Source organism: Vigna umbellata, chromosome 6 (genome assembly GCF_029865625.1).
Source record: "Vigna umbellata cultivar VRB3 chromosome 6, Vumbellata_1.0, whole genome shotgun sequence".
Classification (NCBI taxonomy): domain Eukaryota; kingdom Viridiplantae; phylum Streptophyta; class Magnoliopsida; order Fabales; family Fabaceae; genus Vigna; species Vigna umbellata.
In genome coordinates this window covers 35,687,652-35,759,740 of record NC_142170.1, presented here as the reverse complement: position 1 = coordinate 35,759,740, position 72,089 = coordinate 35,687,652, and the positions used below count along the sequence as shown (strand labels likewise).

At 30.3% G+C, this 72,089-nt stretch overlaps 5 protein-coding genes and 1 pseudogene across 5 annotated transcripts in view; 3 read left to right on the top strand and 3 right to left on the bottom strand.

Annotated features, from left to right (window-relative positions):
- LOC124833216 (uncharacterized) overlaps nt 1-1,389 on the bottom strand; it is a 1,479-nt gene extending 90 nt beyond the window's left edge. Inside the window, exon 1 of the mRNA XM_047307669.2 lies at nt 1-1,389. This exon is cut by the window's left edge and continues 90 nt beyond it. Within this exon, the coding sequence (XP_047163625.2) occupies nt 248-1,360 (1,113 nt within the window). The 5' untranslated portion in view covers nt 1,361-1,389 and the 3' untranslated portion in view covers nt 1-247.
- Nucleotides 1,390-7,971: 6,582 nt separating this feature from the next.
- LOC124833300 (transcription activator GLK1-like) lies at nt 7,972-11,781 on the bottom strand. The gene is made up of 6 exons (XM_047307781.2): nt 10,986-11,781; nt 10,561-10,701; nt 9,627-9,968; nt 9,362-9,418; nt 9,104-9,226; nt 7,972-8,341 (listed from the first exon to the last, which is right to left on the bottom strand). The coding sequence occupies exons 1-6, from the start codon at nt 11,484-11,486 to the stop codon at nt 8,192-8,194; spliced, it is 1,314 nt and encodes a 437-aa protein (XP_047163737.2). The 5' UTR covers nt 11,487-11,781; the 3' UTR covers nt 7,972-8,191.
- A 16,633-nt stretch (nt 11,782-28,414) lies between these two features.
- LOC148197358 (signaling peptide TAXIMIN 2-like) lies at nt 28,415-29,200 on the top strand. Its single transcript, XM_088093179.1, has 2 exons — nt 28,415-28,753; nt 28,924-29,200. The coding sequence occupies exons 1-2, from the start codon at nt 28,644-28,646 to the stop codon at nt 29,045-29,047; spliced, it is 234 nt and encodes a 77-aa protein (XP_087949305.1). The 5' UTR covers nt 28,415-28,643; the 3' UTR covers nt 29,048-29,200.
- Nucleotides 29,201-42,029: 12,829 nt separating this feature from the next.
- On the bottom strand, nt 42,030-43,624 carry LOC148197357 (histone H2AX pseudogene; annotated as a pseudogene).
- Nucleotides 43,625-45,202: 1,578 nt separating this feature from the next.
- Nucleotides 45,203-47,391, top strand: LOC148197356 (uncharacterized). The gene is made up of 3 exons (XM_088093051.1): nt 45,203-45,501; nt 45,616-45,842; nt 46,578-47,391. Exons 1-3 carry the CDS (start codon nt 45,337-45,339, stop codon nt 47,014-47,016), a joined length of 831 nt encoding a protein of 276 aa, XP_087949177.1. The 5' UTR covers nt 45,203-45,336; the 3' UTR covers nt 47,017-47,391.
- Nucleotides 47,392-55,107: 7,716 nt separating this feature from the next.
- LOC148197355 (uncharacterized) lies at nt 55,108-55,671 on the top strand. Its single transcript, XM_088093669.1, has one exon. The coding sequence runs from the start codon at nt 55,108-55,110 to the stop codon at nt 55,669-55,671; it is 564 nt and encodes a 187-aa protein (XP_087949795.1).
- Nucleotides 55,672-72,089: the final 16,418 nt, after the last annotated feature.

Below are 72,089 nucleotides of genomic sequence, written 5' to 3'. Positions count from 1 at the left end.
CTGTATAGTTTCCAATTGGTAAAGTACTTAAAAAAGTAAAACCTCACACTGCACAAATGATAACACTGCATACTTTCCATCACTTTGATCTGCAAAACATGAAACTGTGCAAGATCAAGGATGAAAGGAGAAACTGAAGCATAACAATTATCTCATAAATTAGAAGTATTTTCCTTTCAATATGTAAGCCTCGTGTTTCTCCAACTCTCACTCTTTCACCACACAAAAATACAAAAGCTAAGAAGACTCAAGGCCTGTAACCTTGTTCTTGCTGCTGCTTCTCGTACTCTTCCATGGTGTCAAACTCATTTGGATACTGACTTTTCTCATGGTAACCTTCGTTTGCAGCAGAATTCCCTCTCCCCGATTCATACCCATTAAGGTTATAATTCTCATTAACACTGTTCGCATTATAAAAGTACCTACCATTATCCAGGAACCTCGTGTCACTCATTCCTTCTCTCTTCCCCTCATTGCCATTACCGTTATAGTTGTTGTTCTGGTAATTTCCCTCGTCATTGTTGTTAGAGAACCGGTCGTTGAAGTTGCTGGCGTAGCCACCAGTGTTAGTGTTCCTGTACTCTTCGTTGTTGTTGTCATCGACGCTAAACTCTTCGTGGTCGTTAACATTGTTTTTGAAGTTTTCATACTTGCTGTCATTGTTTCCGAACTCTTCATTGTTGTTGACATTGTTTCCGAACTCTTCGTTGTTGTTGACATTGTTTCCGAACTCTTCGTTGTAGTTGACATTGTTTTTGAACTCTTCGTTGTTGTTTACATTGTTTCTGAACTCTTCGTTGTTGTTGACATTGTTTCTGAACTCTTCTTCATTGTCGTTGTTGCTGCTGCTGCTGTAGAAGTTGGTTTTGGGGTAGCCCTTTTTGTAGCTCTCATCATTGAAGTCTTCATTGAGAAGCTCAAAGTTTGTGGTGGTGGTGGTGGTGGTGGTAGGAGTCTCCTTGGTGGGAGAGTATTGGTCATAAGAGCCCCTACCATACAGACCATAACCCTCTCCACTTTCTGAAAATTCAGGCTCTGGTGCTGGCCCGGATGGTATTGTTGAACCAATTGCTTGTTCAGCCGAAGGTGCTGGTGCTGATGCTGGTTCGAGTGCTGGTGCTGGTGCTGATACTGGTTCAAATGTTACCGGTCCTGGTGCTGATGCTGGTTCAAATGTTACTGGTCCTGGTGCTAACGCTGGAGATTCAACTTTAGTTTTCTGGAGAGGGTCTTTGACATTGTAGATGGTTCTGAAATGGGAGAACAAGCTGAAAAGCTTGCCTTCTCTGGCTTGGATTTGGGGTGAGATAAGAAGCAGCAAGAGCAAAAAGAAAGATAATTGGTTCCCAAAAGAAGCCATGGTGTGGAATGAGAGTGAGAGATGAGTGTCTGTTGGGGTGATTTTATAGAGAGATTAAGCTGATATCCATCAATGGCCGGGTAATTATGCGGGGATTGTGGAAGGGAGAAAAAAGAATGTGGGGTATTATGATGATGACTTCTAGGCCATGCTGCATGTGCAAGGTACCATGGGAAACACAAAGATGTGCAGTACTCAGAAAATTAAGGTCCAAGTCAAAAGGTGGCATCTTATTTTCTTCCTTTTTCAGTTGCTGAGATGAGTCCTTTTTCCCTGTGAATTCCAAATTAGTTGGTGCTAGCCACCTTTTTAAGGCAATTATGATGAAAACTGAAGTTGAAAACAAAGAAGTTTGTAAGTGGGAGTTTGAAACTTTGAAACAAGGAAGCCACATCACTTCTTTTCCTCCTCAAACATTCAAATGTTAAAAATTCCTTAAAAATCAAGTAAAACAATTAATAGAACCACACAACAGAGCAGTTTAGTTGGTCTTAAAAGTAAAACTTACTAGTAATCAATGTTTAAAGTGAAGTAATTATGATGCAAAGGGGTTAATGTTTTAATATTATTTGATTATTTCATATTTAACCCTAGTTCAACAACAATAAACCTTAAACTATGTCATTTTTACTTATCAATGCCGGCTGCAGTTTTAAAAACCAAGTTATTTGTTCTTGTGTGTTAATTTGGAGATGGTCCACACGTCATGCAAAGCACTACAGCAGCTGAGAAAAAAAAGAATGATAATAGAGAAACAAGAAGAAAACGTGGTAGCATTTCTGGGTTTGTTGTTTATTTAAATGAGGAATATAACGTGGGTAGCAATGCAGGCTCTCGATAAAGAAGCACATTTAGTTACACCAACCCAGTGGACTTTTGTAATTAAGCAGTGATTGAAAAAGGTATTAGAAAAAATGATGCAAGATAGGGTATTACGTTTGCTTAAAGAATAATCAAATTGATTGATTTTGGAACAATCAATTAAAGTAACAGTGCATAAAGTGTAGTCTAGGGATTTTGGGAGCAAAATTGGTAAAGTTAGGTCAATGATTAGGGAAAAGCAAGTGTGTTGTTTTGATGTTGGATTCGACTTGGAGTGATGTTGAAGGGACAGTTTCTTTAAGCGTGGCGCGATGAACGGGAGAATTTGCAAAAGCAAAGGTGAAACCCAACATCAACATGTTTTTTTGGATGCACAGGTGAAAACACTTTGACTTTCTATTTCATGTTTGACCCACAAATTAGGATAATTTATGGAAACATGACAAATTTTAGGGTGCTTCTTCCTTCACCTTTATGTATTAATTTTTTTTCTTTTTATTTTGAATTCTGAAATTCACAGTTGATACAATTTGGATTGTGAAATTTAAAATATAAATTTGTATTCTTGGTTTTATAATTTAAAATGCAAAATAAAAATTATTTTAAATTATACAATTTAAAATATAAATTATATTCTAAATTATATAATTAAAAAAAATAAAATGTGTTTTGAAGAACGGAGGAGATTAGTGTCGGTGCACAGATCAATTCGAGAGGAAGGTAGACTATGATGAGAAGGAAGGAGAAAATAGGGACAAAATGGTATTTTCCTTAATTTATGGAGGTGCAAGGAAAACCTATCAACGTGCATAAAGAAGCGCCCCAAATTTTATGGTGGAAACAGATACATGGGCATTATGTCACTCAGGCATTCAGAGCCCAAGCATTCCTTTTATTGAGCCTGAACACTTTTCTTTCTGGACCTCTGCTGCCTTCACTACAATGACTCTCCATAGTGCTACTGTTTTTCTTCCTACTAAGTTTCACCTTCATCGGGTTTGATGATAAAAAAATGTGTAATGGTTGATGTAAATAATGAATATATGTAGATAATAAATATACGTATTTTAGTTATATGTTTATTGATACAATGACTACGAGATTGCCATGATATTTAATCAGTAGATATTAACTATTTAATTATTTTTAGTAAATTTTATTTGAATATTTTAAAATAATAAGTGATAAAATAAAATTGTTGATAAAAATATTAATTATTAGATAATGTTTTAGAATTTTAATATATATATATATATATTATTATTATTTTGATTTATCAAGTTGAACATGATTTTAAGAAAGTTATTGTTTTAAAACTCATATTTTATGGGCGAATTTATTTAAATTTTATAATGGTCAATTTTTTTTATAAAAATATTTAATTATCTAATTTTTTTAATTATACTTTAAAATTAAAAATATTTAGATATATTTTTTTTCATAAATACTCAATAAAAGACAAAATTTTTTTGGTAGGATAAATAATAAGTAGGTACTCGTATTTATCCCACTTTTCATTGCTGGATAAATTTTGTTTGTAATAATTTTACATTATTTAGTTCCTGATTTTGGATTAGTCATGAAATATTTTTGAGTGATTACTATAATTTTCAATTTTCATGGTTGTTAGTTCAAATATAGATTCCAAACAAAAAAAAGTAGGTTTCTTATTTTGAATAAAACAATTTAGAAAGCTTTTACAAATTATGTTATAAAGACACTCTCTTTATAACATATGTTATAAAGACACTCTCTTTACTCTCAATTGAAAAATATGTTTTACCAACACTCTCTTTGTCAATATGCGACACAAAAGACAAAATCTCATTATTGTTATAGAAGAGAAAGAGACAAAATGATAATTTTGATGAATCAGGGATACGAGAAGAAACATGGGATGCGGAAAAGAAAAACATGTTTTCTATTTTTTTTTATATTCTCCTAATTATTGATTAATATTTCAAGGTATTTAGATTTACTTAAGTATAACATTCATAACTACTATGTTTTATTCACGTAAGCTTAAGGAATAAATTTCTAACCACATAATGAAGAGACAATATTATCGACTATATCCGATCCGGTGTGTTATTTGTCTTTTGCTTCATACATTTTTTTAAAAAAAAAACAAGGTATCATTGATTTGAGAAAATACTTTTTCATATTATTATTTTTACTTTTCACAAATAATTATAAAGATATTAATTTTCACTTTATTTTTAAAAGTATTTAAATAGAAAATGATAAAAATGATTTTGCTTTTTTGTAATTGTCTCTATTTTCAAAGAGGATAAACAAAACCAAATCAGTATTTTTACAATCAATTACAAAATTTAAAAAATTCTTAAATCAACCCAGTCCTTTTGGAATTATTTTAAATAAAATAAAATAAAATCATTTTTAACATATTACCTATCTTATATATATTTATAATATTATTATTTAACATGTCCTAAAATGGTCTGTACTGTATGGTCAGACAATTAGAGAAATATGATTGAGCATAAAAGATCACTAGGAAAGAATGATCGGTTACATACGTTTAAACCCATAAAATCCAAATAAGAAATATGAGAACCATCTTAATCGGATATGACTAGAGACAAACAAACCTCCTTAGTGGTAAACATCCCTAAAAACCGCTTCAAACCAAGATTATTTGTAAGTGCTACTTAGTAGGTAATGGGTCATGACTGGGCTATAATTAGGGTTTCACTAATTCATGGCCAATCCTAAAAACTATAAATAGATGTCAAAAGTAAGATGATATGTGATTGCATTTATTGTGAATTTAAAACTTTGTTTTACCTTGATTAAATTAATTACTGACTTAAGCATTTATAATTACCTAATCTAATTGAGTAAAGTGTGTATGTGTGTTTTGTGGAGATACTCGACCCTACACCCAAAACATGGTCCAACAAACAAAGAATCCAAATATAAGATTTATGTGATATCATAACATAAAGAGAGAATAATTATGAGATATATAATATTATTTGTAATATATAATCAAAATTTATTAATAGTAACAAAACTCATTAACATGTTATTCATAGGTCTAAAAAGGTTATAAATACAAACTATTACATGGAGTACATTAAATCTAATAATCACTTTTACTCATAAATCTTCTACCGACTTGAGCATCAAGTCTTTGTAGTGAACCTTTCCCTTTTAATAAGTTGGAGCTAAGTCACACGTTAGTCATCCAATTAATCCACTTTTGAAGATTATTCGACCAAATCGAATAAAAATAATTATGGATGTGTAATATAGAAAAAAAAAAGAGTCAACAAACAACATTCATACACTTGCTAAAAATGATGAATGCTTTGAATGACTTGATTACAACCCTAGTAAGGGAAATGATGAATGCTTTGAATCACTTTACAACCCTAGTAAGGGTGTGGACTTGAAAGAGATATGAAGATGAAATTAAAAATACTTTTTGTACATACAAATAGGTTGAGCAAGTATTCCACTTATATATACAAAAAATATATATTCTTTTAGTGCTAAAAAAACAAAAAATCATGTAAAGGATTCCAACAATTGAAAAAAAAAGTATATATAATGCTTGTGCGAAATTTCAATCAAACTTAATAATGATCAAGAATAAAATTAATCTTCATTTCCTAAACCATTAAACATTTCCAGTAGAAAATCATTATTATTAAAATAAAAATCCTTTAAAGCTCTTTGATAATAAAGTTGGCTAGTAAATGATGGTTTGAAATGGAAACGTAGAATAAGTTAGCGTTTGCGTAATTTTTACTTTATTTTGTAGGTAATGACATTGAAGCAAAACACTACAAGAGTATCACCGATGTATACAATTTGTCGGTAAATCCTATTTAGCAATAAACTATCAGTAGACACAATTTTGTTCATAAAGTGGTTTTCTGTAAAATTTATAGACAGATGCAAAAAGCAATAAAAAATTATTGACGACCTCAAATCAATTGATAATTACTGATGACCATAAATTTGTCACTAAATGTCTCCTCATAATTATCCATTAGAGTTACTAAGGGATTTTGGTGTTGGTAACATCTGTCAATAAAATATAAGCGACTGTGTCTCTTTTTTTTTTCTCTTCTTATTCTTTTTCCTTTATTTTTTCATCTCCTCCTCTCCTTGTTGTTGTTGTACCACTACAACTATCTTTAGATCATCTTTATCCTTCTCTTCTTTTTCTAACTTCAATAACAACCATCACCAATGTTCTTCACCTTTGTGTCACTACCATGTCTCCATTGTGTCATTGGTGATCATCAACGTGTCACCACAAAGCCATCGACGCATCACCACAATGTAATTATATGAATAACATTTAAAAGACTACACATACCTCCTCTAATTAACCTTTATTTGTTGTGAGGAAACTGGGATAAAATTGATGTGTACCCTAATTATAGTTTAGTTGACAATGAACCTTATTATTCATGTAAAGGTTTTGTAATTTATACTATGAGCATTGTATTATATTTAGAGGTTTGTATTTATTAGTATTCTCTACTGTTATATGAGTTTGCAAGTCTGAATGAGTTAGGGATACCCTAAATGTTCTATATTAGTTATTGAATTACTTTTCACTGATAAAAAAAAGATGATTTTTTTAATTCATCCCCAGTGGAGATGTCAAAATGAAATAATCGAATGATGTTTTATAGGCAAAAATTCATTTGCTGATGGACATCTTTCGTTTTTTTAGTGTTGTTAAAATGAGTCACTCGACTCGATCCACCACGAATTGACTACTTAGCGAGTGAACCCAAACCTGGCTCATTTATCAGTGAGCCGAAAAAATTTGAACCCGGCCTGACCCATCATGAGTTGATGGGTTAAACGGGTTGGCTCACTGACTCACTTAATTATATATTTTTTAAATAAAAAATACATTGTTTTTTGTAATTCAAGTTTAAATAAATTTAACTCTAAAATGATGTTAAACTCCAAAGACAATTCAAAATAAAAAAATGTAACATACAACTCAAATGTAATCCAAAAATAGACTCAAAAAGCGAATAAATAAGTTTGTAATATTGATAATAGTTGTCACTCATCCATTTATTTATAAGATTAGAGTCTTAAATGGATAAATTTATAATATGTTGATCTCTTGAAACATCTTTTTCTTTATTTTCATTTACAATACAATAAAAAAACAAATAATATTGAAACATAAAATAATTAATAATTAAATTAAATTAGGTGGGTTGGTGAGCCAACCCAGCTCACAACGGATTCAACCCGGATGAGTCAGGTTCTAAATAAGCCGAGTTGAAAATTGGTCCATATAAAAAAATTTCATTTTTTTCAAACTCAACTTTAACCCATTTTCACATTACTAGTTTTTTTACATGTTATAAGTCGTCATATTCAAGTTCTTATATAATGAATTTAAAACTTTATGTCTAATAAATTATTCGTTATAATTCAAGATGTCAAAAACATTATTTGTTTTCCTGATTTGGGATATATTAATGGCCAATTGGGAGAAACTATGGTCTTCAACAAAAGCTAGTTAAATCTAAATATTTTACGATATTAACGAGTGTCAAACGATTTTTCTTCATATCAATTATCCGAGGGAGCAAAAACAGCTATATAACCATTTAATTATGCAATTTGCTTATCGTAATAATTATTTATCTCACAGGGTTTAGTGGTATTGGCCTTTGAATATCAACTATTAGTTAGTAGTGCATATACGAAAGCTAAAAAGTTAGTCATTTACTAAAATGTCTACCAAATTAAGAAGAAACATTTCACAGTACTTTCTGGAAATTCCTCATCATTTATTTTAGTCTCGTAGATTTACTAAGATTAGTACAAAGATGTTTCTCTTCCAAAAGTTATATATATTTATGTTTCTCTTCCCTCGTAGTATATGATAGAAGTAACATAGGAAACAAATATGCACATTCTGGCATACAAGAAGAGAACTGAGAAGTCGTCGAATTAGGGTTTTGAGGCATTCACCATGTCTCTTAGACTTGCCATTCAAGCACAAGATGGAGGGATTTTGGGAATCCCTTGTCTTTGTAGTTCACCCATTACACCATCAAGGGCTGGACCTTTAAGGCCAAGTGGTAGTGGCAACCATGGTTTTGATAAAACATCACTAATAGCTGCATCTATGCTCTCCTTTGACTGTCAAAACAAACATGAACACATAACTTAAATTAACCATGCAACATTATTTTTATAAAATATTGACCTGTGTCGTGCGTTTCAGTTTGAGTTTCTTAATTTTTTCGTACAAAAATAATTACTTCCTTTTTTTTAATTTTAAAAATGAAAAATGGAATTAACTCGCTTAAAGTTGTGAATCCAGTTTATAGAACTTTGGATTTATAGACACGGACCAACGACGGGAAAGGAGAGGACAGAAAGAGAAGTAGGAAAATGACAGAAGAAATTAATAAAGACAAAAAAAAAATAAAAAAATCCGTGATTTAATTTGTAAGCATTCAAACATTTTCACACCCAAAAATAACTTAGGTTTAGTAATATATATATCATAAGTAATAGTTTCGTGGAGTGAGTTTGATCTTTCAAATAAAAACATGTTTTATTTAAAATACGATTAATTTTGTATTTCTTTTAAAACCAATCTAATTAAAACAAAACTATTTACTGTTGAATTTAGAAATAAACCCTCAATATATATATAAAAAGTTGAATCATAATATAAATAACATTTTTTATGAGTAAAATATTGTTTTAGTACTAATAATAGTTTTGTTTGTATCTATATACTGGAGACTCTATACTTGACTAAGTCTTTTGAATTAATGTTAATAACTGTATAATTTACTATAGATTAGTTTGTTATTGACTTGATTAAAAAATAATCTTACAAAACAAAAGAATTGACATATATATATTTTCCATTGAATGAGTTGGAATTACCGGATGAAAATCGAGGAGGGGTCGAGGTGGTGGTTGGGTGGCTGGGATGCCAATGCCTGGATCTACTATTTGGAACATTGTATGGTGTGGAGGGATGCCCGGAACAGTTTGAGACCCAAATCTCTGCAAGTTAACATTCTATAGTGAGTGAACCAGCATTTTGATATTGTATATACAGTAAGGTTGTTCTCAAAAGGATCCAAATTTGGAAGGAGAAGACAACGTAGGTGGTTCCAAAAAAGTAAGGTCAATAGTTACCGTGCTTGTCAGAGGCGGTGGAAAACACGGTGTTCCTGGGGTTGGTGCGTTTGGAGCCTGCAGTATCAAACAAGAACGAACCTATTAATTTAGATAGACAAACACAAGATATAAGGGCATATTGTTTCTTTTGGAGAAAATTTAAGAGCTTTTCTTGTCCTATATATTCGAATACAATGAATCAAGCATACAGTTTGCTACTTGAATGTGATTGTGTGTTGAGTGAACAGTGTTTGAAAGAATTTTCATAGTCAAAAGAGTTAACCCGTTGATGTTGGTGCCAATAAAGAGGGTCCGGAGGCGGCGGAGAGGGAGCCGTTCGCGGTGGCCATGCCGGCGGGGACGGTGAATATGGGAGATGTTTAGGCCACATGTGCATGAAGGACTGGTCCATGGTGTGATGCCCCCATACATGGAAAGGTCTGAAATGGTGCATTGGTGTCATGTGAGGGAAACCCATGGTAGGTGCAAGCCAAGGGTTCACGTCTCTCTTGCTTCCTCCTCCTCCTCTACCTACGCTTGCTGCACCCATGAATTGTTTCCTTTGACTCAACCTTGCTGCTTCAGCTTCACGTGCTAGCAAATGCTTCCTATGGGATCGATATTTCTGCCACCAAAACTGCATACTTTAGAAACCCTCTTCAGTAAAACTAAGCTCTTTTTCTATTCATAGGGTTCATGTTTCTGATACAAGATCCTAGTTTAACTAAAAAATTTACCTAACTTTCTTTCTTGCTGCAACATATGCACATTAATAATTGCATATGTCAATTAAGAAGAAAGACTTATGCACAAGACTTTTCAAAGTTCTTAGTAAATTTAATTTTTACTGGGATGTGTCAAGTTTTAATAACAGTACAGTATCTCACTAAATGTACAAACCTTACAACTCTAGGCACAAATTTGAATCTGTGTGAATCGCAAATTTAATTAACTTTAAAAAGTTTTCATATCAGTAGATATATATCTTTAATAATAAGTCTTTCTGCAACCATATAATAAATCAGTGATAATTACTACTTGTGTACTCATTTTTTTCAGTGATAATTGAGCTTGTTTATCAAAGAAAAAACAACCATATAATAATAGTAAGAAGAAGAAGCATAATCTAATTTTTTATTTATTTTTGTATCGACTCTTGTTGAGTGACTGGGTTGAAACTTGTGGAAGAGAGAGAAAACAAAGTTGAAGAATATTACTTGAAGGTGGCTGGCAATGTTATGGCGAGTGAGACAGTCAATTCCCATAATCTCCAAAATCCTTGAAGGTACAGCCTTATCCACTCCGAGCTGCTCCACTGCTTGCACGAATCGCCTGTGCAATTCTGGGGTCCAATCCACCTTCACACAACCCAAGAAAACACACACACAACACAACTCATTACTACAATACAATACATCAAACTCATTCCAAAATTCTAACACTAAATGCATTTCTCTTTCTCTGTCACTTTAACTTAAACGCCACTCCTGAGTTCTTTGGACACACTCTGCAACTATAGAAACCCATAATAGAGATAGAAAGACCTTTAAGAGTTATCCTTAACGTGTATGAACTTTCCTGGAATTAGCCTAAACAAAAAGCAAGAAAATAGGAATCAATGACAACAATAATAACAACTTACCTTCACCTTTCTCTTCCCTAGCGGATTATTCCTTGAATGCGTTGATGATTTTCTTCCTTTCTCACTTTCCTTAGGGGATGGATTCACCACCACTGAATGAATTGATTCCTCGCTTTTGCTTGCTATCTCTTCCCCTCTGCTAGACCCGGAATTGGAACCAGAATCTGAACAAAAATTGGCTGCTATAACCTCATCTTGTTTCTCGGTAGTAACTATATTATTCTCATTCCTGTCATCAGATTTGTTATTTACCACTGAAACTGACGAGACTATCTCCGATTCCTCGCTGAGGGAAAACTCAGCCAGCATTTCAGGGTCCATCTCCAGATCTGGCAAGACATCTTCATCATCGTTGATTCCCATGAAGAGGTCATCAAAGTTGATGCTTTCAAGCAAGTTTCCTTCTGATAAGTCAGCAAAGTCATCAGTTCCAATGGAGAAGCTCTCCATCTCCCCTTGCTCTTCATCTCTTGTGCTCCTCAAAGGTGACACCGCCAGCATGAATATTAATCTAGATTTCAACCTCGGAGTGAATGAATATATAACAACAAAAGCAAAACAAACTCCACTTATATAAAGCAGTGTTCACATATGCCTGTGCATGAAAATCTTCAAAGCTGAGGGATTCAAAAGAAGATGAATTAATTAGTTTGAAAATGTCTGTGTTGCCTTTTCTGGAAAGAAAGGGAGTGTGTGAAGAAGAAGCTAGCTGGGACCGCTCTCCACCACAACTTAGCTCTGAGTATCAAAACAGAAGTATTTTCACGGTTTTTTGGGGGCGTGTGCTACTTGCAAGCTTGGTCTACATTAATATATTATATAGTATATTTTTTATTTGTGGATGCCCTTTTTTGTGTCTGAAAGGGAATTTTATAAACAAAAATATACATAGCATGCTGATATAAGCATTAGAGAAATAAATGCAGATGATATGTATCATGACATGGCAAGAGAAAAAAAAAGATTAAGCTAGAAAAAATGAGCAAAGTATTTGCATAGAGATGTGCATATGTAAGTACTTTTTAGAAAATTCAAATGTAATCATGGACATTTGGTAATTTTAGTTAGAATAATAACCCTATTTTCATGGAACTTTTTCACAACAGGATTTTTACAGTTATCTTTTCTATATTTGTCCATGACATTATACATGTATTCTTTGAAAAAAATGTTACTGAGAGTGGAATACTGTTTAATGGATATGTATGAAGAGAGAGAGTGATAGAAGCTATATCTGTCAGTCACTGTGTTGAAAGACGAAACAGTTCGGTGTAAGTGAAAGTGATGTAAGGTATGGTGATGTTGGTGGACAAATTGACCTGTTGTACATTTTTGTTCTCTAAACCGATAAGGTTTATCTAGTTTCCTTAATAATCAAATATTTGAAAAGCTGTATAATTGGATAAGCTCCTCATTACGTGACTTCCCTAAGCTGTTAACTACCTAGGTAGACCCCATATTACACTTCCACTGCCACTTGATGATTTGCAAAGAAAATTATGGGCACCAATCTGGATTCCTAAATTGACTACACACAAGAACTATGAGTTCCTTTGGGTTGAAATTTGCCAAAATTAAGGTTGATGAAATCCACTTTGAATCATGAAATGTAATTCCACGTTGTGATTTAAATTAACTTTTGACTACCATATTACATTTGAGACAAGTGGGAAAAAAAATCTATGAGACACGAATTAACACAATTATTAATATTTTTCACCTTCAAACCATTTTTGGACGCCCTACACTAATGTTTTTGTCTGACCATTCACTTTAAGGTTTCTCGCCTTAATACATAAGAAATATTGCATATATGAAATAACGACGAAAATAATTTTTTTAAATAACCAAAAGAGGATGTCCTAATCACTTATTTTTTATTTTTATCTTGTACGTGATCATTCTTAAGACAAGCCAACATTTTTATAGATTTGTTGTGTGATATTTTTAAGATAATACAGTCTTTCACTCTCTACCGCTAACAATCTTATCTTTGGAATGAATGTTCTGAAAAAGACAATGGATTGGATAAAACAAGGCAATACAAAAAATGTGATTTGGTTAACTTGCTGACGGAGATACGATTACAATTTAATGTAAGAACAAATAAAACATATTGATAAGGAGGGTGAGAGAGATATAATACCTATACCTTTAATGGGAGATGAGACCTCATTGACATTAATAATAACATTTTTAAAACAATTAGAGAAAAAATTAGTAAATATATGAGGATCACAAGCCATATGATCAGTGAAACTTGAATCAATTATCTAATCACTACCCTTAGTAAAAACGAAAAGATTAAGGGCAGAGTTAGATATACCTGACTTGGTCACAAATCCGGTTGCAGAAGAGTCATCAGAAATATTCAATGAAAAAAAGAAACACTGATTCTAATACTATATTAAAAAATTTAAAGAATAATTTTGATAAATTATTTTAAAGAGTAATGTACCATAATATATATATATATATATATATATATATATATATATATATATATATATATATATATATATATAAACTAACACAATATTTAATTGTTTAATATTTGCTAATAAAATATTTTGCATATCTTAACAAAATTATCTATTGAATATTAGGTTGATCCACTGAATTAATAAGAGTTAATATTTTAAAGATAACACTAACATATATTGAATAACTGTCTCATTGGAAATTAGTCTTTATGACTTTGGCTCTTTTATCAACTTTTGAATATTTTGAATTAAATGTTTATCATGAGACTAAAAATTATTATTGATAGTTAGAATATAATTCTTTATATTTAAAAACATAACAGTCTCTATTATTTAATTGTGATTAGATCAACCTTAATTATCATGTACAATAATCTCATCCTCTACAATTATTTTACTAGGAATGACGCTATTCAATTATAACTTGATTTATCTAACATTATTCAACTACAACAATTCTTTCCGTTGTTATTTTCTTTTTCACACATGTGTTTCTTATGAGAATAGGTAAACGTAATAGTTTTAAAGCTTCTCAAAGGGAGTGAATATGAACCGGTTCATAATGTAATGATTTTGGTAGAGGTTTGTGTTGGATTTTAAAAAAATTAAATATTAATGATTGTAATTCAAATAGATTTTAGGAGTGTAATTTCCACTCATTATAATTACATATAATTTATGGCAAACGAAATGAAAATGAGTTCAAATTTAAAATGAAACTATGAAATTGTAAAGACACTAGCTAATATTAATGTCTTAAAGGCTTAGTGTAGGAATTGATTGATGTGACAAATTAAAAAAATTTACTTTCAAATTCACTCTCACTTACCGCCAAATCCACTCAAATAAACAACAAAAATTTACTTTCAACTCCTTTCAAATCTATTCAATCACTCTCCCCCAAATTCATTCAAGTGAACAAAGTGAAAATGAAAATATGGATCTATGTTTATTACAAATTCGCATAAACTAAAAATCAAATCTCTTACCATGTACTTAGCACACCAGTACAAAATATAGCTTATAACTCACATATTAGACTTTAGTTTCAACAAAAACGAAACATTAAAAGGCATGGTGACATTTTTAAAATTTTCGCAAATATATAGGTGTCAATTAAAAAAAACCAAGGTCATAATCTTCTTTTGGTATTGGTTAATAAACAATCGAAACCTAAAGGTGTGTCACATAAGTCCAAATTTAAACATTTCAACTTAGTACACAATGATCAGGATCTAGGACTTCGATTCTCCTCAAAATTCATGTAATAGGGTCATGAAATTCCCCCTGAAGAGACATATGTCACACTTTTCAGATTCTGAACAAGTCTATGACTTTGGTTCTTTGCAGAGCCACTGCCACAGGGTCTTGACTTTGCAGCAGACTGTTCAGATTTTGAAACGCTCGTATGACCTTGGTTGTTTAGAGAACCGGTGCCATAAATCCATTTTTCTTATAATTGTTTTATTCCAACTATCTTTGTTAATTAATTGTTATTATTATTATGATATATTATGGTGTAATAGATAAACCGACTCATGTATGCAATTACTATGTAATGAATTTGATGACAACAACTATTAGTGCTCATATTACAAGTGGTTGGGAAATAGTAATATTTGAATAAAAAAAATTCTCTGTTATTTGGAAATCATATATACTAATTAAATTTATTGTGTGTTATGTAAAAATTCAAGACTATTATTCCACTTCACGACATGTCAATTAATTTCATAAGAAAAACTCTTGTAAAATATATAATATATATGTACAATAGCATGTAAATGTTAGGTTATAATATTATGTACATTAGAATAGGAAAACATTGAGTTTATGTGGAATATATATGGTTATAATTCTCTATTTTATTACAAAATATATTTTGGTTCATATTTGTGATGTATTTTATATATTATGTAGGTCTATTTTTTATTATTGTGATTTGAGATGTCACAAAAATAGAACCATATTAAAAAAAAAACAGACTTTAAATTGTAGTTGTAGTAAAAACTGAAACATAAAATGGTATGACATCGATTCTAGATCAAACCGACGCCATATACATTTACATTATAAAGATATTTTAAATAAAATTAGATCTATGACAACAATTCATCTAGAAACCGAAGCAGGAAATGGTCTATGACAGTGGTTGCTATTGGAACCATTGCTAAAAACCTAAAATTATTTTATTTTATTTTTTAATTTTTTCTATTCACTATTTCGATTTTCTTATAACCAAAACAAAATTTTTAACTTTTGACTTTGATTCTGAAACGAGCTCAAAAAGTTCTCTTTTTTACCTCATCTTAATATGTCTCATTTGGTAAATTGATGTCTATTGTCTAAAATAATATATCCATTCGATGCACTAATGATTATCTAGTAATTATATCGTACTATTTGATTAATTTAATTTACTACGAGACATGAAAGTTAAATAAAAAAGCAGTAGACAAATAAAATTATTTCAATATATACTAAATTTGGAGGCATGGTTTGTAAAATTTAGAAAAGGCGGAGATGTGAAGCCTTGGACAAATTAGGGAATGGGGCTATTCTTTGGTTAATAAATGGGTGGATGAGATTTGGTAGAGAAGAATAACATCTTCCCATGTTTTTTGTTTTTATTAGTAAATGGTAGTTGGTAATTTTTATTATTAGGAAAAGTTGAATTTACGACCTCTTTCAACTCTTTTTTATTTCATACCGCTCAAACCAATCTTATATATTTTAAATACTAATGAGAGGAGTGAATTCAGAATCTTTCACTTCATTTTTCAAATTTTATTATTAGATCAATTTTATAGTTTCCATGTGAGTATTAATTGACTCAAGGTCATTAAATATTTAAATTTTAATTCTGGTAGATGTATGGATACAAGAAACTTCATTCTTAATTTCATTTTCAATTCGGAGGAAAATACTTATAATAGTGCAAAACAATTTGTTATTATTACATCTATTATAACATTTTCCGGACCACACTTCAGGCCAATATTAATTAATCTTAAAACTTTATTTAAGGTTTAAAATTTCCTAAAATATTGTTTAACCGCTGGAAGGTATTTGTGATGACTCAACTAGTATTTTATTTTCTCCTAGAACAGGACACTAAAAGTACACGTGTTTTTCTCTCCTTTTTATTGTTTAAAATTTCTCTTGTTTCAAACATTGTTAGATCACAACTAATGGTTAATTAAAAACGTGTTAAAGGAGGTTTTATGAATATATAAACACAAAATATCTTATTTAATACGTAAATATGGGGTAAACAGTGAAGTGGTGATATAATTAATATATTAATTTTATGCCTGATATCTGAATGGCATTGGGATTTAATTCAGGCGAAGGGTCAATCGCATGAAAGTGAAAGCATGTGGATGAAGGGACCATTGGGGAAAACACTTATTTTTGCATCACTTAATTGACATAGTTTGTAAGTACTATGCAAAAAAAGACACAACTGTCTTTACTGTCATGGTCCTCAATTCTGATCTATCCTCGGCGAACATGGACACCAAAACTGTGTTGGCTCCTCAAAGTAGAAAAATTATTGCTTATGCGAAGCCATTACATATACCCAGGAATGTGACTTTCTCCTTCCAACAGTGTCTTTTTCACTGAGGTCCCCACACATTTTCTCTCTCACACACTCACACAATCCAAAAACCTAGCAACTCACACAGACCCACCTCAATAATTCAACTCCAACCTCTGTTATATCCTCACACATATATCATCACTTAATTTATTAAGACACTTGTTAGGGCATTATTTATTGCCCACAGCTTTCCCTTTTCAACTTTGAATCTTCCAATAATGATATTTCTGCCCTGCTCACATGCGATACATATGCATGGCAAAAAATGTACTAGTTCATACTAGTTTCAAAACGTTCACTAATATTAGTCTGTTTCATATTTTCTTTCAAAAGTGGTACAATGAGAGACTATACTTTACAGGTATGAACCAGCACAAACTGTGAATGCTTTCACCCTATTATAGTTACTTTAACGTGAGAAAATCTCCTTAAAGGGTTTTTAATTGAGGAGAAAAAATTATGTTACAAATTTCTGACCAAGACTTAGTAAACAAGGTAAAGCTAATATCAGTTGTTAACTAATTGTGTGAATTTGAATTGATTTTTTTATTCTCCAAGAAAAAAAATATAAATATAACTTATTTGAGATATCTCAATTCGTATAAAGTATATATTTATATACAAAGAGACAAAGATATTTCTTTCCAAAATATTTATAGCAACAATGGTAATAAATTTTATTAATAGATTAAGAAGTAGATTAATAATTACCCACCACTGCAAATCCATTAATAAATATATGATGATAATTATTGACGTATATGTTAATGATCAATAAACTCATTGATAAAATATTGTAATTGAATTTTTTTTCTTCTTATTTTTTTCTTTCTTTTCCTTTCTCATTTTTTCCTCATCAGACTTTTCCATGTTCATTGTTACCATTGTGTCCACCACTTTAAGCTCCTCCTCCTTTTTGTTTTTCTCTTTCTCTTCTTCTTCCTCTTGACTCCCCTCATCTTCCAAATTTAATTGTCACTGTTATTGTGGCCTCTACTCCTACCTTCTCCTCCACTTCTGTCACTTCTTCCTCTTTCTCTTCCTTCTTTTCCATTTCTTTTTCTTCACTAATAAAAAAAGACTTTCTAATGCACCTATTACACTTTGATTCTCACGAAACCGAAATATGAAAAGGCTAGCATTTTTCAATTTTCGTAAACAAAAGGCATCGATTCTAAAAAACTTAAAGTCATAACATACTTTTGGCTTCGGTTCTCTGCAGAACTGCTTCCATATGATCCTGCGAAATTGACAAGCTTTTTGGACAAGACTTTTGACATCGACTTTTTGCATAATCACTCTCATAGGGTCCTACGAAATTGACAGTTTAAGATTTTTCAATTGATAAGTTTTCTGGACATGACTTTTGGCCTCAGTTCTCTACAGAACCGCTGCCATATGGTCTTGTGAAACTGATGATTTAAGACTTTTCATTTGACAAGTTTTCTGGACAGGACTTCTGGCCTTGGTTCTCTGCAGAACCATTGCCATAGGATCCTACTAAACTGACAAGCTTTTTGTACAATATTTTTGGCCTCGGTTCTTTGTAGAACCGCTGTCGTAGGGTCCTTACGTTACATGTTGTCTTATCAATTGGCTGTCATATTGCCTCGGTTATCAAAAATTCAAAGTGTAAGTATGTGAAATATTTTTTGCAAAGTTTGAAAAAAACAAAATAAATTGAAGAAAAATAGAAAACGACTTCTTTTCTAAAATCTAGAAGGAACATCTGGCTATGCCGATTTCCGCGATGTTAAAAAAAATTCTATCCCAAATCGATATATAATATGGCCAAATCGGTCAATTAGAGCAAATGTTATGACCAAATCGATAATTTTTATTTTTTTATTTTAAGGGTATATGACAGCGGTTCCTAAGAGAACCGTTGAAAAAAAAACCCAATTTTTATTTTATTTTTTTATATATTTTTGGGTTTACTGATTCGGTTCTTCTGAGTCGAGGCAAAATAATGACTCTTTTGTTTTGGTTCTTTTGAACCGAGGTAAAAAACTCTCCCTTTTTTATCTCGTCAAAATATACTTCGATTCGAAAATTGCTATCAAATGTTGAAAATAACTGTTGTTGTAACCTATCGTTGGACTAGTGCTTGTTCTCTTCTTCTTTTCATCCATTTCCACTTAACTTATAAAAGAATTTCATTAGGATTATTGAGAAATTTATCACTCATTTTATTGACGAACTTATCAATGAAAAAATTTGTCAATTATAAAAATTATAAATTATCGACAACAATATTTGTCAATAATGTAATTTTTAATTTACCGACAAATATTTCAAATGATTTTACTAATGAATTCATTATTGATGGATATTTTTGTTGGTAATTAAAATTCTAAAATTCATTGAAAAATTTGGTTTCTTTAACGAAATTATTTTCATCCGCATTTATGAAAATTCTTGTAGTGTGTGAGTTGAATTCAAGTTTTATTGGCGTTGTGTCTCTTTGGTGATTTTTCTTTTAAAGACTCATAAGTGGTATCACAATCGATAATTAGTCTTTATGATTGAAAATCTTTTTTGAAAATCTTTTTTGAAAGATGTATTCGTGTTATTAGATTCAACGATTAACCTTAGTAATAAGATTAAATCATATATATATATATATATATATATATATATATATATATATATATATATATATATATATATATATATATATATATATATATATATATATATATATATATATATATATATATATATATATATATATATATATATATATATCAAAAGGTTTTCTAATTAGTAAAAACAATACTAAAATGTGCTTGAGTACTCGATTTAAAGGGAAAGAATATTTAACAAATAGAAATAACTCTATACAAGTTTCTAAAATCAACAAAATAATGATCTTTAGTCATGTTAAAAGATTGTTTTCTCAAAATTGGTGGTTGAAACGACTTCTTCGGTTTGAAATCACAACTTCAAGTATGATATACTCAAATGCATATAATATTTAAAAATTTTCTAGTAAAAACAACATAAAATTGCAGAACTTTTTTTCAAGCAAATAAAAATATTGTATATGAAATTAAGAAGAGACACTAGAATAGAAATAATTGAGGAACTTGAGAGAGAGAGTTATAAGAAAACATATAGAAAAGGATTTACAGAGGAGGCACAGCCGCGCAGCGCATTGAATGTATATGTTTTGTTGATTTGGAAATGATATTTAAAGATCTGGTCCTCAGCCCTTTACCGCTTATTGTGGAGATGAACATTTTGTCTTTCATGCATGGAAGTATTCATGCATGTTTTGTGGTGACAGCTTTTTTGTTTCCACATTGAATCCGTATATATGTAGAGCTCTTTGTATGTATACGTCTACAACATATCAGTATAAATCTGTATATACAAGAAGAAGGACATAGTGGCACCGTCACCTTTTTTGTAGACAAAGTTCCTAGTTAATTTGTGGGGCTAGGATTGAGACATGGCATATATAAGATTCCACGATTATACCCTCAACTGCTTTGTAAACAAGTATACCAATGCTGGTTTTTCTGTCAGATAAAGATAAGCTTTTCTTTTCACTGTAATCTATATCTCAGATCAGTAAATTTTTCTGTCAAAAATTAATCACCAACAAATATTTCATATCAGTAAAATAATTACAAACCAATATGGAATAAATGATTTAAAAAATGCTTAAAAGTCCCAATTGAAATTCTTTAAGTATAAATAAAAATTTCACAAAGTTGATTAACAAATAAAAACAAAAAAGACTTACAAACTTTACATTTTAAAGTTTTATATTAAAAGTAGTCATATGTTTTATAAGTGACAATTATTCTCAATCTATTGACTATCTTATTTTATTTATTATATGAATAATATTTTATATATAATGTTATGGAGATGATTATACTTGGTATTTCAAATAGGATAATTTGACAAATGTAAATTAAACTTTTATTACTTTAATTTAGAAATTAGAATAATTAACTATTTAAATATTATAACCCTTAAATAGGACAATATAAATTATGTGATAGAAAAATAGAGATGGAAGAAAAAAAAGCCAAATATATTAGCCAAATTTAAAGTATTTCTAATTAACTTGGTCATGTGTGCAAAGTGTTGAATTCAAACTTATCTACTTTTTACGCATTTCCAGACCATTTCTTCCTTGGCAAATCAGGCATCGACATCATTCGTTGAGTGGTTCATGTTTATAATTATTCCGTCGGACTGAAGCCTAATTCAATATCACTTTCTAAAGTTAACTTTTATCTATATTTTAAATTGTTATTTTATTTTTAATTAAGGTAAAAATTTTAATACATTTTTTACGTTAATATATATATATATATATATATATATATATATATATATATTCATAAAACTTCGAACAACTTAAAAATATTAAAAAAAATGTGAAGCTAAGAACAATGAGATTTTGTTGTAAAGATTACATTAAAATTTACTTTATTCAAAACTATCTTTTTTATATAGTCTCAAATAAATATATTGATGGTAAATGTATGACCAACGTAAATGAAATTTTTTAATTTAATAATATTTTTAATTTTTATGCACTATAAATCCATAATAAATGAAAAATAAATTATAAAATAATTAATTACATATGAATTACAAACTAAATAAATTTCTCATCGATACTTATCTCTAGATAATTTTTATTGTTTAATTTCCATAAGTAATTTCCTAGCACTCATTCATAGGTAAATATAACATGTATTTTACTAACTAACTTCCATAAAAAAAACTTTTACAACCCAACTTTCCCAAGAAAAATACATGTCAGTCCAAATTGGTGTGTAACTATAATTCTTTTTTAGTACATTATGTCCATTCCAAAACCAAATTTTGTGCATAAATCCATCCATGAATTTAGTGTGCATATTTGTATACCTTTACACATGTATATAACCCAATGCGTTAGTATTTATAATTTCATTGTCCAAACATCATTGTATACAATATCATCAAATCGGAAGACATAATTCAAAATTAATTTAAAAAACTATCCAAATCAAACTCAAATTTAGATATAACACAATCCAATAATGCAAATGAAACTAAAATATAATCTGAAAATCAAATTCTAACATAATCCAAGATCATACCCAAATATAAGTGATCCAAAAAAATGTAAATAAAGTTTAAATATAATAAAGTTTAAATATAATCGGAATGAAATTAAACTTTTTTAAGGTCCTAACAATTTGCACAATCAATATCTTTATCTGAGTGTTGTTCATACCTGTTATATTGTTGGTTAAGTGGTTGTTGTTGTTCTTAGTCTTTTTCAGGATAATGATGTTCTTGTTATTCTTTTTCAAATACATTTTCTGCATGGGAAGAAAAGAAAAGATAATACTAATAAGTGATTTAATTGTTGACTAAGTCTCTCATTATCTTTTTTATAATTTCAAACTTGTTATTTTAGCTTAATAATGTCCAGTGAATCATGAAAGGAAGTCAAATGTCTATTAGATGTGATATTATCACATTTTTACTTTCTTTTCAAATTTTGAAAAAAAAAAATGAAAACCAAGAAAAATAATATTTTTAAAAAATTTTTCTTTTCTATAATAAAAATATGAATAACTTGTAACTGTACAATTACTTGATTTTATTTTTTTATATTTTACAAATTAAAAAAATCATTTTACTCTAATTCACTCTCTTTCATTTTCTTTCCTATATTTTTCTTCTTGACAACGCCACGTAGGTTTTTTTTTTGTTTTTTTTATAATTGAACGAATGAATCATTTTCATAGCACAGAGTAAAGAGTAAAAAGCTTCAAGGATCTAGAGAAGTGATCTTGAAGAATCTAGATAAGTGTTGATTCACTTCCATCTCCATAATAAATATGCATCTTTAAGATTTTTAAAGTTATCCTGTTTTTCACTTTTCTAGAATAAGTTTTTCAAAATTTTCATAATATGATTTTTGAAAAAGAATTTGAGAAATAAATTTTCTAATATTTTCAAAACATATTAAATGTCTTTTAGAATAAAATTTTCAAAACAAGATTTCATTTTTAAAATAAATTTTCTAAACTATATGAAATGGTTTTTTAGAACCATATTTTCTTATGAAGAATTTCTTAAAATAAACTTTTTAGATCACATGAAATATTTCTTAAAACAAGATTTTCAGATTATAAACAATTCTATCTAAAACTAGTTTATCATTAAAGATAATGTTTTACTCTCTTGAAAAAAGTAGTGAAGAAGGAAGGTGCAACGAAGACAATGGCTGTAATGACGGAGATAGCAGAAAAAGAAAAAAGAGAGAATATTTTAGTCTTTCACTACAAATTTAAAGTCGAGATGGGGTGCATGAAGCAAAATGTTTAAATGAAGATATAATATTGTAGGGGGCTTCTATCTGCACATAATTTTCTTCCTGCACTCCCAAATTTTACTATCATACCCATTTTAACCATGCACGTTATATATACAATATGTTAAATTAATTAGGAAAGCATTACTTACCCACCTGTAGTAAATATTTACTCTCCAAACGCATCCTCAAGTCATTATTTTTCACTAACCACAAACTAACGGAGTTCGTATTCTTCACAACTGTTTCATTTTCATGTTGGTTAAAGTCATTTATACTAACGGTACTAGAAGAGAGTTGAATCTACAAATAGTTTGAAACAAAGTATGTATTTCATATAGATTGTTCTGTATGGAGTTTTTTTAGCGACAATCGATCGAATTTCGTAATTCGTTTTATTCTCCATCTAAATCGAATTTCAAAAACTAATTTTTTTAATTGATAACTGGATTTTAAAATTTAATGAATAACAAATTTTAGTATATAACCGAATTTTAAAATTTGTTGACCATTTTTAAAAGTGGAATTTCAATATCTAGTAAACACAATATATGAATCCGATTCCAAAATTTAAAATTTAGAAATGGTCACTAAATTCTAAAATCTAGTTATATTTAGATCTTTTATTCACTAGATTTTTAAATATGGTCAAGTCCATGTATGAGATTTTAATTACCAAAATTCAAAATCTAGTAACTAATATTTTAATAATTTTCAAAATATGATAAATATAAATTTACCAAATCTTCAAATTCGACGATGGTATTATATTTACTAGATTTTAAAATATGGTTCTAATAATATGGTAACTGGATTTCAAAATCCAATTTGTAGTGCAGTAGATTTGAAATTTGGTTTATGAAATTATAGTTGATCTTGATTTTAGTTATTATTATTATTGAACAAATGAGATATTTTATGCTTATGATGTAGGTGGTTAGAGTGTTGATATCTAAGATGGAAGATTATCCTTTATGTTTTACGGAATCATAAGTAAATGTAAGTTTCATGTCAAAATTATCTTTCCTTATAAATAAATGTGCGATAGAAATTATATTAATAACTTTACAACTGGTTTGACTTTTCTTACACATGATGAGTTAATTCATTGAGTTTGAGGAATTTCTTTTCATCTTGATTTTGTTGTGATTATAAGATTTGATAGAATTAATGATCAATCTGGAAGAAATACATATGTATTGTTACGATGTGAAAAGGGTGAAAAGTACATGAAATACAAATTTGATGTTGTATATTAGATAGACATAAGAAATGTGATTGTTTGTGTAAATTAAGAGACAAACCAATTGGTAATGGAGAGGGTATGAGTATTGAGGGTAATATGTGGGTATCATAATCATGATTTGTCAAAAACTTTAGTTGGCCACCCTTATGTTGGTAGGTTAAAACCTAATGAACATTTATTATTTGTTGATATGACTAAGAGTCAAATAAAGCCTGCGAACATTCTCCTTACTCTAAAAAAATAATGAGTGTAATGTGACAATAATTAAGTAATTATATAATGCAATATACACTTACAAACAATCATTGAGAGGTTCCAGAATTAAATTATAGTAGCTAATGATGTTATTAGAACATGATAAATACATTAACTGAATTAGATGTATAAATGAATATGAGGTCGTAAGTGACCTATTTTGGATACATCCTGATGCAATAAATTTATTGAATGCATTTAACGTTATTTTCTTGATAGATACACATATAAAACCAACAAATATAATAGTTAGTGTGACATGGACATGGTTTGACTTTCTCAATTGTGTTTGTATATTTACAAGTGAATAATAAAATAATTTCACTTGAGCTCTTGAAAGGCTAAGATGATTATTTCTGACATCGTTTGAAGGTGATCCTAACATCATTGTTAGTGACAAAGACCTAGTTTTGATGAATGTTATTAACACTGTATTTCATGAATGTTATCATATCTTTTGTCACTTTCACATTTAGAAAAATGTCCAAGTCAAGTGCAAATGTTAGTGAATTCTGTTGAGGCATGAGATCTTGTCATCGGTACATGAGAAAATGTCATGGATTATGAACATGAGTCAACCTTTAGTCATTGTGTTGATTGCCTTCAATACATTTGAAATTCATGGTCTTTATTGTTCGAATATGTCAATGAATCATGGATTATTCCTTATAAGAAATACTTTGTGAAGACTTTGACAAATAGAGTAATGCGTTTAGAAAACACAACATCAAATAGGTATGTTTACATATGTTTTTATTTGTTTGTTTTTAATAGATTTTCTACGATATTATTGATTTCATTTGTATCAGGATTGACTCTACTCCCTAAAGTCTAAAAAATGTATTAGAAACTAGTATTAGAGACTTGTACTCATGTTGGGATGCAATACATAAAGTCATGATGCTATAACATAATGAAATAAAGACATCATTTGAAAAAAAAGCCTACATTTAATTAGTGACACTTTTAAGCATAATAGGTATAAAAGATTGGTGGAATTTGTATCAAAACATGCTTTGGTACTTATTGCTGAGGAGTTGGATCGGGCTAATCATATTGGATTTGATAGTGAACGTTGTGGTTGTGTTTTGAAGCAAACATATTTTCTACCATGTGATTGTGAATTACCTAAACATAATCTTAAAGGTGATTCCTCTACCTGAAATTCATATCATGTGGACTAGATTAAGCTTTTAAGATATTTTATCAATTGAGGCACAAGCAAAGTTATGCATTCACAACAAACTTGATCTAATGGTGAATCATTTCAAAGAAATGAACATTGTAGGAAATGAGACAATCAAACGCAAGTTACTTGAAATTTCTTGTCTTGATATGATATCAATGGTTACTTTATTGAATAAAGCTAAACTGAAAGGTTCACAAAATATTAGAATTCTTCGATCTAAAAGGTCTACAAAGTGTGAACCTTCATATTTCAAGCATGTAGACGTCTTCCCTTCCAAACATGATAGTTCCTCAACAAAGAAAGACATTCAATCTAAGGAAAAGGTGAATGCTAGATTTAGATGTATGCAACAAAGGCAAATATCTATGTTAGATCAATTCCATCAAACTTTTCACCCTTACATTCTTGATGTTGTTAATGATGGTCATTGTAGATATAGATGCATTGATGCTTTGTTTGGGATGAGTGAAGAGTCATGACCCCTTATCCGACATGATATCTTTAAAGAACTTAGTCAGTGGCGTGATGAATATGCAAGATTAATAACGATCGAGTTGAAGAATTGAGGAAGTATTTGTTAGTTGATTCACAATTAAGGGTACTTGTTGTTATACCTTACACTTTACTTAGTATGTTTTACATTTTTCTTCCATAATGATTTGTTTAATTAATTACAAGCTAATATCGAGAAGTAGATGTATTACAGACATAAGTTATGTTATTACTATAAATATAATGTTGTCTTAGTTTGTTTCTCATTGGTTCAAAATAAAACAATATTTCCATTACGTTCTACATCACCTTCTAATATAAGACAACATTGACTAATCACTATAGGACATGCTTATGGTTTTCATTTTGTGTAGGTAAAGTGATTAGTTTTTTTTTTATCAATTTAAAGCATTTTCATTTACTAATTTTATCTTTACAAGGTCACCTACAAAAAGGTTGTTCAATATTGATGGTGGATATCATATCGTCTAGCCATTAATATCCCGAGGGTTGGGTATGGTCATCCTTTTATGTTAGCATAATGCAAACATTTGTAGAGTTTATGTACTTCAATACCAGTTATGTAAAATTGTAGTAAGATTGATGTTTGCATTATGTAACTACATTTTATAAATGCAAATAATAAATATGAAGTTCTTTAGTTACAAACATTAATAAAAAGTTTAAAACAACATAAAACATAGTAAACACAATTTCTACTACATATAAATAACCGAAGTTTAAAACAACATTAAATAAACATATTACTAATAAAAACACTGTTATCAAGATGTAGATGAACGTCAACCTTATACATTATGATTTTCTCTACTGTTGAGGGCATGTTCTTCAAATGTCTCATGAGCTATCTATAACACCTTGTGAGTATGATCTCATGCTCCAGTGTCCTCACTCAGATCATGACAATCAATCATCCTATGAAAGATGCTCGCAATGCATCTAATAACGTCTTGCAATTATTTCGAAATCCAGTTAAAGGTTTTTACGAATTTCAAAATTCGATTAAAGGTTTCTACATATTTTGAAATCCAATTAAGGTGTTAACCAAATTTCAAAATATGGTTAAGATATTAAGATTTCAAAATCTAGTAAAGCCATTAAACAAATTTCAAAAATCTGGTTAACACCCAAAATCCATTTATACTTCTATCATACTTTGAAATCTGGTGAATCCTATTTCCACAAATTAGTAACTCTATACATTCCCAATTTCTACTTTCATTTGCATGTAATCTATTAAACCTTTATAAGCAAATATAACCGAAGAAATGTAACAAAAAATAAGAATTGTGGTGGTGCAAGAATAGGATGCAGACGAAAGCAAGGAGGGAGGAGGTGCGACTAGGTTTAGGTTAAAAAAAGTGATAGTAAAAGTGAGTGGATGGGATAATTATAAGAGAGAAAAAGAAAATTACCCTTTAAGTGTTTATAAAACTTTGAAGGTACAAGAACAAAACTTGTTGGTGTATAAAGAAGGTCCCTGATTTTCATAAGATTAGAATACAAGCCTCTGGGCTAAGTACTTGGACTCGTTGTGGTTAATGGGCTTTAGGCCCAACCCCTCCAGTTTGAACATGACTTCAACTTTAACAAAACAAATATAAAATCATGTTTAGAAAAATGAAGAAGAAATAAGAAAATAATATGATAAAACAGAAAGGTCAACTTTGATTTGAGACATAAGAAGACGGCCAACAACCAAGCACGTGAACGCCGTTCACGAACCAGAACCACGCAAGGAAACTTCCACAGACTGAAATGCCAAGACTAACCCAAATAACCCTAAGACCACGCATAAATTGGTGAGGGTATTTCTGTCAAGAACTGAATGTTCCAAGACGCTACTCCTTTATATTATCGTACACAGAAATGGTCGCACGCGGTGTCTGTCTTTAAATTTAATTTTGAAAATTCAACGCAACACAACACGCTTATTCGGTTACATAGCCAAATTATCACTTCTCTCATTATTTTCTTCACATTCACATAAGCAAGTCAATTTCAGAAGAAAATACAGCGTTTAGAGACATCATGGGAGAAGAAGGTTGCGAGTGCAGGCCACTTGGTTTTTTGATCGGATTGCCCTTTGCTCTCTTGGCCTTGATTTTATCTCTTGTTGGTGCAGTTATATGGGTTTTTGGGTATGTGTTTTTCTCTCAAATTTTCTATCTTTTTCTATGTTCAAATATGTTGCTTGGTTTTGTAAAAGTAAACAATATCTGTGCTATTGGGATTCTTTTGTTGTGTTTTATGCATTTTCTGCTTTTGGCCCAATTTGTGATTTTTTATTGTGGTGATGGGAACTGTGCAGATCTATATTGAGTTGCTTGTGTCCATGTTGCATTTGCTGCGCGGGATTGGCCAATTTGGCTGTGAGTCTGGTAAAGCTTCCAGTGAAAGTTCTGAGATGGTTCACTCGACAAATTCCTTGCTAGACAGCTTTTTCGTCTACCCCTTTTCGATTCGTTTGTTGCATTTGTTGGGTCTTGCCACGGCCCTTTTCTATTTCTTGGATTTGCCTATTCTTGTGATTCATGGATTCATAACGATCATTTACAGCTAATATTTGATTCTTTTTCCTGTCTAAATTATCTTCTCTTTCTCTGTGTCTAATCAAAAGAATTGGACGTTGACGTTTCATTCAGCATCGATAAGATGAATTGGAACGCCAATTCAGAGCCTGAAAGGTTTGAGTGTCACAGGTTCCAAAAGAAACAAGATTTTGGTATCTTTTGATTATTGTTAGAAGTAGTTGTATCTTCTTTTAAAGAAACCTTTTATAAAATGTAAATAAAACTTTATCTTACCAATTGAATTTATAAAATAAATATTGTTTCCTAGTTAAATTTGTTGACTTTAACTTCTATTAAGAATCTTACCAAAGAAAAAACTTATAAGCATGATGGAATAAAAGGACCCATTTTAATGAATTTTGTATTTCATAAACTAATCAATTAATTCCAATCTTTAAAGGGCCAAATTTGGGATTTACTGAAGAAGAATTCTTCAAAATTTATGGTTTCTTTTGAGGAAGATATAAGGCGGAGTAGTCTAGATGGACATTTGTGGCTCCTTGTTACCATATTATTTGCCGTCCTTGGATTAATATAAAGAATATGTTATATTACTACACATCATTTGCATAAAAACCTTCTCTACCTATTTTTTTTTCTAGGGGACAGCTAATTGTTTTCACCAGTGTCTTCATATTTTTAGTGTCAGCTCCATTGCTTTTTGCACTTAATCTTCTCATTATTGTTGTCGGTGGAAGGGTATAGATTGTAAAAGACTCTTTTCTCTCTCTATATACATGAAAATAGAGAAGAAAGCATGTGTGCGGTGGTGAGACAGAAAAGAAGAAAACAGAAGTGAACAAAATGTAATTGGCGGTTTGGATTGCATCTAGATAATTTTTTACTACATAAATTTTTTTCATTAATTTAAATTATATTGCATCCAGACTTCAACATGTGATCATATCAATAAATCTTTCTTCAGCATCTTATCGTTAAATGCCTTCGTCTATATGATTTAAATCATAAAAAAAACTAATAAATATTAGTTACAACATAGATCTTTTTGCTTGATATCCACAAACAACCATAATACATAAACACAATTTAAGAGTAACTTAGAAAATCAAATAATTTTAAAATTTTTTAATTTTACATAATGTTGATTCATTGGATAAGTCTGGTAAGCGAGCCACGTTATTCAAAAAGTCCATATCTGTAATTTTCATTTTCTGTTATTTTTGTGTGTTTTGTGCTTTGAGTTTTATTTTATGGTTTCTAGATTTACTTAAACTTATGTATATCAAAAGCTAATGTAAACATTTTTTTAGTCACATTATGTGTTTGCATTCTTTAAGAGAGGATCTTGGTTTTTGGATTAAAACTCTAATTCTTATAAAAGATTAACATCTTTATGGAGAATCTTTACTTTACCTATCAATATGCTAGATTGTGGCATTCTCATCTCTATCTTATTTTGCATTCAACTCTAATTTATTTTTGTTCTATCTCTTGAGGATTCAAATTCAGAAAAAATCAGATTTTTTCTGGACAAGATTGTATCATTTGATATTCAAAACAAGGTTCTAGTTTGATATTTTTTCTTAGATACCAAATATTATCTGGTATCTAGAACAAGGTTTTGGTTTGAATATTTTCTTTTATCTTATTTTTTGTCATAAAAGAATAATATTTTATCCCATTCCTTTGAATTATTTTTTAGATTTTTGTGTTCTTCCTTTAAGTTGTGTATTTATACATTTGATTTGTGAAAATTATTTATTTTTTTTGTTTTCTATTATTTGTAGTCCCACTTAATGATTTTCCCTGATATTGAGTTTTGGTATTTGAAGAAAAATTTGTTTAGTTTTCTTTATTTGTGTGTTGAATTACAAAATTGAAAAGAAAAAAAGACTAGTAGATCCAAGTCAAAAGGAAAAAATATATATATTGAAAGAAAAAAAATTAAGGATCCAACCGTAAAATATATGTAAATTAAGGAAACAAACATATATTGCTTATGATTGTTAAGATCTTAAATTATATTTAGTTTTTTTTTTTAGAGTCTTTGTGATGTCTCATTTAACTCTTTTTGATAATCCTATTATTTTTTTTATTGTTTATTTTTTTTAAAAAAATCCTTAAAGTTTTGTCTAGAATTTTGTATTTTCTATGACTTCTTGAGTCAATATTTAGATCCCGTAATGTTTTTCACATTGTTTGTTCACTATTTGCGTAAGTTACTAGAGTTCTTTGTCAAGTACTAAAGAAAATTTGAGTGTTAAAGGCAAGAGAGTAGAGTTTTGTATTTTCTTTGACCTTTTGAGTCAATATTTAGATCTCATAACATTTTTCACATTGTTTGTTCACTATTTACATAAGCTAGTGGAGTTCTTTGTCAAGCACTAAAGAAAATTTGAGTGGTAAGAGGCAAGAAAGTACATTCAAGAAAAAGCATATAAGTGTGATACACAAGTGAAAATTGAATGAAACACTTAGATGAGTGGTGAGAATCTAAATATATTTTATTATTTTATTTTCCTAACCTTTTACACGATTTATCAATATTGAACAATGCAACATATTTTAGCATAGGAATCTTTTTGGAAGTTGTGTGTTCATGAGGTCTTGGTGGAGAAAATCAATACCTTAGAGTCCAAAATTGTAAAGTTGACTAGCAAGATCTTTAGTATTAAAAGGAATCACAAGTCTAAAAAATTGTTTTCCCAAGAATTAAATCAAGTGCTATAAAATGCTCCAAACGTGAAGGTTGTGGGCATAAAACTCATCAGTGTCCCAATTGGAATACAAGTCCCATGACTACTAATGAAGACCTCAAGAACTACATTCTATATTTGAAAAAGGAGGAAGAAAGGACTTTGTAAAAATTGGGTTAAATATGCTTTTAGTCCCTGAACTATCAAGCGATTTTGGTTTTCATCATTCTTCGAAAGGTTTGTTCATTTTCGTTCTCTTAGTTTGAAAACTCGTATTTTTAGTCCTTAAAAAGCAACGACATTAAGTTTTCTGTGAGGTGACAAACAACGAGCCACGTGTGATGCCACCTTCCGTGATTACTGTGTGTCATGTTGCTTTTCTTTTTTCAAATCAGATTAAGTGATTGCCACGTTTTCGTTTCTGAAATCAAATTACAGTTATTTGAAAATAATTAGGGTTCTTAACTTATCTTTTTTTAATTGGGGAAAAGTAGTTTTACTCGAAGCAAGGAGTTTAAGCAAGGTGGTCGTTGTGCTGGTCGTGAAAGAAATGATGGTTGTGAAAGACAAGCGTAAGCAATCAAGGTAAGTTTTTGTTTTTGCTTTTCGTTTATGGTTGGTCCAATTTGGTGATTCTGGAAAGCCAATTGTTGCTTTGTTTGGCGGCAGCGAAAGCAACAACTATGTCGGAAGAAGAAGATACAGTGGAGTATGCAATCGTGTAAAAAAGTCCCTCCGCTCGACCAAACAATTCTCTAAGTAAGCCTTCAGCGTCCTCCAACTCGGGCAAGAATTCGAGTTTGAATCCGAATCGGGCAACAGAGAGGGAGCCGCGAAGAAAGTGTCTGGTCGAAGCAGAGAAAGCATGGGATTGAGGACCGTTGGGAAGGTGGCTCGTGCTCCGGTTCCTAAACAGAGCAGAGAATATGCTGGGCGTGCAAGGTAACAAAGTTGTCATGGTATTTGGTTCGCAACGAATAGAGGGGTTTAAAAGGGTGAAGTAATAAACCTAGTTAGCGGTTAGGTTGAAAGTGAATATAGCTGGAGCTTTGAAGTGGTAATGGAGTTATGCAAATGCAAAATCATGGAGATTTTGTTGTAGTGTAGACCTTCCTGCTTCCCTTTCTTCTCCTCATTTCCTAGGTTTTAGAAAATCCAAAGGGCCCACCCATATCATATTTCACAATTTGATTTGAAAAAAAAAGAAAAGCAACGTGGCACATAGTAATTAGGGAAGGTGGCTTCACATGTGGCTCGTCGTTTGCCACCTCACAGAAAACTTAACGTCGTTGCTTTTTAAGGACTAAAAATACGAATTTCCAAACTAAGAGGACGAAAATGAACAAACCTTTCGAAGAGGGACGAAACCCAAAATCGCTTGATAGTTCAGGGACTAAAAGCATTTTAACCCGTAAAAATTAGATGTGTTGAAAAGAAGACAAGAGCAAACGTTTAAAAGAACACATATAGAAGCACTTATAGACATGGAAGAAAGAGAAACTATAGGAAAAGAAAAGAAAGAGGGCGAAGAAAGAGAAAAAAAGAGAAAAAGAAGAGAAAGAGAAGAGAGTGAGAGAGGAGAAAGAAAATAGAGAAAAAGAAGAGAAAGAAAAGAAATCACATGAAATCATTCCATATACATTCATACACAAGAACTAGTCTAAGAAGAACCACTAAATAGCATAAAAATCCCTTTAAACTCATCCTTACAGAAGTAGTGCTCAACCCCATAAACTAGCGCTCAACACTACAACCATTGGAAACCTGACGCTCAACCCAAGAATCCTGGCACTTAGCCCCAGCGACACTGGAAAGTGGCGCTCGAGTGCCATGACAGAGGTGCTCAACACCATATCAGAACTTGAAACTCTACTTCTATGACTTTGGGCATTTCCTACATCACTTCAATTAATCCCTAGGACCCTCTTGACATTGAGAAACCTCAAAAAACACAACTCTAACTCAAAATGACCACTTCAAACCAAATCAACTTCCCTAAACTACCCAAGTTCATTTATACTCTTTCTAACACCAATTTCAATCAACAAAAGGTACAAACAAGTCATAAATGACTTTATGGCAGACCCCAAATCATCCTTTTTTTACCCTAAACCTTCTAACTTGAAATATCACTAGTCAAAACCCCTAAAACTAGTTCCAAACCAAGTTAAACTCCACCTATCAACCACTAAACACTATTGCATTAGATTTCACTCCTTTCAACATCAAAACCAGTTCTAAATGACAGAATAACCAATCTTAAATTTTTGATTTTTTGTTCTAACCCTTATATCAAAAATTCACATTTCAAAACCCCTTAATGTGAACTTAAAACCTTATAAAACCATCACATTGATCCATACAAATTTCCCTATCAGATTTTTACCAACTCAAGGTGCTAACAAGTCATAATTAACATGTAACCAAACATGAAACATCAGATTTCTCAATCCACACCCTATCTCACAAACTTGCCTATTAAAACCTCCCATTTTCAACCACAAAACCTATGTATTTGATAACTCATCATTCCTTAAACCTTGCTATAAATTCCAGACATCAAGACATCATTATAACATACAATTCATGGTCACAAAAACATTCAAAGCACATCATATCATAATTAAATCATCAAATAATCAAATATATTCATTTAAAGAAACTAATAATAACATGAATATTTAGATTAATTATTATACATGCAAGCACCAAATTTACACAACAAACATAATAAAAATACAAACGCTAGTTTCTCTTACCTTACACGGAAGTTACGAAACTCTAAGAACAAACACTCTTTGCTTCCTACAAAAGGAACTCTATAAACACCTACGAATCACCAATTGTGATAGGAAAGAGTCCTTAGGATGAAAAATTGAAAAAAAAAACAAGAAATGAACACCAATGATACATGTGTCGGGGTTTCCTAAACATGATCATAAACAGAGAATAAAAAGAGAGATAGAAACTTACTTACTCTAAACGAATAACAGATAGATTAAAAATAGAAATTACTCAGTTGTAATATTATAGGAACTTCCTAATCATCAAACAAATGATCGATGAGTAAGATTTCTTAGAGAAGGAAGAGAAAACTAAAGGAATAGTTTTAAAAATAGAATTGTGATTTAAGTAATGAGACGAGTTTAAAAAATTCTATTTATATAAATAAGTTATTTTATTTTTAATATACTCAATCTCATTATTTTAAAATACCTATCAACTCTAATACTTTATTTTTTAATTCTTACATACCACATCAATATTACTATTTCAATACAAATATTAAGAAGAACCGAATCCAATCCATAAATGTATAAGAAAGTCTAACAAAAATTTTAGGAATAAAAACTAAACATTATCGATTGTATAAAATATGTTGATTGATAGTCAATTATACTTTTACGATTATAACTAAGGACCGTGTTTCATAATATACAACTCTTTCAAATTCATTAGTGTATAAAATTTATTTATTATTTAATTTCAAATTTATTATTCAAGTAAGAAAATTTGAAATAATTTAAACTAAACATTAAATTATTAGATAAAACAAAAACACACAAAATAGAAACAACATAATTTCAAAGACAATATTTTATCATTTACTAAGCATAAAAAATTACCAATTTAAGATCAAGGATAGATATATGTTATTACAAACACATTGATTTCATTTTTATTCACAAGGGCATCAAATCCAACATTTTCTTCATTTTTTATCCTACCAAGACATCTCAAATAGACAAATCTAAACAGAAATAATTTGTCTCTACCTCTTCTTAATAATTACCTAGAAACAAACGTAGGCTAAAAGATAAAAAAAAAACTATATTTGAATTTAGTTTCTTTTATTTGCTAAGTTATCTTGAAACAGACACAAGCTAAGTAAAAGACACATGAATTTAGTTTTTTTTTTTTCTATTTATTGAGTTACTCTCTCTTATTTGTTTTATCTATCTCTAAAGAATAATTAAATCTTTTTATTAAATTCTTTAAAAATTTTATAATAGGTTTTTTTTATTACAACTAATGAAATTTAAGGTCGAGGACAAATGTGTAATTACAAAAACAATAATCTTATTTCTTCTCATGGACTGGGCACAAATCTAACCACCTCTTCCTTTCATCCTCCCAAGACATCTTAAACAGACCAATCTAAACACAAATAATTTATCTCTCTGTCTTCTTATTAATTACCTTGAAACAAACATAGACTAAGAAAGTAAAAGAGTACATTTGAATTTAGTATTTTTAATTTATTTATTGGGTTAGTCTCTTTTTTTTTTATTTGTCTCTATTTAAAAAAAAATAATTGAACCTTTTTATTTAATTCTTTAAAAGTTTTCTAACAAGTTTCTTTAATAATTTTATTATAATTAATGAAAATTAATTTCAAAAACAAATGTGTAATTACACGTACAATCATTTCTTTTCTCATCACCATATTCAACCAACTCTTCCTTTTTATCCTTCCAAGACATATCAAAGGAGAGTTGCTCCCTTTCTAAAAATACTCTATCTTAATTTAATTTAATTTATCTTTTTTAAAATCCTAAATCTTTCTACATCCCTATCCCTACACACTCCTTACACCTACATCACATACTACATAAGGGAGGCACAACTGGGAAGTTCGTGATGTGTCTGCCAAGCATGGTTTTAAAATATGCTACTGGTACCAAAACATGGTTTAGAATATGCTATTGGTACTAAAACAGAGAGTTCCAATCTAAGAAAGCGAAAAATTGTTAAATATGGAAATACTATCGAACACTCATCATCACATGATTTTTCTCCTTCCTCTGACTCAAGTTTGTTTTCACATGTTTAACAAAACCATGAGTTCTATTTTATGAGCCTAAGAAAATAAAATAACTAAATATCTAAATAAATAAATAACTAAATAACTATAGATAGAATAAAGTTAATCCCATCCTCTAACTACCTTTTTTGCAATATATAGGATTGGTTTTTTGCAATATATAGTAATAGAAAAATATGTTCAATAGCAATACAAATCAAGTCCTAAAACCAAACATCTGAACACCTGCAGATACTACACATACTGACCAAAGTCCACGTATTAAAAATCTAACATAATAAAGACTAATATGTGTGAAGACTTAACATGTGGTTGGACGGATGTCAACATTTGTGGACTCTCGGTTATTAAACGGATGTCAGTATTACAAATATCGATATTCGTTTGTCCTTCAACAGATGTCGATATTCGTTTACGGATGTTGATATTCGTTTAAGAATCCAACGCATATTCACATTCGTTTAAATATTACTAAAGAATAAAAGAGGGATGGAGATGTGCAAGAAGTAGTGTGTCGTGATGGAGGGAGTAACTCTCATATCAAAGAGACCAATCTAAACACAAACAATTTGTCTCTCTCTTATCAATAATTATCTTTAAAGAGAGTAAAAATATACATATGAATTTATTTATTTTATATATTGAGTTACTCTCACTTTTTTTTTATCTATCTTTCTTTTCATCTTTCTCTCTATAAGAAAAACATGATTGAACTTTTTTATTTAATTCTTTATATTTTTTATAATAATTCTTTTTCATTGATTTTGTTATAATAAATAAAATTTAAGATAGGGGACAAATGTGTAATTGCAAGCACAATCATTTCATTTCTTCACATGGTGAGGGGTAATTAATACATCTTCATTTTCCATTTTATCCTCCCAAGACATTTCAAACATACCAACTTAAAAACAAAAAAATCCCCCCTTTCAAAAAGAATACACGTGATTTTCTTTTTAAAGTTTATTGAGTTACTCTCTCCTATTTTTTTAGCTTATCTATATTAGAATATAATAATTGAATATTTTTATCTAATTCTTTATAATTTTTATAACAAAGACAAATGTTTAATTACAAATTTCTTCTCATATGGGCAACAAATTCCACCTTCTTTTCCTTTTTGTCGCGGTAACGAATCATTCAGTCAAACTCGATCCGATTCATTACGAGTTGATCACTTAATGAGTCAATTTAACCCAATTATTTATTAGTAAATTAAAAAAATTTGAATCTGTCTCGACCCACCACGGGTTGATAGGTTAAATGGATTGACTTACTAAGTCACTTAATTATATATTTCTTTTAAATCCAAAAAAATTACAATTTTTTTATAATTCAAATTAAATAATTTCACTCTAAAACGATGTTAAACTCCAAAGACAATTCAGAATAAAAAAAATTAACATACAACTCAAATATAATCCAAAAGCAAACTCAAAAAGATGAATAAATAAATTTATAATATTTTATTCTCTTAAAATATCTTTTTCTTTATTCCTATTTACAATTCAATAAAAAAATGTTAACTAATAATATTTTAACATAAAATAATAAATAATTAAATTAAACTAGGTAGGTTGGTGAGCTAACCTGGTTCATCAACAATAAAAAAAAATGTTAATTAATAATATTGGTTCATCACGGGTTCAACCCAGGTGAACCGGGTTTAAGTGAGTCAAATTAAAGATTAGTCCGTATATTTTTTTCAAACCTAATCTGACTCAAACCCATGATGTGTCAGATTGACCGGGAGGTTCTAATCCATTTTAATAGCATTACTTTTCATTCTTTCAAAAACATTTCAAACATGCTAATGTAAAAACATGAATTTATTTATTTTATTTATTGAGTTGGTCTATTATTCTTTATCTAACTCTATTTTAAAAATAATAATTGATGTTTTCTATTTAATTATTATAAGTTTTATGAAAATTTTATTTTGTTTATTATTTAATTATATTAATGAAGTTTAAGTTTAAGGACAAACTTGTAATTGCAAGCACTATCATCTAATTTCTTCTCCTGGACGAGGGCAATAAATCCATGCCCCTCTTCCTTTTTATAGTCCCAATATATCTCAGAGATCAATCTAAAGACAAACAATTGGTCTCTCCTCTTCTTTGTAATTAATTACCTTGAAACATACACAAGCTAAGAGAGTTAAAGAGTAGTGACTTTAGTTTTTTTTTTTTTTTTAAATTTAGTTACTCCTTTCTTATTTCTATTTTAGAAAAGAATAATTGAACCTTGTTATTTAATTCTATAGAATTTTTATTATTGTTTTATTATAATTAATTAAATTTAAGATCAAGGGCAAATGTATAAGCACAACCACGATCATCTTAATTAATATAAAAATATTATATATACCTGTATAAAAAATGGATTCGTTTTTTTTTTCAATTTTACCCTTTAAGCAATTGGTATTTTAAATTCATGTTTATATTTTTACTCTTTAAATAACCAGTATCTCAATTTAATTATTTTATAAATTAAAATAATTATTTTACCATTTTACCTTTTAAGAACTATCTTTGAAATTTAAATAATTATTTATTATAAAAACTATTTAATAGTAAACATTAATAAAAAAGTATCTATTTTTATAATACTTTTCAATAAAAATTACTTTAGAATTTAATAAATATTTTCCATAATAAAAAATAGTAGAACCAAGATTAGCACATATCTCCTCTAGTAGAGAAACATATTCAGACTATTAAAGCAAAAACATTATGTGTTTAACGTTAGAAAACGAAAAGACAAATGTTAGAATAATTGGTGACAATTTTGTAAATAGGTGTTTAATTTAGACGTCAAAATTTATACTTTTTCGACGTCCTATGCTCATTAGACGTTGGGATTCTCATTTTCTGACGTCATATTAGGTCATTTTCACCAAATCTTTGGCGCGAAAGTGAAAATATACTCATGTATGACATTGAATGCCATAGTTTCAAACGTAAAAGAGGTATAAGACGTCTGAATATCACTTTTCAAACGTTATATGTTTTGAATTCATTAAAAATTTAGGTGTGAGGTTGAAAATTCATTGCACGAAACTCTCTTCTCTGCTCAAACCCTTTTCGGACAAAGCTTTCGGCAACTAGCACATGTAATTTTTCTTTCATTTTATACAAATGCATGTTGATTAACTACTCTAGGTATAATTTTCTTTTAGAGCATAGACGCATTCTCCTTTCTCCCTCACTGAAGGTAACACTTTATTCTGGCGAACCCATCTTTAAGAAGGTTAGTTTTGTTTTCATTTGCGTTTTTATGGGTTATTAATTGGTTGAACTTGTTGGTATTATTGATATTAACATTGTTGAACTTATTTGTTGTTCATACACGATATATATCCAAACTTAGGGTAAAATCGAGAGTATATTCCAAACAACTACAAATAACCTGAAAATTTGTTCAAAGTACTAAAATATCATGAGAAGCCCCCACAAAAAAATTTGGATCAAATTTCAACGTCTAAGTATGTGACATATTTTTAAAAAGTTTGGAAAAAATAAAATAAATTGAAGAAAAATAAAAAATTACCTTCTTTTGAACATTTAGAAGGAACAACCAATTTGCGGGTTGCCATGGGCTTGAAAATTTTTTCCTACCCCCAATAGATATATAATATTATCAAATCTACCAAAGTGGAGCAAAAGTTATGATCGATTAAAGATCTATCACAATTAATTATCAAAATAAGGGCTCTTAGGATTTTTCTCTGAAATAGGGGTTCTAAGGAGTGATAAAAAAAATTTCAACCATAAACAATAACCATAACTATCAAAACCAAAAATCAGAAGTTAATACTACTTTTCACTGTAACATCATTAACTTGTGATAACTTTTGTTTATTTCATACAAAGGCTTAATGTCCAGCTATGCAATCAGTGAATGACATGTCATTTAACTACTGACCAGCCTTGACTGAAACATGATGCAGTCAATGAGCAACTACCACATGGCAGCCCCTTCCCTACCCAAAAAATTAGGGTTTTTGAATGCAAGAGGGAAAGACTTCCTTACGCTTTCACTGCAGAGGAAAACTGAATGGGTTTCGTGATGTTGCTACTCCAAGATGAAGCTCGCGATGGTCCAACTGACCATGGTAGGTCTGTCGGAGTTTCGTGATAGCTTTTGTTTATTTCATACAAAGGCTTAATACCACTGATTATCCCAATTTTTGTCAACTTTGTTCAAAATGGTCCAATTTTTTAAAAAATGTTCAATGTAGTCCTAAACATTGTAATTTTTGTTCAATTAAGTCCTTTTTGCAAACGTCGTTTAAATATATACGACTAAATGTCCAGCTGTGCAATCAGTGAATGACATGTCATTTAACTACTAACCTGCCTTGACTGAAACATGACGCAGCCAATGAGGGACTATCACGTGGCAGTCCCTTCCCTACCCAAAAAATTAGGGTTTCTAAATGCAAGGGGGGAAGGCTTCCTTACGTTTTCCCCGCCAGAGGAAAACTGAATGGGTTTTGTGATGTTACTACTCCAAGATGAAGCTCGCTGATGAATCAATATTTTATACTATTCACTTAGTTTTCTGCACCGAATGGTGTTAGTGAATTGTGCTTAATTCTAAATTATTGTCTTATTTTCACTGAGCTAACTATATAAGGGATCGACACCACTCTTTACTCAAAACCTTAAGGCAATGAGTTAATGGGTCTTTCTTCTTTATATACTGCTCTACTTTCTCATTTCTATCCAATGTGGGACTTAGACTCACACTTGGATTCCCAACATCTCCTCTCAAGGGGAGTCCCTTCCACATAGATATACTCCCCCTCCAGCGGAAGCATTCCCAACCAACCACAACTACGAGTAGCCCTTTCCAACTGTTGTATCTTAACGGAACTTGCTTACCTGGATACCCTTTGTCAAGAAGACTTTTGGTATAGGGATCATTATACTCGGCGCCGATCACCAAGACAAACCATCAGCTCTGATACCACTGTTGGGTCTATCGATGAGGAGGTTCCTGTGGGTTACACAAACACCAATAACATCTGAGCCAACTATATAAGGGATTGACACCACTCTTTACCCAAAACCTTAAGGCAATGAGTTAATGGGTCTTTCTTCTTTATATACTGCTCTACTTTCTCATTTCTATCAAATGTGGGACTTAGACTCACACTTGGATTCCAAACATTTTTTTAAAACGATCAAAAACACCAATTTTCATTTCTCATATACATCCAAAAAGACATACATCATTTAGCTCATCGGACTGAGAAACACTTAACCTCTCGGGAAATATATAGAGATAAACGAAACCAAGTATATTATAACCAAAACGAAATTAACCTATTTTTCTAAAAAGAGCCATTAAAACCCTAAAACTCTTGAGAGGCAGACCCAATTTTGCCTTCCCCCTTGCCAACCTTCTTGGGAAGAAGAGTTCGATGAATATTGGGCAACACACCTCCATTGACAATGGTGACAGACCCCAAAAGCTTACTCAGTTCCTCATCATTCCTCACCGCAGCATTACCGGCCAGTTCCAAAACCTCGGCTGCCAAATATTCAAGCACTGCAGAGAGGTAGACTGGAGCACCGGCACCAACACGCTCAACATATTTGCCCTCGTGCGTGATAGTAGAAATTGGGTGATCCGATAACGGCCTGATAGCGGGTGGAATAGAAGAATAGAATGCCCATTTAGAATTAGCTAGGATAGGCTCTAACCATGACTCTAATACCATATTAGAAAGTGGGTTTTAAGCCTAACTCAATCCCACAAAACCGGCTTGGAAGGTGAGGTTTACACCTCACTTATATATTATAATTTGACCTTATCATTAGTCGATGTGAGACTTAAAAAAAGAAAATAATTTAAGGCAATTGAAAGAAGACCTTTTGAGAAAAAAAATGCAACAATATACTTCAAATATATACGAAAAAAAAAGAATGCAAAAGAGAACACAATATTTGAATAGTATATATATATATATATATATATATATATATATATATATATATATATATATATATATATATATATATAATGTGCTTTAAGCGTTTTATAGGTATTTAAATATCTCGTTTTTTTAATTATTGTTTTAACAAAAATCCATTTTTTATAATTTTTTTTAAATTTCATGTTAACATATATTTTATATTTAATTAATATATAAAAATCATCTGTGCCTATATAAAAATTGGATTCGTTTTCTTACAATTGCTTTTCTAATTTTACCCTTCAAATAACCGTTACTTTAAATTCACATATTTACATTTCCCTTTTTATCCTTGACCGCATATAATTTTAATTATTTTATATATTAAAATAATAATTTTATTATTTTATCTTTTTAATAATTACTTTATAAAATTTAAAAGCTATTCAATAGTAAAACATATATGCAAATGATTTGTTCTTATTATACTTTAATAAAAATTATTTTATAGTTTCATAAATATTTTCTATAATAAAAAATAAAAGTGCATTCATGACGATTTAGTAAGTATATTTTCACTTGTTGGGAGCCATGACATTTAGACATTCGTTCCAAATCGATAAATAAAATTTGCAAGATAATTGATATTTGCAAGTATTTATTATTTGTGGATAATATATGTTATATATTTTATTATTTGTGCATAAATAAATTAGATTGAGTATTATATTATATTTACGGATATTTATTACTTATAAAAAATTAAAATTAAAATTTAATTTATATTATATTATATATATTTTTATTTTATTATCGAAAATTTACAAAATATAATAATCTATATTTACAAGTATCTACTAATTTTAAAATGCTCATGAATATTTTTTAAACGGATATTTAGTAAGTAATGAAACAAGTAATAAGTAGATATTTTTGTTGCAAGTTAGTTAATAGATAGATAATATTCATGTTCGACCTAACTCGTTGTCATCTTCAACTGAGACTGTAATACACAGTCTATATCTGTACATGTTTAGATTAGTGTGCTTATAAAATGTTGTATTAAGACCGATATATCAATGAAATTATGTAACTTAACATAAAAAATAATAATTTTTTTGTAACATTGTTATTTATGTTATAAAAGTACCTTTTTAAAATTAATTTCAAATATATTTATTAACCATAATTTTTAAATTTATAAATTAGAGTATTTTTGAAATAATAATATTTAATGAATTATGGTGAAATTTATTATTTATATTTAATTTTATCAAACATTTTATTTTTCTACTTGTATTTGTAAAGGGAGGAAGTAATACATTTTGTTTTAGTAGGGATTTTGTGGGACCAGTGTCTTATGTATCCTCTTTGCTTTCGAACGCTGAGGTACCTGCAAAAGGAACTCTGACGCTCAAGTTAGAAGCGATTTTGGGAATTGTGTATCACAATTGTATGTTTAAATTTTGATCGAAATTTTGATCGAACGTAAGTAGAGTGTATTGGAGTGTGAGTCGAACGTATCTGCTGTTGGCACTGACCTTGTATTTATAAGTCATCTCATGCATCATAAACTGACACAAGACCAATAAAATATAAATAGACTTACCTTAAAATTTGGTTGGTTGTTCATAAACCGTCTATCAATATTTTTAATTAGATCTTTAATCAGATATCTTTGATTATTTTATCATTTGTTGGACATTTGGCCCAATAATAAAGTGCTGGCCAAATTGTGGCCAACATTAATAGAATCGTTTGTCCTGATTGATCATAGTGGTGACCGAACGGTATTGAGTGGATGACCGTTCAGTCTCTACTAGATTTCAAGGTTAAAATTTGAAAAACATGAGTATTTACATCGTTCATTCTTCTTAGTTTTTTTAATAAAACCCGTTTTTTATGAATATTTTTTAAAATTCAAGTTAACATCAATTTTTTATTTAATTAATATACGTAAAATTATAATAATAGAGAAGATATAATAACACATGAATGTTCATTAAAATAAATAAAAAATTAAATGTAATAGGTTATTATTAGAAACATGAAAATTAAGTGCTTTACTTTGTCTTTGTTAACTGATTTATGTTTAAATGATTTGTAATTATTATTTAAAAAGGAAAAATAAAATGTTTAGAATAGTATCCGGGCTAGATGTTGGTGGTAATAGAAGGAATAAGAGTCACGTTGATATTCATTTGACACCTTTAACAAGATAAGTTGATATTCCTTTGACACATAAGATGGATTTAAAAGAATAATTTTTTTAATTTTTCGAAAAAGAAAAAAAAGAAAAGATAGTATGGAATCAATGTAAAAAAGTTACGTTTCTGAGATATTATTTATTTATAATAAAAGAGTGTATTTTATTTGACATGGATCAGAATTTTGATTGGAGTTGTAGCGTTAATGCAACTGAAGATTTATTTTAAATATTTATTTGTTAGCAGTTATGAGTAATAAAAGATTGACAATAAATGGTCTCATAATTACCTATTTCAAATATTTTTGACAGCAATGCAAAAAAACAAAGGATAATAAATATTTAAGGACAATAACATCTGCATGAACGAAAATTGCAGTATAAAGCGGTGATCTGAAGAACGGAGTAGACACTCACTGTCAACCCGTTGTGAATTGTGGAACTTTTCACGACATTCTGAACCGAAAAAACTGAAAAGAACGGTGTATTCAAAACGCCAAGCTGACGAAGCGAAAGCGAGAAGCGGAAACACCAAATATGGGTGTTGATTACTACGACATCCTTCAGGTCGATAGGGATGCTAAGGAAGAGGACCTGAGGAAAGCGTACAAGAGACTCGCCATGAAATGGCACCCCGACAAAAATCTCACGAAGAAGGAAGAGTCTGAAGCAATGTTTAAACAAGTATCTGAAGCGTATGAGGTTAGTTTCTCTTCAAGGTTGTCACAAAGATTCAATCTTTGAATGGTGGGTTTCGTTTAAACAAAATTAAAGATTTCCCATTTTTATTTAACTTACGTTGTTTTCTCATGGAAGGTTTTAAGTGATCCCCAGAAAAGGGCACGTTTTGATAATACTCTAAAACCTCGGGTGGAACCTGCTGCTGATGCTGGTGCATCTGGTGATGGTGGACCCACCCGATACCAGAACCCGCTCCCCAAAGCACCTCCAGTGGAGCGCAAGTTGCCTTGTACTCTGGAGGAATTGTACCAGGGAACCACCAAGGAGGTGAAAATAAGTCGAATAACCATAGATCCCTCAGGGTAAGTAGTTTGTCTTTTTGTTTCAACTTCCTGAATTCCCGTTTGTTTCTAATGCCAATGTGCAGTACTCAGTGCTGGTGTTATGAAAATGGTTTTGATTTTGGTTTGGTACAAGTTCAGTTCTCTGAAGGTAAATTTTAGTTTCATTGAGATCCTTAATTTGATGGAAATCGTAGACAAATGAAACTGGATTGTGGATCTGGCGAATCCAAAACCCTTGATCTTGTTGCTGAAATTGCAGTTATGAACAGGTTTCTAAATCCTGGGTAATAATTCTTGGATTTTGAACCGGAGTAAGGATTCAAAGGGTATGGTTATGTAAAGAAGAAACTAGCTTGGCTTGTAACCGTTTAATAGTTTTTGCTCAATGTATCACCAAAGAGTGTTGTGCTGATTTTTGTCAGTGTTTCATTTTGTGGTGAGTGCTATGCATGAAAAATCACACTCGAGAACTTGCTTGCTTGAATCTATTGTGTGGACACTTTTTTCAGTTGTGTATTTTTACTGATGTATGTAGCTTGCATAGAATATCCTGCAAAAGTTTTTGTGGTTCTGGTTGATGTAGCAAATGGTAATTGTTTGTCTTACTGAGAAGCATTTGCTTCTTAACTTTTGAAATGAGAAAGAAAAAGACCAGAAGCTTCTGGTAATTATTTAACACTGCAAAAACTTGTTATCCTTAGCGCGTGATGAATTTCCTAGTTTGTTGTTTGATTCATTTCCTTGTGGATGCAGACAACGTAAGCTGGTGGAAGAGGTATTCATAGTGGAAGTGCAGCGTGGTTGGAAGAAGGACACCAAGCTCACGTATTTGGAGAAGGGAGGTGAAGTGGAACATCACAGACCAGCTGATCTTATTTTGTTTATATATGAAAAACTCCACAGGGTTTATACCAGAGATGGAAACGACCTTGTGGTGACCCAGAAGATATCTCTTGTGGAAGCCTTGACAGGGTGCACTGTTAACCTGGTCACCCTTGATGGAAGAAACTTAACTGTGCCTATCGACCAAATTATTCATCCTGAATATGAGAAGGTTGTTGAAAGAGAAGGAATGCCTCTCCGAAGGGATCCAACAAAGTTCGGAAACTTGAGGATAAAGTTCAAAATCACATTCCCAGACGACCTCACTCCTGACCAGAAGCTCGAAATGCAGAAGCTTTTGAGTGATTGAAACGTTCATTTTGATTCACAGAGCAACTCTTGCGGCTCCTTTACATGAAAATGCATGTTGGATTAGAATAATCTTGATAGGGTCAAGTCATGAATTTGGCTTTTACTTCAAATTTGAGATTTTTTTAGGGATTACAACTTTGTTTCTGTATTGCGGGTGTGTGTGGTTCTTAGTCTGAGGTTGAGTCCTTGTCATTCCAGAGAGTTTTGAGCATAGAAAATTTTTGAGAAATAAAACTTTTCTTTCTTTGTTAAAGATGAGGCTGTTGACGAAGAAGTTATTATCCTCGTGATTGTGCAGTAAATGCGTAGACATATTCTTAGCTTAGCAGCCTTTTAATGTCTGGAATGTCAGGTAGTTTATATGATCAAGGTAAAAAGCTTTTCTAATTTCTTGAAAAAAGTAACAAGCTTTTCGCTTCCCTTTTTCCGAGACACGACTTCAATGACTTAGAACATGTTTATGCTGCTATTTTAGACAAATAGCTTTCTAATAAATGTAGAGACTTTTCAAAAAAGGTGAGGATACAACATTAAACACTTGATGTTTTCGAAAAGCATTTGTTCGTTTCCAACACTCTAGAGATTATTGTTCTATTAATTTGTTCTCATATTTTCTTATCGCACTATTAAAATCAACTAAGGATCAATATCCGCATACCCTAATTTTGAAAACAATAGACAATTTAAATAGATAGAGAACTCGCACAAAAAATATGGAAATAACAATTTGATGACTAAAAGCATCATTTAACTTCGTTACTACTTCATTTATCACTATATAAATATAGGTAAAGCCTAGGTAAAGCCTCAATGAATATTCATGTTGAGGCATCTTAATTTAGGATGACATAAATATATGCTCAACTTGATAAAAAATTTAAGTTTTACGGATTAGGTACTCTACTTATGTGCTATCTAAGGATCTATATATATATATATATATATATATATATATATATATAGAGAGAGAGAGAGAGAGAGAGAGAGAGAAATATTCATACATTAGTGGAAAAACAGGGTATAACGTAAGTCTAACCAATACATAACAAACGTTAAAAATGACTGGTGGCAATTTTGTAAATAAATGCAATTATTAAACGTCGTTTAGAATTATAATTCGACATAAGTCGATATAAAACGTCGAATGCCAAACGTTAGACGCCAAAAGGCCAATGAATTCAATAAAAGTTTGAGCGGAAGATTGAAAATTCATTCACTTTATCTTAGCGCGCGAGACCCTCTTCTCTGCTCAAACTTTTCTCGAACGAAGTTTGACGACCATCACATGTAATCTTTCTTTCATTTGATACAAATGCATGTTAATTAACTACTTTAGGTATGATTTTCGTTTGTTTTCACCGATTATTTTCGTGTTCTTGTGCATTTTGCTTTCTCTCTCACTGGTGGCAACACTTTGTTCCGATGAACCCACCTTTTAAAAGTTAGTTTTCATTTTCGTTTTGAAGAACTTATTTGTTAAACTTGTCTGTTGTTTTTTTTGTTGAATTGTTTGTTGTTGTTTGGTTGAACTTGTTTGTTGTTGTTTGATTGAACTTGTTTTTTGTTTAATTGAAACTTGTTGTTGTTTGTTATTGTTATTGTTGTTGATCCTATATTACCGTTCATAGTTCTGCTTTTCATAGAGTTGTTAAAAAGGATTACAATTAATTAAAAAAAATTGATTAACGTCGTATATGTTCAAAATTCGACGTTAAATTAAAGTCGTATATTGACAAAATTCGACGTCAATTTAACGTCTCCGATATGACGTCGTTCTCGAATTCGACGTGAAAGGCCAAAAATATTCGACGTTGTACGTTGTTTTTGTAGTAGTGATATATACTTAGTACAATAAAAGTTCTTTTTCTTAACTACTTTACCAATTTTGATCAAAAATATTTTAAGCAACCTCAATTATATACGTATGTTATGAATAAAAGTGAGTTATAATTTGGTTGATATTGAAAACATAAGGAAATGTGTTTATATAAGTAAAATTTACCATTTCATATGGTTTTTTTCTTTCATAAACTTAGTTCGTAAAATTTTGTTGGCTACATAAATTTTTGGGTTGTTTTAAGTACAAGTGCTTTTTTAGAGAGTTAGTACTAAACGAATAAGTAAGAGTTAAAAGTGAAAAAATAATATAAAAGTTAGAATTTGTATTCTTTAAATTACTTTCTCACATAATCAAGATTTTAAAAATTCACATTAACAAATATTTTTAAATAATGGGTTAAAATTTATTAAAGACATGGGCTCAGTTGGTGAACTTAATCAATAAGATAGACAATTGATAAGCTAGTTTGACATAAAATGATATAACTTTGCAATATGATTTGAGTAAGATTTAGGTAAATTCATTATTCAGTCCACTAAGAAAACTAAGAAAATATTGTGTTGGAATGGTTATACGTCTTATATTCTTTTTATATTAAATACAATTCAATCTATTTTCAAGTGGTTTGAATTGGATTGAGTTTAATTGTATCAAAACTTTAAAGGATTTTATAAATTTTTAGGTATTAAACTAATTAAAAATAAAACAATGTTTATAAGAATTAATTAAAGAGTTTAAGTAAATTAATAAATCAAGTTATAACAAGTTTATCCTAACTAATTTTAAGACATGAAAATATAATTATTCCACAATTTGTCTAGGATAATTTGGGTTGGATATCAAGTCAGTCTTACTAAATCCATTATGTGTATAAAAGTAAGTTAATAAGGTAATTTGGGTTGAGTCAAGTTTGACTTATAAATCAAACCTAACTCAATCTAAATGGGCTCGATTGGATGAAGTTATTTAGATCAGGGTGTTGCTCCCTCCACCACCACAACCTTCTCCCTCCACCTCCCCTTTACTATTTTGCCCCTCAGTAAAATTTTATTTTTAAAATTATTGTTTTTTAATTTTACTCATTTATAACATATTTCACTTATAACCTACGTAGTTCCTTGTATGAGTAAAATATTTTTCTGCAAAACTCAATGATCGTGAAAAGAATTATCAAGCAATCTTCCTCTTGCTTGCTTTCGGTGCAGTACGTGGTGCACTGCGTTTGTGGTGTAGCGTGCTTGTCGTGGTTCCTCTCCAATAATCATAAACCCTAAACCCTTCCAATAATTCTTCCAATAATCTTTCCAATAATCCTTTAACCCAAAAACGTAAAATGAAAACGAAGCCTAAACGGATGACATCCTTCAACGGATGTCAACATCCGTTTAAGGCAAAACGGATGTCGACATCCGTTTGGCCTTAAACGGATGTTGACATCCGTTTCGCCTTAAACGGATGTTGACATCCGTTGAAGGATGTCATCCAGCTTTTCCAAATAGAGTGCGTCGCAGTCGCTTTTCCAAATACTAATATATTTATCTATCATAATTTCGTTTCATTTTTCTTGCCTTTGTTTATTTGATTATGCCACCCAAGATTTCAATACTAATTATTTGTTTTTCAGAATTCCATCGGAACCGAGTTTAAAGCAGACATTCTGAAGGTTCGGCATGAGTCTGTAATTAATGGCTTGTATGGTGATCTCCCTAGACAATGCAGAAGTTGTGGGCTGAGATTCAGAAGCCAAGAGGAACACAGAAGTCACATGGATTGGCATGTGACCAAGAATCGGAAGCAGAGAATCTGTCGTGAATGGTTTGTGAGGGAGAGGATGTGGCTTAGTGGTGTGCAGAGGCAGTGGGAACGAAGTCAGTAGCAGCTTTTTTTCCGACAGAAAGAAAAGAAGAAACGAAAGATGAACAAGAGTTGGCGGTGGTAGCAGAAGAGGAGCAGAAAAGATGTGCATTGTGTGAAGAGGCTTTTGAGGAGTTTTACAGTGATGAAATGGAGGAGTGGATGTATAGAGGAGCTGCGTACCTGTATCAACCCACAGAAAAATTAGCAACAAGCATGGAGAGGTCACAGTTAGGTCCCATAATTCATGCTAAATGCAGATCAGATCCTAAAATGCCTCTCTCCCGACATCTTCCAGAGGTATATTTTAGAATGCTACTAGTAACATATTCTCTTTCAGTATATTAGTTTATATTTAAATATTAAAATAATAAAAATAAAAAATTTTAACTTTAAGGATATAATTGGAATTAAAGATAATTGGGGAGGTGGAGGGAGAAGGCTGTGGAGGTGGAGGGAGCAACACCCTTTAGATCATTAGGTAACTCAATCCAATATAAAAGTATGTGAATAAGAAAATTTGGGTTGAGTCAGGTTTGACTTAATTATAAATTAAACCCAACTCAAGTTTGTTGGATCAAGCTAGAGATCATTAGGTAACTCAACCCAATATAAAAAGTATGTTAATGAGGAAATTTGGGTTGAGTCAGGTTTGACTCAATTGTAAATGAAACCCAACCCAATCTAAATGGGTTCGATTGGATCAAGTTAAATCATTAGATAACTCAACCCAATATAAAAGTATGTTAATAAGAAAAATTGTATTAAATGAAGCTTGACTCAATATAAATGAAACTCAGCTAAATCTAAATAGGTTCCATTATATTAAGTTAGATCTTAGATAACTTAACCCAACATAAAAATATGTTAGTAAAAAAGTTTGGATTGAGTCAGATTTGACTCAATTATAGATCAAATCTAATTCAATCTAAATAGGTTTGATTGGATCAAGTTAGATCATTAGGTAACTCAACCTAATGAACATCTCTAAGTATACCTACATATACTTTATTAGTTAAAAGAAATATCTGATTTAGTACAAATCTATTATATGTAAGTGTAATTTTAAATTTTAAATTAATTTATTTAAATAAATCAATATTGAATTTTTTTTTGTGTACATAACATGAATAGTAATTATTTCAATTTATAAAATTATTTTTTTTATTTGAACTACAAAAAATTAAATCAAACATAAAAGATATTAAAATAAAAAATAATAATAAAAGAAAAAAAAATTATAAATAACTTGTATTCACAATATACTTAACGTCCAAAATATGGTGTTATAAAGCATTTATTTTCGTTTTGCTTTTTTTCACTCTAAGTAATTTTGTTTTGCTCCTGAAAACGGAAAGAGTGCACTGCATGCATTCTCTGGAAAACGACAAAATAAGAAACCAGGCCGAGGTGTGGATTATTACAAGATCCTGCAGGTCGAGACCAATGCAGACTGTGAACTAGAATCGGAATGTGCTGCAAGAGTTGTTGTAGTTCTGATCATGAGGTGATGATCGTGTTTTGTTGCGCTGACATTTCCTTTTTGTTTTCAAAAAAACAGTCTAGGTGTTGTAGTCATCATTTAAATAATTATGACATGATGCTATGGTAGTCTGTGATAACCTATAATTTGATTTTTAAGAATTACTAAAATCTATGCAGCATGTCTAATTATGAATAACATCGGTAGAATAGAATGACGCATTAGATTGGAGTTGTCGGCTTAACCCTAGTTGAATGTTCCACGAACAATCCATTGAATGCGCATCCGGACAAAACGGTGCATCTATGTCAGAGCAGAAATTAGATGATCCCCTTACTATTTGTCTATGTCTAGTTTATGGTGTCTGAATATTTCTGACATTTGTTACTAAATATTTAGATGATTAAATGTAGTATTTTTATTAATTTTATCCTCTTTCTTTATACTTTTTATTATATTAAATCTTTATATATATATATATATATATATATATATATATATATATATATATATATATATATATATAATATTCACATAAAGTTAGTACAATTATGTTCAAAGATGAACAAATTAAAAATAAAAGTAAGTCTTAACAAAAGATATTTCTCTCTTAATTTCCTCAACATATGAAAATATTTTATAAATTTACTGTGTATACACAAAACTAGTCTAATAATAGCCTATAAATCTTGTATCTATTATTACATTTAATCTAATATCCCTTGCCGGAATGGTTAATGTTTTTATTTTAATACTGTGATTGCTGTGATAAATGAATACAAGCTATTGGAAAGGTATTACAGCTTGCATACTTTATTCATATATTTGCATACCATAATAAACTTTGTAAGAATAAATTTTAAAAAAAGCTAGATAAGGGGATGAGACTATATAAAAAGAGCATAACTAAACATGCTACAATATAATAATAGAGTAATTTAAGAGAAATTCTTATTAGAGATAAGTTGTGTGTTATGTGTGACCAATAATCACTTCTTTTTTACATGCAACAATCTCACATAAATTAAATTTATGTGAGAAATGGATAGGAGTAAGTTCTTTATCGCATAATAAGCTATGTATACTTACATCTCACAACAAGACTTGGTTTAAAAGAATTTGTAGATCGAATGCGAAAAGTTAGGAGGATAGTCATGGTGAAAGATATATGGCAACAAAGAAATAATATTATTTTTAGGAAAAATAAGATAAACGTATTAAAACATATTGGACTGCATAAATTAAGACATGAAGTTGACTTACAAGTAAAATTCAATAGCTAATTTCTCTGTGCTAAATCCTCAGTATTATCTTCCCATAATTAGTGCACTTCTGAGAGGTATGGGATGAATACATGTATAAAAGTGGAATACAAAAATATAAAAAAACTTGTTATATATGAGCTACCAAGAGGTTTTATATTTGATCCAAATTCAACCTTTACATTTTGTGTTTGTCAGGACATACAAAACATCTTATCAGTATTAATATTAGACTATTATATCTTGTTTCCATATTGGTTCAAAAACAAGTATAAAAAACTTTTTTTAACCAATGTAAAAAGAATTTTATGCATTAGTAATAGTAATAGGAGAAGATTCACTATTTTCAATTTTTATATAGTCTAAAAAGCTTAGCTTGCTAATACTTTTTATAATCTTTTCTTACATATCGATTTCAAACTAGTATAAAAGGCTTTTTTAAATTGATATAAATTTTTTTTATGCATAAGTAAAAGGAGGACATTCATCATTTTCAATTTTTATATAGTATAGAAAGATTAACATGTTAGTACATAACAAACCCTTCATGAGATTTTATAGGTCAACTTTAATAGTAGAAATATATCTAAAAGGATTTAAACATTAAGCCTAATGCTATGTTTGGGGAGATAAGATTGTTTAGAGGAATTAGAAAAAACGGATTTGCGAAATAAAGTGTGTTCGCATAAGCGGATTTGGAAAGAACAATAAAGACTTATTTTGGTGAAAAATCATTTCTACTCCCAATAAAAAAAGTGATAAAATAAGTGTTATGCAAAGCTGCTGGAATCTATTACAACTACCCGAATTCGATTTCAATTTATGATTATGTTAATAAGAATGAATAAAACAAGTAAATAACATAGAATGAAAAGTTTGGTGCAAAAAGTGTTGTGTTGAAAGTTATTTCTCTTTTGCAGAAAGGGTTGCAGGAGAAATAAAAGCTAAGGACACAACCTGCCTGTAGTGTATAGAGTCTTCGACTTGTTTCCGGTTAGTATGGTGAACAACCCTTCATGATTGACAGTTTCGTGCAGGTTGCAGGGACCCTCACACTGTTCATGATGATTGAAGCAATTGATAATATATTGGGCCTACACTTTGCAGCCCAACCCATTTTTTCATTCTCCTTTTTCTTGATTGTATCATAACTCTATTCACTAACTTTTCAATACACTTTACTCTTTTCTGGATTCTTCCTCTCTAGACGCACCTCTCTTCTCTCTCTTTTTCTTTGTTATCTCTGTCACTGTGCTGTGCTTTTCTCTCGCTGCGTCTTCCCTTCGAAGGTTCTTTGGTTGCTTCATCTCTTCAAGAGTGGCGCGCTTTACTACTACTTCTCTACAAGGTACGATCTTCACCCTTCTCCTCATGGTTTGTATCATCAATCTATTGAATGTTCTCTGCACCATTGATTATGTTCATTATCTTGATATGATATCAGAGCTCTTCTTTTGAAGAGCTCTACTGCGTAACTCTGCTTCTTTTCTCCCTTCTTGTTTTTCCCCTCTTTTCTTGTTCTTTCCTCAGTCATGGCCGAAGACAGCTTCGCACATAGTTATCTGTACCTTCATCCCGGCGAGAATCCAGCCGCTACCCTTGTTTCACCGGTTCTTAGACGATACCAATTATCACTCTTGGAGCCGCTCCATGTTAATTGCACTCAGCGCCAAAAACAAGATCGAATTCGTTCTTGGCAACGTTCGTCCACCTGAAAAGGACAAGCTAGAGCATGCCGCCTGGACTCGTGGAAACAAGATGGTTCTCTCATGGATCGTTCATTCTGTTTCCATCTCCATCAGACAAAGCATCATATGGATGAATAAAGCCTCAGAGAATTGGAATGACCTAAAGAACCGATTTTCTCAAGGAAGTCTCTCTCGTATTTCTAGCCGTCAACTTGAAATTGCTACTCTTCATCAAGGCGACCTTACCATTTCCGAGTATTTCACCAAACTGCATATTCTTTGGGATGAGATAGAAAATTTCCTCCCAAAACCTCTTTGCACCTGTAAACCCGATTGTGGCTGTGAAGTGCTGACTGTCGTCAAACAAAGAAGGCAAGAAGAACAAGTCATGCAATTTTTACGGGGATTAAACGATCAATTTACTAATGTTACTTCGCATGTGCTTCTACTGGACCCTATTCCGGACATCACCAAAGTTTTTCACTGGTGGCACAACAAGAAAGACAACTGTCTAGTGGAAATTTAATTGCTACAACTAAGACTTAGGATATTGGAACTGCCACCGCCTACACCGCTTCCACCTCCTCCACTGTTATTGTGGCAAGAACGGGCACAGTGAAGCAGTTAGCTACCGCAAGAATGGTTTCCCCAATCAAGACAAAGGTTTCAAAAATGCACCGAATGCCAGCAAGCATTGCAGTCATTACAACAAAAGTGGTCATACAGTGGATGCATGCTATAAAAAGCATGGTTATCCTCCCAGACATAAGTTCTTTAATAAGCATACCCAGATTCATCATACCTCTATCCAAGAAGACAATGGGAACATCAAAGATAACAATTCCCACGACAATGATCACGTCTGCCTCACACCACAAGAATTTCAAATTCTTGCTGAGCTCTTCAAAGATCACAATATGAATGATGCTTCCGCCTCTGCTCAAATTCACCATATTGGATCTACTTCGGCATACCAACATCCTCCAGGTAATATTTGCCCTACCCTTACTTCCAATTACCCTAAGACTGATTGGATTCTTGATTCTGGAGCCACTGACCATATCAGTATTTCTCTACGAAACTTTTCATCATATAAAAGAATCAAGCCTATTTAAATTGCCTTACCTAACGGTAGTATTGTTTACTCTGAGTATTCTGGCACTGTTATTCTTAATAGCAAGATCAATCTTTTAAATGTCCTTTATGTTCCGCAATTCTCTTTTAACCTTCTCTCTATTTCTAAGTTGATTTCTTTTCATGACTGCATTATACAGGACATTCAAACCAAAGAGAAAATTTCTATAGATAAACTCACTGGTGGCCTGTACATCTTAAATTCATCCTTGCTTACTTCTCTTGAAAATGTTGCCAACAATGTTGTACATAATACTAGCCTATGACATCTTAGATTAGGACATCCTTCTGATATTAGATTGAACAGTTTGAAACTCAAATACTCATTTATTGTGCGTAATCCCACATACGTATGTGATGCTTGCCATCGTGCTAAACAAAGAAAGCTGTCATTTTCTAATAATAATTCTAAATCCATGAAATTTTTTGATCTTATTCACATTGATATATGGAGTTCTTGTAGTATTCTTTCCATGCGTGGTTTTAAATATTTTCTCACCATTGTAGATGATTTTTCTCGTTATACTTGGCTTATACCTATGCCTAACAAATCTGTTGTTAGAAAAATTATTAATGATTTCATAACAAACATTGAAAACCAATTTTCTACCACTATCAAAACCATTCGCACTGACAATAACATGGAATTTGCTATGCATACTTTTTTCTCTATTAAAAGAATTAATCATCAAACCACCGCTTTTTAGGACTTGCATGAACCTATATGTTAACATTTGATCTATTATTCTTTATCTTAGTATGTATGATTAAATAACTCTAACATGATAAGTTTTTCAGTCAACTTTGTCTAAAATAAGAATAAATACATATAAACTTAGAAATCAAACCCAAAAGCCACTAATTATATTTGTTTTATTAGCACAATAAAAAAAGAACAAGCTAAAGTGACATGAGATACAATACTTTTGGCTCATACAATAAAACGACACAATTTATCCTGGATTTCATACAACAAATTTGAATTATATAAAATCCAGGTTACTTTAATTTAGTTTAAACGTTTCCAATTTAATAACACTTATTATCAATAAAGCTAAAGAGGATGAAGTGGAGTTCCAATTTAAGAAAACCAGAATCCACTTTATTGCATGGATTGTTTAACCAATAATTAAAAAGAAATAACACAATTGATTTGTAACACTAATTAGCATATATATATTAGGAAAACATTTACTACATTAAATCTATAGTAGCACTATGAAACATTTACCGATGACAAGCACGTCAACAATTGTATTAAACTATATCATTAATATCTGACCTACAATTGTTGAATTGAGTTTGATATATCAAAATAACTTCTCTAATTACCCTGTTTTACTATATCATTAATATCTGAATGATCAAAAGTTGAGTTGATTTTGACATTGAAGTTCTTTATCTTAATACCTTTCAAACAATTATCAACAAAAGGTTAAAAAAAGTGGAATAAAAGATAACTTTAACCATTAAAATATTTTCTGAAAGTTGAAACGTTAAACTCGATCCCACGTCTTAAAAAAAATCAACACAAAATGAAAAATCATTACAAAATAAAGTGAATAAAATATCTTGGTTAATACGTGTGATAACATTGGCCAAAAGAATTTCCAAAATAGACTTTTTGAATTAACAAAACATATATGCAAACAATAAGCCTTGATGTTAACTCCACATGTGTTGTTTAGAGAGAAGAAAATTCTTCTCTTTTAGTCAATGAAACAAATGCTGAAAAGGTCATTGCAATAAAGAGCATTGACAATTGCTATAAGACATTTATTGGCCTTATTTCTCTTATCTCAAAAGATTGCAGAGCAAAGAGAAGAAAAAGAAGACTTATGAGGAACTAAACTTCATGTGTAAAAGTAAAAGTTAAAATATTCGCACTTAAGTATAGAAACTATATCTTTTAGATTAGAGAAGGTGAAAGATGCTCAATACTAATGGCGAGTTTTGGAAGGTTTGAAGGATATATTTCCTTATCATATTATTCTTATCTAAGGACAAAATTCGTCAACTATTAATTATTTCTACTTGTTTAGAAGATAAATATTGAGACTTTATTAAAGAAGCAGTTGAATATGTATTGTTGAAAAGTCTATTGTTAATTCTTTGGTGACAAATGAATAACTAAAAGATGATGAAACATTTTAAGTTAAATAATCGCCATTACCTACCCAATATGAGTTGAAATAACTTCAAATCCAAAATTCCCGTATAAGAGCTAGATTGGATTTTACCCACAATAACATTAAAAAACTATTTCGGTAAAAATAAATTAAGAAATAATTAATTAATGTAAGTCAAAATTTTCAACATAGAAAAGTTTGATGAAACCTTAAATAATGTAAGTCAAAATAATTATTCAAAATAACCTCATGGGTGTTAATAAAAAAACTCTGTTAATTTGAACTGAAAATATTTTTATTAACTTTGATTACAAATATTGAATATTAAAATCATTTTCTATATTTGATGATAATAAAAGTATTTTTTTAATAAAAAGAAATTCATAAAAATAATTCAAACTCAACCTATTTAACTTTCCTATTTTGAATTCTCTAACCATATCAGTTATCCAAACATTACTGTTTTCAGCGGGATAGGAGAATCATTGTCTCTTTACTATGCTGCGGTGTAGTAAAATGTGAATAATTTAACTTTTTATTATTGTTCCATTTAAATAAATTTTGATATAAATAATAAAGTAATGCGAAATTATAATCCAATAATTGATAATAAAGTTAACATATTTGATACACAAACTTAATTTTATTTTTATTCTATTTTATTTTCCTTTTCCTAATTTCATCACATCTACAACTTTTTTCTTTTTCTTTTCCTTCTTTCTAATCCAATTCATTACGGAATGGTGTTGTTACTCAATATACTTTGTTATTGGGGCTTGGCCCCACGAATTACTAAGGATGTTGCTCCCTCCACCACCACACCTTTCTCCCTCCACCTCCCCAATTTTTTTAATTCCAATTATATCCTCAAATTAAAATTTTTTATTTTTATTATTTTAATTTATTCCAAACCTAGTTCTCCTACTTTACTCCCTGCACTCAATCTTTCCATCTCTCAATTTCGTTTAACAATTTGTCTTCTGTTTTACTTTACAACTCCATTTGTCTTCTCCGTTTCACTTCTCCTCATACGATTCTTTCTTCTTCATTTTCCTTACATTATTAAAATACATTAAAAATATATTAAAAAATAATAAATCAAAACATTTAAATTAAATTATTAAAATATTTCCAAAATAAAGAATAAACTAATAAAATAAATCCTAAAATTAAAAACGTAACTCAGAGTCCGTTTAAGGAAAGAACTGATGTTAACATCCGTTTATGGAAAGAACGGATGTCAACATCCGTTTAAGGAAAGAACGGATGTCAACATCCGTTTAAGGAAGAAAACGGATGTCAACATCCGTTTAAGGAAAAAACGGATGTCGACATCCGTTTTTTCCTTAAACGGATGTTGACATTCGTTTTTTTCCTTAAACGGATGTTGACATCCGTTCTTTCCTTAAACGGATGTTGACATCCGTTGAAGGATGTCACCGTTTAAAAGTTACGTTTTTTATTTTAGGGTTTTATTTGAAGGTTTATTGGAAAACACACCTTAAGGAAGCAACACACGCACTGCACCACTCCACACACTGCACCACGAGAGCGACACTGCATCACGAGAGCGACACTGCACCACGAGAGGGAGACTACTTGATAATTCTTTCCACTACCACCAACCTTTACAACTTGTAGTATCTCACCGCGACAAAAGAAAGAGATGAAGAAAAATAATGTTAAAATAAAAGAAAAATATTTTACTCATGTAGGAGGAACTAAAATAGGTTATTAGTGGAATAGGTTGTGAATGGGTAAAATTAAAAAAATTAACCCTAAAAATAAAATTTTATTTAAGGGCAAAATAGTAAAGGGGAGGTGGAGGAAGAAAGGTGTGGGGGTGGAGGGAGCAACACCCAATTACTAATATATATGACAAAAAAGAAAGCCAACCCGTATCCCTTTATTCCAGCAAAAGCAAGAGCTTTTCTTCTGTACCCTCTTTTTTCATTTCTGCAACCCCTTCAAACTTGTAAAAAGTACCCCTCATTAGAACTATATTGAAACCCTTACACGTTTTTCAAATATTTTCTGGACTGAGTATTCTGGAAAATATTTCTATATCTAAAAATATTTTTTGAAAAATTCATTTTGAAATTATAAAAGAATATATTAAGTATTTCAAAAAATCTTTTTCAAAAATCTTTTTCAAAATACCCAATTTAAATATAAAAATATTTTTGAACTAAACGTTTTAAAAAGTATTTTTTAAATTTAAAAATATCTTTTAAAACATTTAATCCAGATTATATATATACGTTATAAGTAAAAAAAAACTATAAATTTTTTATGTTGAAGCTATAATTTAACATGGAATAACCTATCTCTACCTTAAAAAATATTAGAAATAGATTACATAATTAGGCTAAGATTACTAAACTAAAAATAAAAAATAAAAACATTATATCAATATATCACATAAATTACTATAACAATTGATACACATTACATTATATCTGATAAGTGTTGATGTTGTATTTTTAACACTTATCTATTCATACTAATACTAATCATAAGACTTGAAAGTCCTTTTCTAGTGGAGAATTTTCCTTTTTTACATCGGTTAAAACAACTTTTATAGAAAGTTTCAATTTACATGAAAAAATTTCAAATTTTTGTACTGACTTCAAAACAAATATAAGAGATACACAGAAAGATAAAATTATATAAAAATAATTATTTTTTATACTAATTAAAACACAAGTTAGTATAAAAAATAATATATTTTATATTAGTTAAGACCACAAATGATATGAAAATGAAACACTTTCTATACTAGTTCAAAGTAGAACCGATATATAACACAATAAATTAGTAAAATTGTGACTAGTATTAATGTATATTTAAATTGTACTAAGTAGGAAACTTAATATAATTAAATTACATGACAACAAATAAATTAATAAAATAGTTACGCTTGTAATTGTCAAAGTGTTAAATTTTTTTATGTAACACAAGAAACTCATGAAAGAACAATTATTAAAAACTCTGATCCCGCAAATTCAAATAATATTATATACAATTAAGTTTTTAAGTTTTTCATAAATATAATTTAATTTATAAATGACATATTTATTGCAACAAATAAAGTGTGAAGTGCACTTCCCTTTTCAAATAGCTCTAATTTTTCAACTCTTCAATATTATTGTCAATGCTTTGAACAATAACGGGTCAATAAATTCGTATAAGCAATTATTCTTCTCAGTGCATCTATTATGTACATACCTTAAATATTGAAAAAAATTAATGTTAGAATCATGTATTAAATATATTTAAACTTGATAAAAGTAATAAAAATTTACTTACAATAACCAATATAGTTCGCAAGATAATAGTCACTATTATTACATTAGTTCTAGAATTGTCGACGTTATTGACGATTCATTTACATATTTTTTTTCTTGTACTCCAACTTGCTATACGTATTTAAAAAGTTAAATAACATTAATATAAACCAATAAAAAAGTATAATTAAAATAAATAATTAAAAAAAAGTTTTTCGTTAACCTTTTAGTAAACTCTTATAATTTCATTACTACTATTTTATTTATTTAGATTGGATAATGGATTTAAAGGAATGAAAAATGATAGAATTGAGGAGGATTACATGATAGATTTGCTGCAATGAAAGTTAATAGATTTGAGGAAAAAAAACAAAAATGAGATTATTCTAATTGAAAAAGAATAATAAGAAATATAGAAAAATGAAATTATTCTAGTTATTATTATTGTCTTTACTTTTATGTAACATGATTGTTTTTTTAAGTGTAATCCATATATTTTTGGTGTACACATTTCACTACACATCTTATTCTTATTAATATAACTTATTTATTTTTTAAAATTTTGTATCTATTTTTAAAAATGATTTTTTAATAACATATTTTTTTAATAAATTTAATAACATCTAAACTATAATATAAAGAAATTTCTACATATTTTATTTTCAATTTCATCTTTAGTGACTTTTTAAAAATTTAACCATTTGCTTTGGTTTGACTTTTTTTTGTAAATTTAATTATTTTCTAAAACTAAAATTACCTTTTATAACAAACAAAATTACTTACAAAATAAATAAAAATTATTTATATTTATTCTGAAATTATAATAGTAATAATTTTATTATTTTTGGTTATTATAAAAAATAATAAGAGATAGGTAACACAAATGCTTTACTGATGAATATTATAATTATTGTTAGTTTTATTATTAATATAGTTATTAACATTTAAAAAAAATCTTTTGAACGTCAAATTCTCTTGAGGTGAGGAACATGTGAGTGCTGTTCATCAACCTTTTTGTCCAAGTTTTGCTCCTCGTCAGAATTTGCGGTATCATGACAGCACAGTGGTTTCTTCAGAGTCGAAATTTTTGGGCCCGAGCCGGGTAAGGCCCTAACTGGAGCCGTATCCGTTGAAGTCCCACTACTACTCCTCGCTCCTCTTGTTGAACTTCGTCAGTGACAACGATCTTGCCAGCGAAATTACCATGACAATGCCGTCGGAATTCTTCACCGGATTATGCACGACGTCATGTTTCTGGCGGCGTGAGTCGGTTTCTGGCGCCTTCGCCGGCCGAATGTTCGTCTCGGGTGCTGAATGCGATTACACTTTGCATCAGAATCAATTTTTCAAAACAAATGACAAACACTATAATCGATTCTGAACAAATGCACTAAGAATCGATAACTAACTTTCTTTCTATTTATTTAAATAAAGAAAAAAAATTGCATTGGTAACCAATTTTTTTTTTCAAATAACAAAATAACAATTGTTTTTTAATATTAAAATATTGAATTGAGATATTACATAAAATATAAATTAAATTATTCAATAAAAAAAGTTAACAAATCAGTTTGTCACACGATCATGAAAGTATCATCGTTATAGATTAAGATGAGTTTTAAAACAAACCTTTGTTCGTTGTAGAGGTTTAATGAAGATGACTAATTATTTCTAATGAAGATTTAAGGACCTGATGATCTTAAGTGTTAATATTTTAATTTTAAATATGTTGAATAGTTAAGATTAATCATTGAGATAGGATTTACTTTAGAAATTAAAACTGATTACGATTTTATTTTTAAAAAGAGTATTTTAAAAGATAAAAAAATATTTAAACCGTCAAACTTTTACTCTTAGACAAATGTAAAACTATAGAGTTGGATAAAAAGGTATATAATTTCATCTAATATACTAACTCTCAACTTTTTATACAATGCATTTACATTTACATTTACATTAATTTTATAACTTTAGAAGGTCCGAAACAATCAATATAAAATAAAAGTATATTACAAAATATTTTTATCGGCATCAATTCTGTGATAATGATTGGTGTTTAGAGTCTCTTGGCAGTTAGCATTTGTTAGTCGGCAGAGACATAATGTAGCATTTTGTTTTAGGTACACCTTACATCACTGCTAATGTTATGACCTTTTGTTTTATTTATTTTCCAGTTCCGTGTCCAACTTCTTCAAACTGTTTTGCCAAACAGACAACAAGTAACCTTTTACTTTTTTCTTTTTCAATCAAAGTCGATAAATGATTTACAGTTACATAATTATCATATCAATATATATATTCACAAAATCCTCGTATGGTATTTTAGGTTGGGAATACAACTAAGTGCAAGTTATATTAGATAAAAATAAAAAAAAGTAGAACATTATATAAAAGTGAAATATTCATTAACATATTGGGTTAAGGTTTTTGATAAAGAGTGATATTAATTCCTTATATGGTTGGACTCATTTTATTAATATTTGTATTTTCTCAGTGAACTTCCTCATTGATCTAATAGTGGTATAAAAGCTTATAGTTTGTCTTGGTGATCGACTCAGACAAGTAATGTTTCCGTTGGAGGGGAGTATATCAATGTGGATGAGACTCACCCTTGAGAACGAGATTATTGGGAATCCAAGTGTGAGTCCAAATCTCACATTGAATAAAAATGAGAAAGTAGAATACCATACAAAGGTGAAAGACCCATTAACCTACTGCCTTAAGGTTTTTGATAAACATTAGTGACAATATCTTATATAATTACTCATATCTCATTGGTTTTTGTATCTCCTCATAAAAAAATCTTTTTCTTAAATTTAATTTCTCATCCCTTCATTAAAAAAAAGTTAATTTTGCATAAGTGGACCTTCTAAATTTTGAAGATATCAAATTTCCAAGGTAATAACCTACAAATTTGAAAGAGTAAAATATGTTTTTCGTACATAAGATTTTTTAAAATTTTTGTTTCTAATAGCAAACCATTTTTTGGTTTTATTCACTTCACTTATTTCTATTTAAGTTTTAACCAGTTCTATTATTGTTAACTGTTCACTAAGATCGTATTAAAAAGTGGGTTTTAAGCCTAACTCAATCCCACAAAACGGGCTTGTAAGGTGAGGTTTGCACATCACTTATATATTATATTTTTGGCCTTATTCTCTAGTCGATGTGGGACTTCCAACACACCCCTTTCACGTCGAGGTATAGACATCTCGTGTGTGATAGTAGAAATTGAGTGGTCCGATAGCGGCCCGTCAACATGTGAAAACATAAATGCCCACTTAGAACTCGTTAGGATAGACTCTAACCATGACTCTGATACCATATTAGAAAGTAGGTTTTAAGCCTAACTCAACCCCACAAAACCGGCTTGTGAGGTGAGTTTTGCACCTCACTTATATATTATATTTTTGGCCTTATCTATAGTCGATGTGAGACTTCCAACACATCCCCTTCACGCCGAGATATAGACATCTCGTGCGTGATAGTAGAAATTGGATGGTCCGATAACGGCCCGATAGCGGGTGGAATAATATGCCCAGCAAACAACAAATATATATTATATTATTAGAAAGTGGGTTTTAAGCCTAACTCAACCCCACAAAACCGGTTTGTAAGGTGACATTTGCATCTCACTTATATATTATATTTTTGGCCTTATGTATGGTTTGACAATTTTCAGCTTCATCGATAGATCCAAGAGTGATATAGAAGCTTATGGTTTGTTTTGGTAATCGGCTAAAACGAGTAATGTGGATGAGCCTCGCCCTTGAGGAGGAGATTGTTGGGAATCCAAGTGTGAGTTCAAATCTCACATTGAATAGAAATGAGAAAGTAAAATACCATAAAAAGGTGAAAGACCAAACATATTGCCTTAAGGTTTTTGGTGGATCGCGGTGTCAATATTTTATATGATTAAACTCATATCTCATTGATATCTCCTCGTAAAAAACTCTTTTTCTAAAATTTAATTTCTCATCTCTTCATAAAAAAAAGTTAATTTTGCAAGTGTACCTTCTAAATTTTGAAGATATCAAATTTCCAAGCTAATAACCCACAAATTTGAAACAGTAAAATATGTTTTTCCTACATAATATTTTTTAAAATTTTCGTTTCTAATAACAAACCGTTGTTTGGTTTTATTCAGTTCACTTATTTCTATTTAAGTTTTAACCAGTTCCATTGTTGTTAACTCACTAGTACAGTAAAAGGATAAGAAATCGGTTAATTTTGCTTATAGACATCGGTTATTTAACCGAGGCATATACGAACGAGGTAAAAAAAAGGTAGTTTTGTGCCTCGGTTCTGAACCAGGTCAAAATGATATTCGATTATGCCTCGGTTCTTCCATAACCGAGGCAATAGGGTCTTTTTTTTTTTAATTTGTTGCACAGAGTTCGGTTCTTCCTCTATTTTGCACATATTTACTTTGTTGCACAGAGTTAAGAGTATTGATTATGTTGCACAGAGTTAAGAGTTCTTCCTCTTTTTTCCACGGTTCACGTCTATTGATTATTCAATAAAGCTACATGAACAACCCAAATTTTGGTATCATGAACCAGTGCCACCCAATTTTGAGAAACATACAGAAACACAAGGAAGAAACACCCAATTTTGAGAAACACACAGAAAGGAAGAAAGAACTAAAACAAGGAAGAAAACACACGAAGAAAACACACAGAAAACAACACAAGAGAGAACAACACAAGGAAGAAAGCACCCAAACTCCATCAACCCAATCCTCTGATTATCACGAACCAGTGCCACCCAAACTCCAACCTGCATTAACAACCCAATCAGAAGCCCCTGACGGAGGTGCAATAGAAGCCGCAGAGCAATAGAAGCCGCAAAGCAACCTAAGAAGTAGAACCCCAGATCCATTTCGCCATCCACCTGCAGAGACATTATCTTGACCGATTAATCGGTGGAACCAAGGTTTTAAACGGTGGAAAAGAGGAATGAACAGAGGAAAATAGACTTAGAGTGCGGAGGAGAGGTGGATCTGTGATGGAGGTTGGGAGATGCGCTCTCGAGAGCTTCCGCCATCGCAGAGCTTCCGCCGTCGCAGATCGCAGAGCTTCCGCCATCGCAGATCGAAGAGCTTCCGCCATCGCAGATCGCAGAGCTTCTGCCGTCGCCGCCGCGTCCTCGTTGTCGCGTCCCTGCCACTCCATGAAAAAAGGGCTTCCACCATTGCTGCACCATCGCCACTGTCGCACCGCACCGTCGCCGCTATCTCGTCGCACCATCGCCGCTCTCTCGTCGCACCGTCGTCGTTGTCTCGCGGTCGCTCTCACCACCATCATCGCACATCGTTTGGAGAAAGGAGAAGAGGAGAGTGGCTAGGTTTGGGGAAAAAACGTTCGTAGTCGCAGAGGCTATGTTTTGGCCTTTTAGCAGTCCAAGCCCATATGCCTCGGTCCATTTATGACCGAGGTCGTATCACTGCCCATATGCCTCGGTCCATCTGTGACCGAGGTCGTATCACTGTCACGTGAGCTTTATGCCTCGGTTTTACCCTGCCAACCGAAGCAGTATTATTTTTAGGCACCGGTTACTTAACAACCGAGGTATATACTATTTTAAAAATTACAAGACTGCCACCGCGTTTTGATACGTTTCGGTTCCACAAAAACCGAGGCCTAATGCGCGAGTTAAAAATGCAATTTTTTACTAGTGACTGTTCACTAATATTGTTTGATATGATAATTAAATAGACGTGATAATTATTTATTTGTCACAATTTTGTTTTTCATCATATGTATGGTTTGACAATTTTCAACTTTAGCAATTTTTTATATTTTACATTTTTAGTATATTAACTAATATTTGATCAGTTTAAGTATATGATAATAGTATTTCAATTAGTGCTATATAGACGTTCAACTTTTTGTTTTACATCTACTTAATACTAATAAAATTATATATTTTTAATTTCGAATAAAAATAGTTTTGGAAGAATTAAATAGAAAAATAAATATATTAGATTTTTTTTATGTCTGTAATATTAAAATAGATTAAATCTACTAAAACAAATAGTATATAGTTTAATATTTAAGAAATATATAATTCAGAAGTAGAAAATTGTTATTACATATATCCAAAACTAAACCATAACAGTCTCTCATAAGCAAGATGTACAATTTTAAAAGAGAAGACAAAATATCTCTCAAAAGATAATACAAAAAACACAACCCCAAACTGAGAACTAGAAGGTTGCATCGTCACTCTTCTCAAGCATATCAACTCTTATTTCTTCATTTGCTCACACCAATTGAAGCTATTATTGCAAAAAAGTATAAGCTAATGTGAAAAAATGTTTTAGTAAAAATAGAATACGGTTAACATTACATTCAAATCATTCATAAAAACAAGCATACAGACTAAAAAACTTAATTATTTGGATACATGCATTAATATAAGATTATGACAAGTTTTCCACTTATGGTGACCTATACTGTTTTTTAGAATCATTGTCAATGGATTTCACCCTATCATATACAAGATTAGTCCATTCTCATCTTAGGACGAAGTATAGCCCTTAGATTATGATCTCCTGCTACCCTCACCACATAACGCATCCTCCTCTACATGAGTCAAGATAGTGAGCTCTCTGAATTTGTTAACTTTGGAGTTGCATCACGAGAATATTCTAGCCCAACAACCACCAAGTTAATGGGTTCTCTAACTTTGGCGTCGTTCAGTGGCATAACTCTTGATGGGGGAGTCTGTACAAGTGTAGAAAATGAAATTATGCAATTCTACAGATTCAGCCATACCAAACTCAAATCAAAAGCTCCATAATACAACAAACATACCAATTTTTATTTAACAACAAACGAATCTAGTCCAAACAATCACAGTTGTACTATTACTCTTTAATTTACTTCAAAATTTATTATACAACCTAGTAATGAAATTTACGACTCTAATCCCTCAATTCAACATATCGTGCTCATCACACATAGCCAATGATCATACAATCATAGTACAATTACTCAATCAATAAATTTAACAATAATCTATAACTAATAATTACAGAAATTAGCTTCCTTACCTGTAAGACAACTCAGGAAGCTCATAGACCAGAAAACACCTTCAAACACACATAAAGCTCTATCTATCCTTAGGAACAACACAAACATGATCAAGACACACCATTAGGACTATTGATCAGCAGAGAACCTTATGAAAGGATTAAATACCACATGCTAGCCAAAAGAACTCACATGCATAAGGAAGAATAAATATACCAAGAAAAGAGACAAAAAAACTAACTTATTCTAATGAAAAAAATTAATCTATCAGAATTGAAGAGCTCACTGTGAAAGTCACTATAGTTGTCTTTAATATTCAAATAAAGAAGTAGAAAGTGATAAAGCTTATAAAGAAGTGAGAGAACTCTAGAAAGTGATTCCAAGAGATATAATATATTTTTAAATAATGAAACTTATTTATGAAACTTTTATTTATACTTTAGTAGTAATATTAAAATAATAGAGTCATCATATTTTAAATATACTATCAATTCTAAAATATGATTTTCTAGATCTTTACATTGTCAATAAAAAAAAATATAAATTTAGCTTCCATTCAAAAATACTAGTTTATAAAAAAAAGAAATATAAAATTAATTTTAATTTTTTTTATTGAATAAATATTAGTATTAGCATGTAAACACTAACTAAAATAAATATTAAAAATAAATAAGATTAATGTGAACTCAGCAAATACTCATATTATTTATTTTTAATATTTATATTTATTTAGGTTAATATCATAAATAATTAAAATAAATAAGGTTAGTCTCAATTTAGCGAATACTAATCTTATTTATTTTCAATATTTTTATTTCTCTAAGTTAATATGATGCTTACTATAAAAAAAAACTAAAATAAATATTATAAATAAATAAGGTTAACGCGTAATAAAAGCTAATCTTATTTAGCTTTAGTATTTTATTTATTTAAGTTGGCGTAGACTTGATCGATCCTAATTTATATATTCTTATTTTGCTTAAGTTCTACATATTGAATATAGACTATAAATTACTTTTAAACAAATAGCTCACATTTAAAGATGACAAGCTCCTCATTCATATCTTTCATTTGCATTTATCTTCACCCACATTCATCTCATGCATCCACACTCATCTTTTTTATCCACACATATTCATGTATTTTTTTTTTCCTTATCTTCTTCATCCATATTTTTCTCCTCTTCACTTTCATCTACATTTTTCTCCACATTTCCTTCCTTGATATTCATTTCATCCATGCACATTTATCTCCCTTATACATATTCATTTCTTTCATCCATTATATTTTTTATTTCTATTTTGTCATCTATATTTCTGTAATATGAAGGTATTGTGTAATATGTTCACTTTTTTAATTTATTTTCATTAGTGTTGACTAAGTCGATGCAAAATTAAATAAAATTTAAAATAAAAATAAATCAGTTGGCTTATCCAAATTGCTTTAATAAAAATTAAATTTAAATATTCATGAGTTAAATACAATATTAGATTAGCCATTTTTCTTATTCGTGGCGTTTATCATTATGTATGTATTATTCCACAAATTTTCACCATTATAAAATATAAAATCAACCTATTTATATTTTCTAGTACCGTTTGATAAAGTAACTTTAAAATTTAAACAAGTTACATGCTAAATTGTCCTTTAAATATTCTAAAAAAAACTTTCCTGAATGACTACCAAATAAAAGTCACATGTCTTGAGGAATTAATATCCATTATGTCTTCATAATGGTTGTTGCTTTATTCTTCTTTACTATTTGCTTTGATCCTTTGTTTCGATTATCATTTATAGATCAACCTTAGTCGTATTATTTATTTTCTTCTTTGATTGATGTTCTAATAGAAGGTAAATAATCGACTTATATCTCTTTCAATCTCTTTCTACCTTTGTTTTGATTTTTTGTTGTTGTGATATGAGTGTATTTTTTTCTTTTGTGAGCCTTTAAAGATAAACCCAATTCATTTTTGAATTTCCTCACTTTGCCAAACCCTATTTCTCTTTGTCTCTAACCGCTTTATTTGCTTCCTTCCCAAGTCTTTTTCTTCCTTTCGCAATCTCGTTACACCTTCTTACCATTCTTTTAACAAACTCTTGCACTTTTGTACCTTTTGTACCTTTTGTACCTTTTGTACTAGCTTCCATGGTTTCCATCTCTTTCTGCTCTGCTTTCAATGGAAAAAATAGGCACTTAAGTACTTTAGTTTCGAATTTGGAGGAGGAGTCTTAAAAAATCGATGAGGCACATGTAATGGTCCTCTACTTTGTAGGTGACTTATCTTATGCTTTTGATGGCCCTATCCAATCTTCCCCACCACTTCAATGTCTAATGGACTTTCCTTAAACAACTTCTATCACCTTAATCAATCAACCTCTCGAGATTCGAATAAACTATTGTAGGTCATCATTCTTCAAACTGTATCAATATGCCTATTCCCTTCCACCAATCATAAGTCACATTATTTGGAGGAGGAGTCTTAAAAAATCTGTGAGGCACATGTAATGGTCCTCTACTTTGTAGGTGACTTATCTTATGCTTTTGATGGCCTATCCAATCTTCCCCACCACTTCAATGTCTAATGGACTTTCCTTAAACAACTTCTATCACCTTAATCAATCAACCTCTCGAGATTCGAATAGACTATTGTAGGTCATCATTCTTCAAACTGTATCAATATGCCTATCCCTTCCACCAATCATAAGTCACATTATTTCAAGTGGCTAGATAAAGTTAGTTACGCTTATAGGAATCATTGGAAGAAGATCAACATCTTTGATTTCATCTAACTTTCTCAATGTGACATTTCTTTCCTCAACTTAGGGATCCTTGCCTTGATCGTTAATCTCTTGAACAAAGGCATTAATCATTAGTGAAAAAATGGATTTTATGACAACTTATTATGATGAATATAGTCCACCTGCCATAATAAGTAAAACGATGACAAAATTGTAAATATGAAGAAACATTCTATGAGTTATCAGTAGAACCAACAAAAATTGGAAGTAGTGAAAAATTTATAATAAATTACAAGATTTTGTATGTCGATTGTACTTAAAACCAACACAAAAAGTAAGAGCAATGACAATTTTGTAATAAGGATATACCACTTTTTATGTTGGTTATCAGTATAATAGAGAGAGGTATTAAATGATATTAGTGGCAATTTTATAATAAAGTACAACATTATTATGTATTTTAATTTACAATACACATATTATCCATGTAGATGCTCTCACTCTTGTTATTTTCAATACAAATTTTTTTAAAATTACTAACAAAATTTTATTGACAAAAATTAACATGGTAAATTTAAATTACCAACAAATTTTAAAATTTTAATTATCGACAAATTT

Bases quoted from the DNA above. Each gene is read 5' to 3' on its own strand.
- LOC124833300 (XM_047307781.2), bottom strand. From the start codon at position 11,486: ATGCTGGCGGTGTCACCTTTGAGGAGCACAAGAGATGAAGAGCAAGGG. The intron at 9,969-10,560 runs GTAATATTCTTC...TTTTGGTGGCAG, and splicing joins ACATTGCCAGCCACCTTCAA to AAATATCGATCCCATAGGAA. The intron at 9,227-9,361 runs GTAACTATTGAC...GTTAACTTGCAG, and splicing joins CACCGCCTCTGACAAGCACG to AGATTTGGGTCTCAAACTGT.
- LOC148197358 (XM_088093179.1), top strand. From the start codon at position 28,644: ATGGGAGAAGAAGGTTGCGAGTGCAGGCCACTTGGTTTTTTGATCGGA. The intron at 28,754-28,923 runs GTATGTGTTTTT...GGAACTGTGCAG, and splicing joins GCAGTTATATGGGTTTTTGG to ATCTATATTGAGTTGCTTGT.
- LOC148197356 (XM_088093051.1), top strand. From the start codon at position 45,337: ATGGGTGTTGATTACTACGACATCCTTCAGGTCGATAGGGATGCTAAG. The intron at 45,502-45,615 runs GTTAGTTTCTCT...TTCTCATGGAAG, and splicing joins AAGTATCTGAAGCGTATGAG to GTTTTAAGTGATCCCCAGAA. The intron at 45,843-46,577 runs GTAAGTAGTTTG...TTGTGGATGCAG, and splicing joins ATAACCATAGATCCCTCAGG to ACAACGTAAGCTGGTGGAAG.
- LOC148197355 (XM_088093669.1), top strand. From the start codon at position 55,108: ATGTTAATTGCACTCAGCGCCAAAAACAAGATCGAATTCGTTCTTGGC.